The sequence below is a fragment of the Lygodium microphyllum genome, chromosome 15, assembly GCF_053477565.2.
Source record: "Lygodium microphyllum isolate KBCC chromosome 15, Lygodium_microphyllum_v1.1.10, whole genome shotgun sequence".
Classification (NCBI taxonomy): domain Eukaryota; kingdom Viridiplantae; phylum Streptophyta; class Polypodiopsida; order Schizaeales; family Lygodiaceae; genus Lygodium; species Lygodium microphyllum.
This window is the reverse complement of record NC_141149.1, coordinates 91926066-91998154: the sequence shown is the minus strand read 5'-3', so window position 1 is coordinate 91998154 and position 72089 is coordinate 91926066.

Below are 72089 nucleotides of genomic sequence, written 5' to 3'. Positions count from 1 at the left end.
CAAGCATGCATCCAAAGTTGACAAACCCATTTGACAAGAGAAAGTACCGAATGTACAAACCAAAGCGAAATCAGCCCACAAGCATCAGTGTTAGCATGCACAAGGTAGACAATAACTAGTTGAGCATATATACATAGGCTAGTAAGAGTCCCACTAACTCAAGAGTCTAAGCTCTGCAAAGAAAAGATCAAAGTACTCTCATGTAGTAAAACCAAAATATCCAATAGCAAAGCACATCTTAATACATATGCCTCATAGCATCCGGGTGCCTAATGAAGAAACACATCCAAGAGCATGTACAAACAATAAGCCTTCAAGCTCCTAAATGGAAAATCACTGAATCAAATAGCCACAAAAAGTATGCAACCACCAGAGCTCAAAACAAAAGCCTAGAGCTCAACATAAGTACATTCTTGTATAATAATCAATGCAAAGCATCAATACATCCATGTAGCATCCCTAAAGCATTTGTAAGCTTTCAATACATAAGCTTTCAAGTGAATGCTCACTGCCCACATGGTATAACAACAAAGAACCCTTCAAATACCGAGTTAAACAAGCTCCAAGTAGTCCGAAGACTTTTCTGCAACATGAATACATCATCCACGCATAACAAACATGACCCATAAGGATCAATAGAGCACAAAACAAGAAAATACTTACTATCCAAATAGTGAACAATAGACTATCATAAATTATAGGTCAATGATTGACCTCAAACCCTTTAGGAAATTCTCAAGATCGAAGCCACAGCTCTCCTGGAGGATGCCATGCAAATAACCAATACTAAAGTAAGCAAGCTGAAAATGACTGAGGAGAACTAAGTGCAAATAGTTAAGACAACTGGCATAAATCATGATCGCTATCTTTGAGGCTCTTGGTATTGCCATTGACTCCAATGGTTGTTTGTTGGAGGTCAAATCAATGTTGGGAAGGTCTTGAGCAATTCCAACAAACATGAAAGGTATCGAGGAAGCAATGGGGCCGATGCATATCCCATTATGTGGTTACCATGGAAGTTGTGAGTAAAGCTCTCTTCCTTGGCTAAACTGAATGTCAGTGAAGCTCCTTGAATGCCTGCTTTGATACCAGTTGAAAGGTGGAGCAAGAGGTGAGAGGGCAAGCAAAAGCAAGAAGATGCAAGAACTATAGAGATCCAAACAAGAGAGAGAGCAAGACCGTATGTGGAAACTCCAATAGTCAAAATGTGTGGCATGCCTTCCCTTATTCTATTATCATAAGTAGAAAAAAGGATAAAGTGATATTGATGGGCAACTGCTACTTGTAGTATATAATAAGTGTGCAAGCAATAAGTATAAGTAAATGTAGACAGATAAGCATAGGTAGCCTTTAACTCCCAATATCATCTGCAAAGTATTTCACAACATCAATCCAAACCGATGCTTTACATATAAGTTTTGCTTGTGGATTGCCTTGATCAAGATAGAACTTGGGTATTAAGTAATTATCCGCATAACATTCTTTCTAACTATTTATTCAAACTACTTGTTTTTATTGATTTCCAAGTCTATGTTTAGATTCTTGAAGCTTTTGATTTAGTTTGCTACTATACTTGTTATTCTTCAAGTTGTTGTAGCACTTTTTGTTGTATATCCTAGTTTTCAGGATACTACAATACTTCATGTTGCTATAGAAGTTTAGTTTGTAGTTTCAAGAATTTAGGTTGTAGAAATTCAATTTTTTACAATCCATCTTGTAAATTTGAGATTTCTAGTAGATCTATACTCATGAATTACTAAATTTTGTTGCAAACCTAAAAATTCTAGCAAACTTGAAAAATCATCTTCTAGATAAAGGATATGCATAACTTCTTGTTACAAAAAATTGCATCATACTTTTGTTGTTTTCATCTAGCGCATCTAAAAGAAATTTTGATGAGCTCAAAGATTGATTAATCAAAACAATATGAACCATTCTTGCTATAATATAAGCTACATAGATATCTACTTTTGACACTTGTATAATTCCATTAGTTCTAACTTCCCTAAAATAAGCTGATTGGATTCCTCAAAAACTTCAAAAATATAATTTTGAACTAAAACATCAAAAAACACATAATTTGAGGCATACAAATCCTCAAGAATAATATCCTGACTCAAAATATAAGAAAATGCTAATTGACTATGTCACATTGTGAGCCTAAGGAATCCACCTATAAGAAATCATCTATATAATGTACATTCAAAGGATATTAAGAAATATACTTTCTTTACATGCTATAAGACCTTTAAATGACCCCTTTTACTTTACTAAACTTACGGATTTTTTTAAGACTATATGTAAAAAACCCCTTTTGTAAATATAATCCTGGAAATTTTACTAAATATAATACCCTTTCTGTTAAACTCACATGGTATCTCACATGTTCTATAAGGTGGACCCCCTGGGACTGAGTGCATGCTTTCTTCTACACTTTGCCAGATTCTCTTGATCCATGGAGGCGATTTGTGCATCTCAATCCTCAAGGATGACAAATGTATGACACCACCAACTAGGTTTAGATCTCAAAAAAGTCAATCCAAGACAATTTCCTTGAGGATGACCTTACTTCTACACAATCCCATCCTCTCACATCATTAGCACATGATGACTACTCTATTAACCAGGAGGAGAGCATCAATGATGCAGTGGACAATGAAGCAAAGGATCTTGCATTAGAGTTGGACATTGAGCCTTCAACAAAGCCTCAACCATCGATTGGTTTACCATCCACTCGCAATCTTGATGTAGTGTTGATAGATGAGGAGCTTCAAGAATCATCAAAGGACAATGAAGATATTGAACTAATTATCGATATCTTTCTGAGCTCAATTGAACCCTAAAGTCCAAGGTACCGTATCAAATATGTGTTTGCAAAGTCAGTTTTTATTTTAGGAGGATTTGATTCTTGAATTCTTAAAAATTTCTAGTGGGTTACAGGAATGATATTGAGCATTCCAATCTGTTAGTAAGAATGAGTAATTGGATCCATTGGTAAGCATGAATTCTCTTTATCTAAATTAAACATTAGAAATAATCGGTGGGTTGGATGGAGAGTCTGTTGGTGATAACCATGTATGACTAGTTGGGGATTGATTCCCGATTGACTCAATTTTGTCTTTGGAATAGGTCATGCCTTGACTAAGAAGAAAATGAAGGAGTGGATAAATAGAAGAAGGTTTCTTACAAGCTTATAAGTGTCCCATCTATATCTTTCAATGGTTTATGGTTTTTTTAAAACATTTATGCTTGTTGATACTTATATCTAAAGAGGAGCTACTATAGCTAGTCATTTTATACATTCTAGTTTTAGACATAGAGATGTGTAGATATTAGCCTTATACTAGGATGCATTTTTATTTCACTTTCGTAATGAGATGACATTAGAGAGATATATTTTGGTTTTGTCTCATAGGCCACATTGGCCTTTTGTAGACATTAATATTTATTTATTTATTTATCTCTCATTTATCTCTCTTGCTCTCTCTCTCTCTCTCTCTCTCTCTCTCTCTCTCTCTCTCTCTCTCTCTCTCTCTCTCTCTCTCTCTCTCTCTCTCTCTCTCTCTCTCTCTCTCTCTCTCTCTCTCTCTCTCTCTCTCACTCTCATGCAAGAGACACTAATTATGTGTTGTCCCTTTGATGATGTAGAAGCTTAGCCATCACTCTTCTTTGACTCCATCCCACTCCAAACTCTCACTCTAATTGGGCAATGAGAAACTTTTTGTCGAGCTCTAGCATTGCAATCACAAACTATTAGTCGATCTTTGCATTGGAAGAAAATAAATTAGAACAAGGGGATACTATTTCAAACAATTAAAGAGTTATTTGATACATATGACCAGAGTATGTTGATTCTGGGCATGTAAATTTCCAATAAATATCCACACGTCGATGAAAGATCCACCCACCTCTGATGGGTATGATTAGTCCATCCACATCAGTGTCACATATTACTCCATATAACCCAATGCAGGTACAGAATGGTGCTTGGTGATCAATAAAAGCCCTTACTGAGGATGTGGCAGATGCATGGGGAGTCAACAAAGAGGATGTTGGGGTCGTAGACGTAGGTGGGATCATCGAGATCTCTCATTGAAGTTAGGGAGGCTCATTATATGCATGGATTTAGAAAAATATAATTAGAAAAATATTTTTTAAAACATTATACATTTATAGTTATAGATAAAGTCTTACTGTATATCAAGGTCCTATTGTGTGACAATGCCTAGAAAAGGATCATGTTGTGTTGTGTTGAGTGGCTTCAAGTAGGAGCCCTATTAGATCCACAAGTTCTGATTTAGAAAATGGTATATTTTTATACACATATGTACAAACAATATATTCATTGCATAAATTGAGATTGAAACCTGTGTGCCCGTTGGCTTGCATGTGGATCTCATGAAGAGCCCTCATCTAGGTGTATATGCCTCAATATCTCTTGTAGGTTGTGGAAAGTTATTTCCAACTCCTTGTTGGGGAGCTACTTTTTTGGGATTTAAAATGGGGCGCACACTGACTCTCTCACTCTATACACTACCAAACCTCACACAACCAACCCCCATGGCCTTGCCGCCCTGAGTGACTCACTAAAGATATAAGAACTCTCTCTAGACACTAACACACTACATTGTATTCCACTCAACTAATTGCCTAGTACCCTAAACTCCAAGCAAGAGTGCCCAACATAAGGTATAAGCACACCACATAAACATAACACAGGCTCCTCCTAGGGGCTAATTGATTGGGGCCTCTAATCATGAGCATACTACGGATTTGACCCATTGGTCCTCGTCTTCTTGCAGAAATGGATATAGTTACTCCACTCAACCTCACTTAGATCCCCTTGGATCCTCGTATTTGGATGGCTTGAGTTTCCTCATACACTCGGTTAAATGAATACAATTGTTATGAGTGGGTATGTGTAAAATAATGCTTGCATACATAAATTAAATGAAAGGTGTACAAGAATTAATAATAAGGAAATAAATGTATGTATGCAACAAAAAATCTTTCAATATTTTCTCATAAATATGCTCCAATGATATGCAGCATTGGTACACAAACTCAAGGCACTGAGTATCCTAACTCATGCTACCCTTGAGCAAAAAGATAATACATGAATGACCTATACATGATGTACATCAAAATTTGATCAGATTTAGTGATGCTTATTAGAATTTTAACCACAACACACTTAAAATACAACACTAGGCCAATCCCACACTAGTGAACCGTAATATTTGGATATCAAAATGTTTATTTTTTAACATTTTAAAAATTACAATGGGATATTTCTATAATTTATGATTTCTTAGATTATTCTTAGCATGCTACTGGTTTTTTATAATTTTCTACTTTTTTTGCTATTTTTTCAAAATTCTCTAGTTGTTTACTACTTATTTCATAATAAATTACAAAAATAGCAAAAAGAAAATGTGAAGGGATAAAAGTTAAGTTCAATCCTTTTTTAATTTATCTCCAAAATAGTTTTATATTTGGATTTTTTTTGTTATAAAAATTAGAGCACTGAGACAGCGTGTGGAACCCAAGGCTATTGATGCTTGTGATAGATGCTAACATGCTTGGAAAATCCTCCATGTACTTAGAAATATACCAAAAACATTATTTTTTATACCATTATCACCTCTCTCTCTCTCTTGCACCCAACCCCCTTCTCTCATCGAAAAAGTCTTTATGCATGTAGTAGGAAGGGAGGAGAGAGAAAGAATAGAATGCAAAGGACAAAGAAAGACTAAAAAACCAACATTCTTAATCCTTCGTATCACGCCACAAAATTGACATTATCACATAGAGGGCAAAGAGGGGGATCCATTTCTCGTGTTTCATGTGAAGAAGAATGCAAATCCCATAGTGATCAATAAAAGCATGCAAATATGGATCCCATTTTTTGTGCTCTCTGTTCCTCTCTCTCCACAATCCCTCATTTAGGAATTGCATAACTTAATGTGCCCTTTCCCTTTGGCCCATTCCTCATTAAAATCAATCCACATCCCTTCAAATCGGCCAATTTTGGGCCTTCTTGGTTGCCCACATTGTGTTCCTCCATAAATTAAGATCTCCTAGTATGAAATTCTGCCTCAAACATTTGGAATTAATGTCCAAATGATGGCTGGATTCTTCTTCCTTACTTGTAGACTCTACTTTCTACTCCACTTTGGCTCTAGCTTTAAAATAACCCACATCGTGTGCCTCACATGCTTTGCACAAAAAAGGCAAATTTAAAGCTTTAAATCTTCAATTTTCACTTAAAACACCTCATTGATCCAGAAAAATGCTCTAAAATCCTATAATTTGCACCTTGAAATCCATCTCTTATTGGCAACAATAGGATAGGGTGACCTAGCCCATCAAATACACGAATCAAATTTGCCAACACAACATAAAATGTGAAAGCACAACTGATAGGAAAAGACTCAACTAAAGAACAAAGAAAATATAAAACATTTAGTCCCACAAACTAGGGATCCAATGCTCAAGACTAGGATCTAGAAATGAGGGTCCTCCCAAGGGAATGACACTCAATAACTATCCTTGCTATCAAACACCCACTAGGTGACCCAAAAGCCATCCTAGCCTAGCCAGATAACCAGCGAGGGGAGAACCCTCCTACACATAAGGCTCACAAGAACTAGCAAGAGGCCCAAGTTGACTCCCTATCACTTAGGACCCACTAATGCCAAATAAAATAAACACTAAGCCCAATATCCTTTGAGAAAGTTACTTTATTTGACTCAAACCTAGGAACCTACCAAGCCTGCACAAGGCAACAAGTATCTTCTAGCATAGTTTTGGCCATTTGTCTTCCTTATGATGGGACTTATAACAAATTTATACCCATAGAATACACTCAAAACCCAACCCCTTACACACTAGGGGGACTTTATCATAACAAGGAGTCAAACTAAATCCTTTGAACTAGGCAAGCTACCTCAGGGAATAAAGGTGACCACCTATTGACCATAAAACTTACAAGGATGGCACCCAAGATCATCCTAGAGCACCTTCCAACAAAAGAAAACTAGCAATCAAGACATTCCACTCAATAAGGACACCCAAAGTCAAGGTCCTAGCCCCAGATCCATGGAAGACAATACACAGGTGATCCCTCCTCCTTCCTCTCAAAATATAAAGTAGAAACCAATAAGAGACAAGGTGACACAGACACCTGGTATTGAAAATATCCATGTTGATGCACAAAACACCACCCTAGGCTATGAATGGACTAACTTGCAAGACCAAACTCAAACAATAGCCCACACGTTAAAGCACCCACACAAAGGAAATTGGACCTTTTGGCCCAATGAAATATGTCGATAAAGTAACAACCTTAATAAAATTATGCTGCTTTAATCCCTTGATCCCCTCAAATCCCCTGCATAAATAGCAAGGGAATCCGATGAATATGATGTTGAATGATCTAGTGCATCCATCAAAGGATCACAAGGTGATCAATTGCTACTTGACTCATTATCCACACTCACCATTGATGGCCAAAGTAGGATATCTCAATGAGTGGTCCTCAAAGTATCCCCGGGCTGATATCATTACGTAATGCTAGATGGCTCTTAAGACCATAGTTGAGAAACGTTTCTTCAATAAATGCATAATTAACTAGGGAATATGCTCTGCAGGATATCTCAGTGAGCGGTCCTCAAAAGTAGCCATGGGCTAATACCATTATGTAATTCTAGAAGACTCTTAAGACCAAAGTTAAGAAACATATATTCAATAAAGGTATAATTAGCTAAGGAATCCACAAAGTGGTTCCACTAAGACATGGAACTTGCTAACAAGTCTATGACTCAAAGATCTCTAGCACGTCTGTGATTGCATGATAGTACATCTGCAAAATGGATTCCCTCACACTACAGGTCCCATTCAACTAGTTAATCACTAACTGTGATTTTCCTTTCACCAATAAACAATGAATACCACCATGTCTAGCTAAATTTAGCCCCATGAGTAAGGCATTGTACTCTACCATGTTATTAATAAAAGTGGTGCCTGAATAAACTCTCATTTTCATAATCACTCTACAGTGGGGATCTTAGTGACAACCCCTATACTCGCATGCTTGATGGGCCCTCATGAAGCTCCATCACATTACAATGTATAAACCAAGGCTTCATTGATGGGCTATGCCATATAGATCAACCTACTCCTACTTATGATAATCAAAGTCGAGCTGAGAGAGGGGATGAGTGATAAGTACAATTCCTCCTTCCTCGCTAAACTCAATAGGGATACTAAAAATAACCATCTCACTTAAAGAATGATTTAAAGCAAACTTGATGATAGGTAACTCAATTTGCAAGCGGATGACACACTCTTTCCCATATATAACTTGAATGGGGTGTGCCTCTTGCTCTTTTGAACATCATGTTGTAAGCCAAAATAGCCACATAAAGTTTCTTATTCCAATCATGCTTGTCCTCTGATATAGCCTTGTATAAAATCCCCACAAGTTGCTTATTGGTGCTTTGCACCTACTTTTTCACTTGGTAGTTATAACGTGCAGTTTTATTGTGCTTAATTTTTGTAGCCTCTATCAATGCTTTATGACATTATTCAAGAAATGTGTCCCACGGTTAGGTACTAGCTCTTTGGGTGGACCAAAATGGCAAAAAATATATTCAAGAATGAAACTAGCCATTCCCTTGGCATTATCCTTCACATCATGGCATGAGCTTTAGACCATTTCATGAAATAACTAGTTGCCACAATAATATAATGCTTCTGTATAGTAGATGAAGGATAGATAGGTTCAACAAAATCAAGGCCCCACTTTCCAAAGGGAAAAGTCACTAAAATGGGATTAAGCGGTCTCATACAAATTTCCCTAGTGTTGTGCTTCTAACAGATAGTGCAACCATTTACATAGTCAAAAGCATATTGGAAAACCATCCACCACCAATATCCAACACATAAATATTTCTAGGTGCTAAATCATGGCATTTCTCTAAAATAAATTACACCTCATCAAGCACCACACAACAGTGATAAACCTCCTCCACACCCTTTTTATACAAGATACTAGGTATTAATGAAAAGCAAAATACTTGTTGCAACGCCATATTGGGGAATATGGGAATTTCCCACAAGTTTGGGACACATGGTCAAATCTTTGGATTTGTCATAACTTGAACACTATAACTCCAAATCGAGTGCTCTATAGCTCAATAGATTCCATTTTTCAAGTGCTTTCCAATGATAGGTCACATAATATAGATTTGAGAAACTTATGGGCATGTTATCCGGGTGCCACCTTTTTAGTATTCAAAAAATGAAAATTGGGAGATTTCCAAACTCATTAATATTGTGTTTTACTTAATATTTCTATTTTTAGACATCAAAAGAGTTTTTGTCAAGTTGCCTCTAGATAGGTAATGTATGATAGATTCATACCACAAAAAAGTTGAGGCTACATCAATCTTGTATAGATCCTCACAATCAGTGATATCAATCCAGTCTTCCTTAGGCTTGCAAAAATCTACTAAACAATTTGACAATTCCTTGCAATTTTGGTAGTTGCTTTAAATCTCATACCCAAACTCTTGTAAATAGATTAACCACTTGGCTAGTCAATCAAGGGGTTAATTATTATTCAATAGTAGGTGTAACTAACAACACCTAGAAACAATGCTTAACATTGCAAATTTTTGAAGCAAAATTGTACATAATTGGCACATTGTTACCATGTAAACCAATTGGCAAAATTGTACACAACTGGCAACTAAACCATAGGAGTCCTATTTTGTGTCGTAATGTTAGCTTGCTTTGTTTGGGTTCTTTGTTAGGCATGGACCTTATCCGTGAGGCTATAATATTCCTAGTACTAGGATAGTAGTGTGGAATTTTCTTACCTTGAGGGATTATTGTTGTTCGGCGGCTCTAGAAAGCTTCCTAGTTGGTATATTCTATACAACTGAATGAAGCTATGTTATGCACTTAAGTGGGGAGAGTGAGTAAGGGGAATGTTAGTATGCACCATTTTTTACATAACTTAATTTAATATTTTCTTTGCTCGATTTATAATATGACAATATTTTTCTATATTTTCAGTGTTTACTAATTTTCTTTGTGCGGTTTTGTAGTTCTTCTAGCTATGCTTGGGAGGACACTTCTCAATTAACTGAGGGAGAGTATATTTTTCTTTTGAGGTTGCATCACAATGCTCGTGGTAGCTGTGTTTGTGCTACTGGATGTTCGTGATGTAGTTGTACTCATGAGGACGCTTTGCAATTAAGTGGGGGAGAAATGACAACACCTAGAAATAATGCCTAGCATTGCAAATTTTTTAAGCAAAATTGTACACAATTGGCACATTGTTACCAACTTTTCACATTAATTGAATGCAAATGCGGTTGACATTTTGTCGTTTGAGATCTCTGTAGTCTGGCAAGTGAAAAATCCTAGTTTGAAGGAGTTTTGTGCTAGAGGGTGGACTCAAGAACGTACCAGGTAGAATTCGATAGTTTTATCTAATCAGAAGGGATTAGAATTTCGGCTTGGATTATCATTTGACCTTTCTTCCCATAAAGAATATATTGACAAATCCAAATGAGTTGTTTTTGGAAGGTTAGAGATGGTTGAGTGGATAGTCGAGTACGACTTTCCAAAAGCAAAAGACATGAATTTGATAGCACCACAGATTGGACGAGTGGTCTTGGTCATTGATTATGATCGTAGATAGGAGCAGTAGAACTGGCAAATTTTTCACCACATCATACATATGATAGACATTGGGATATGGTAGGGAGAGAATTGTATTTCCAGGACGTTAAAGATTAAAGAAGGGGAGGGACAAGTTAAAGAACAAAGGCAATGCTAGTGTGGACAAGGAAAGTCACTACTCTACAATGCCAAGTATATGAGACCTGTTCGAGTAAGTGGAGTTAATGACATGGATATAACAATTAGTGGACCATGAGTATTTGAGTTAATATGACAAGATACTAACATGGTTACTTATCCATGAAGAGATAAATGCAAATCAATATTGAGTTTTAGTGATCATCCATGCACTTGCCACCAATTTGATGTGCAACTTAGAGATTGGAAGATAGAGAAAAACGATCACTTGCATTATTGTTAATAAATGTATCTAGAACAAAAACATGCAATAAAAAGGTCAATTGTTGGTGGAAGAGGATTAGGAAGGGGAGACGAAGCCCAAAGGATGCCAATTGGAGAGGAAGGGGAGGATTTAGTGGGAAATTAGAGAGTCGTGAGGAAGAATGGAGGGCACAGTCCTGCAAATGGAGAGAGAGAAAACGAATAGAGGATAGACGAGGGCACCATCATCCTTGGGGAGAGGGGGCGCCATTGATTGGAGAAGGAAAGAGAGTTAAGAGGCTTGCAAAGCCATCCAAGCAAGGGGATTTTCAAGGAAATTGTAGTTGGAGAGGGCAAGAGGAGAGAATTGAAATCAATGCCTCTCCCATAGCCATCGCCATGACTTCTCCTCTCACTTCAAGTTTTGGAGCTTCAATGTACCCCCTCCTTGTGAAGTGATAGAGTAGGAGAATTCTCTGTTGCCTTCCAGTCGCTCTACTTCACTCCTGATTCTGTGGACAGATGATGGAGATATTGCATTACTCTCCTCTCCTTTCTTAGTTGTCAACATAAAACCATGTAGGCTAAGCTCTTAAGCTTGAAATTAATCAAGATTAAGTCTTAAAAGAGTTACAAGTGGTAATCATATGGCAACAATGCAATTGGCCAATGGATGTCTCGAGAGAGAGGAAATGATGAGCTCACCATTGGGAATGACTGGATAGACTCCCCTTGGTTGGACTGCAAAGGACACGACTTCCAAAGACGTAAATATGATTCTCATACTTTACGTAACTACCTTAACTCGTTTAACAAAAAAAAGTAATTTCGCGTAAATATCTCTTTGGTTTGGAATATTTATAAATTGTCTTTAAATCTCAATTTCAACTTTGGATAGTTTTTAAAATTTATGTAGGTTTTATTCTATATTTTAAAAATAAAAAATAGTAGAAAATACTTAAAAATGGCTTAAAATTGTATAGATAATTTTTTATAAAATATTTGATTAAACAATTATAAAATGTGTTTTTAAAAATAAATTATGTACTATTGAAAGTATTTTAAAAAAATTTCAAAATTTTAGGAAGATGTTTACTATGTCTTAAAAATAAAAAATAGTTACTTCTTATGAACATTACATTATTTTTTTCATAAAAATCATGTTTTTAATTCAACAAGAATACAAATATTCTATAAAAAACCTAAGCATATAGTTTTGGATGTTTTATGAAATGTTCTTGGGGTTAGAGAAAAATAAAATTTATTTGATGTTATTACTTTGAATATTATTAATATAAAATATGATGTATCTAACTTTATGTAAATTAAAAGTGTTGACGAGATATTAAGTTATTTAATATTGGATAAGGAAAATGTTTTTGAAAGAAAATTAAAATTTATGGATTTGAGGAATTTTTATTGATTTTATAATAAAAGAAATTAGATAGAACTACTGGATTTATACTCTAAAGTTAATTCTTGAAGGGATAAAAATCCTAATTTTAGTATCTTAGTGTCCAGTAGAGAGATAGAGACAAATTGTGAGAATATGAAATTTTATTGAGTTTTCGATATTAGATTAGTTGGACTACTATGTTCGAGTGTCGTAAATATTGAGGAAGGCTAGGACAAATCATTTAAATTAGTTATCAATATTATCTATTCAGTGCAGCAACTTGTAAAAGTGGATTGGTCTTTGGCCAGTCATTTTTCAGTGCATTTCCCAAGAGCCAAGAATGGGTGATCAATCTCCCTAGGATATTAATATCCTAGGTATTTATGAGTGAATATGAGGTCTCTTTTCTAAGGGACTATTTTTCGAATTTGCCCCAAAATTGCCAGAGGAGAATATTGGATTTGGCAAGAGAGATAGACTTAGTAGAGGGGGGTAAATATTTTGGCCCTAAATTAACTATAGACGTAGAACAGTTATCTTCTTGGAGTTGGTGTTATAACAATTGCACGCAAACCATAGTTTTATTAGTAGTGCACTTTGGGCTAATAGATGCAGTGGAAATAAATACAATTAGTGTATCATAGTACTTTGATTAGTATTATCACAACACTTATCCAACTTTTAGAAGAGTGGTAATATCATAGTACTTTGATTGGTATTATCGTAACACTTATCCAACTTTTAGAAGAGTGATATGGGATGATGTGTTGCCTTGGATACATGTATCCAAAGGTTTAAAAGTTACTTTCGACACAAACGAAGTTAGAGATATCACTGAAATTGTAGGCCTAATTCATGAGCAAGAAGAAAAGTTTCCTTATGGAGAAATAGACCCAAAGTTACCAACCATTCTAAACCTTCTAAGCGTGCATGCAAGCAAAAATTTAACTTTATACCTTCAATCAAAATGTGTGAAATTTTGGAGTATGACAGTAATAGCTATTACATTAATAGTGGATGAATTCAAAGGAGAGACGGAGACAACAAAATGAAGCTCGAGATCAACGAGCTAGAGAACGTGAGGCGCGACAGGAAGCTTTGCTATTAGATAGGCTTGAGAGAGTGAATGCATTATTGAATCTAGGGATAGATGCTGTGTCTAACTTAAACATTGAACCTTTTAGGCCTAGTATATATTTCGATAGAACACTGTCAAACGAGAAGTGAAGTAGATTCATATCAATGGGATCGAGTGGCCTCAGGCACCAGTAGTGTCACTGAGAAAAGAGTAGACAAAGTAGTGCAAGTAGAGAGAGTGAAGCTAATGCTACAGTAGGGAGTACTAAACCACCCTTTGATTTGCAAGTAGAGAGAGTGAAGCTAATGTCTACAGTAGGGAGTATAGTAGACAAAGGGTGGTTCAATAGGGAGTACTGAACCACCCTTTGATTTGGATTTAGAGTTGAATTTTGGATTGCTCCAACTATTTAAGGAGCCTAAGGAACCTGCGTGGTTGGATATTACCCAAGATTTAGGGTTAGAGATATTATTTAGAGAAACAATGGCTTGTAATCTTGTCAGATTAGCTGATTTCACACAATTTGGGGGGTTATTGGATGATGATCCAGATGCCCAACATAAAGTGACTTATGCGGCCTTATCAAGAGTATTCTTGGAAAAATTTTGATGACAAGGTTTCCAAGATAGACTAGCCCTTCAATTGGATTATTTGTCCCAAGGAACAACCGAAAGTGTATAACATTATATTGAACGTATGGAGAAATTATTCAGAAGATGAATCTAGATCCTGATGAACCTACGCAAAAGTGTAAATTTATTGATGGGCTTAACCCTGAAGTTCATCAGCATGTTTGCCCACAATGACCAGCTACGTGTGGCAGATGCTAAAATACATGCTAAATGGTGGGAAGAAGTGTAACTCAATCAACAACGACGAAGGGACTTATTTAAAGAACCTCAGATGCAATATCCAAGCACTTCAATCACAATGTCTAAGAACCTATCTTATGTGACCATTCCTTTCAATCTGTTGGTAACGACAAATCCAAATGTGTCAAGTGTACCTTTAAATCCGTACACTTCTATTCCAGCCTATATGATGCAAACATGAATGCCCTCTATGCCACAATCTCATTCCCCTCTTGATGAAGCGAAAATAGCTGATATTATTGCAAAATCCCTAGGAAAATTGAAGGAGGAAATTATGAGTGCAGTGTAAGTACCTTTGAAAGAAATTTATTCGATAACAACACAGTCTTCTAGTGCACAACAATCCTCGAGTAGCTCAACTCCCAACCCACTTAGATCCAATATTTGGTGTGGTAAGTGTCATGGGTATGGCCATGTGGCTACAGAGTGTCCAACGCCTTCAAGAGTAATGCTTGACCATCCACCGTTTTGCACCTTTTGCCTTAAGATAGGCATCTAGATGCAAACTGTTGGCATAAGATAGGTCAAGAGCAACAACAAGCTCGTTCAATGCAAATGAATTACAATTACATGGATTGTAATAATACGACTTATGCGATTGGACCACCTAATCAACCTTTTAGGCCAAGAGGATTGTCAACACAGGGTAGACCCCCACTACCCCAAAATAATTATAATAATGATGGAAATGGAGGGAGAAATTCTCCTTTTTGGAGAAATGATGGTACTTTTCATAATCCAATGGGGCAAGGGGGACCACAAAGGCCTAGGGGACCGGTAATTTGTTATTGATGCCAATAGGAAAGTCATATAGCTACATATTATCCAAATGCGAATAAAAATCAGGACTATACTCCTTTATGCAGGAGGTGTAGTGGCGAAGGACATCACAAAGAGGATTTCCCTAAGTGAGAAGATAATCAACCTAATGACAAGGGTAAGAAAATTTTTAATGAACCCTCAACCTCATCCGCAAATTTAGTTGAAGTAGAAACAACAAGGAAAGAGAATGAAGTTAGAACCAATTTCATAACCCGTAGGGTGACCTTTAAGGCTGACCCCAAGATTGGTGTGGTGGCTAGAGTGCAAAAGGAGCAACAAGAGGAGCAAGGTCTAGAGGAATAAAGTTTACAATTAAAAGAAGTAACGAAGGATAAATATAAGGATATTGATCCTAATGTAGAGCTACCTAAGTCAGATTCTCCACAACATTCCTTTAACCATCCATTATTAGTTGTGACTTTAGCAAATCCTAAGATTCAAGTGGGGTAGCTCCTTTTCTCGAAAGACTGATACCTCCTAAGGAAGAAAGTAAAGAGCAGGCGGAAGCAATATATAAGACTTATGATCTTTGGGCTACATTAGAGTAAGTATCTTTGACCATTAATCTTCGGCAATTTCTAGAAATAGTGCCTACATGTTGAAAGAAATTTTAACATAAATTAGTTTGGCATCGAAGGAAGAGGATTGAAATCAACGTTCCTAAAGTAACCGTAAATTCTTCCAAAAGAAAAGCAATTAAGGACATGAAAATAGTAGATTTGTTTGTGGATCCAAGAGCTCCATTTCTAGATACTACTATTAATGACCACTGCTAAATGAAGTGTAGTTAGATGATGGCTTAGCAGTTAATTTGATGACACAACAAACAATGCACGAATTAGAGTGGAAGAATCTAGAACCTACCAATATCGTTTTACATGTGATTGATCAAAGGAAAGTGATTCCTTTGGGGTTACTTCGTAATGTGAAATCTGCGATTGCAGGCCTAGAATTTCATGTGAATTACTTAGTAGTTCACTCATTGTCAAATGTCTCTTCATATTCTATGTTGTTGGGTCAGCCTTGGTTATAGCAAGCAAAGTGCACTCATGATTGGTATAAATGTTCAATTGTGATTGGTCCTCGAAATGATCGGGTTAAAATATAAGTTATTTTGAAATGATTTTTGAAAGAGTCGGGAGATGAGATGGTTAGTGAAGTAGATGAGAAATCCAACAGTGAGTTTTATGTTCAGAAATGGAGAGGACAGAGAATGAAGGGCCTTATGCATGGTTATTTAGAACACAATGCCTAGAAAAAGAAGAAAAAGTGGAGGTAAATACAATACATCAGCCTCATAAGGTAGAACAGATTAGTATTGGTGAATATGCTATAACATTTTCTGCAGACAATGATTTGGATAGTGAGATTACTCACTAGTTGTCTATGATTGAAGATACAACCCTAGATTGTTTAATGCTCTCTATGGGGAAAGTAGAAGACTAATCATTTTTTGGAAAAAAGATAAGTCTAAGTGTCTTTTTGAACTAGAAACTAGAGGGAAAAACCCTACTAGTGCTCCTTGGTTGTATCATCCCTTTAAGCGCTTCAATGGAACTATGCAGAAGATGCATCATTGTTCTAAGTGACCACTATTTGGTTACCAACGAGTCCAATCCGCTAAGATCAATATGCAAAATATTCTAGAGGTTGTATTACCTCATCCCAAAGAAAGGGTGATGGATTTTACTATCTATGGGGATGGAGAGGAACCATAACCTAGATGGTTTGAACCTGTGACACCTAGGGATTTTGCATAACTTAAACAAGTCATACATTATATGGGTTATCAAATTCAAGGTGAGGAAAATGAGGATTTTCATTCATTAGATCTTAAGCATAAGGGTAACCAATGATCTTGAAGTTTAGATGATCAATAATGTTTAGAAAAGAACAATGAGATCTTACATCAATACCGTCGTAAGTTACATGATCAATATCCATGTGATCAAGAGCAGATTTTTCGATGATAGGTTCTATAAATACCATGTTCACGACAAAGTATAATATAAATTTGAAGCCCATTTTGCATGGCTGGAGTAAAGGTCAAGGAATTCATACCAGTAAGCTATTTCCAGATTTATTGAATGTCCATATGATAGAAATGACTGAGGGTATTCAGAATAATCTCGCTATTGTTCCTTATACGGATGTATCCTTAGTAAACTCTATGGATGCGAGGGAAGAAGAACCAAAACCGAGTGCCAGGGATAATTTTCTTGAAAATGTATCAATGGGAATATTTGAGGATGTACCTACAATCAACCCTAAAAAAATAGCCTTTTTGTTTCTTGAAGAGTCGGAAGTGGAAGCAGTAAAAATAGAAATGGCAAAAGGAAAATATTTGAATCTCAGGGCTCAATTGGAATCCCAAGTAAAGATCATTTTCCTTTGCCATATACAGATCATGTACTTGATAAAGTTATAGGCCATGAGCTATATTCTTTCATGGATGGGTAATATGCAAGTTGTAATTTAAGTGATGTGGAAAAAAATTATACTACCACTAAGAAAGAATGCTTATCAATGATATTTGCAGTGGAAAAAATGTGTCATTATTTATTAGGGAATAAATGTGAGAAATGCGGGATCTAGAGCATGGCAAAACCGGAAGCTATGGAGGATGAAATGAGAAGTGTGGACTCATGATGGAGAAGACAAAGACACTATTTGTTACACAAGTGAATTAGGTTCCAAGATTGAGACTTGGACTCATAAACACAATCTTGTGAATGTGGACAATGACATTGACACTTCCCTGAAAAGAAAAGAGTACTATCATTACATTAAGAAAGGAAGCAAGTACAATGCTTTATAGGAAAGTAGGAAACTGCAGTAGGCACCATTGTGCATATGGGATAAGTTAGCCTGCATGTCCTTGGCCCTGAAGCTCCATACAAAGTGGCTGTTTAGTGTGTGATTGCTGAATCTCAACACCCCTCCTCAATCACAACTAGAAAGGCACAAAGTGTGTAGAGGCTGTAATGAGAACCACCTGCAAAGTGTTGGCATACCACAAACATGGCAAAACACCAAAGGCTGTCACAGAAAAGGCTAAGTGTGGGTACCATAAACATGGTGAACATCCAGAGGCTATAACAGGGGCCTCACAGAGTGTACAGGGACTATAATGCCAAGTTACATAAGGAGTTTACAAAGCTTATGGCAGGAAGCATTAGGGCAAGGAAAATACAAGGCTATTAAAACAGTCTATCAGAATTATGAGAGTACAACTTCTGAGAGTACAAGGACTGATGAGTCTTGTCCTTCTGATCCTGGTGGTCTTCATCTTCATCTTCTTCTTCCTTTGCTCCATTTTCTTCTTCTTCTTTGACTGCGACTAGATAGGCCTTTTGGGATCTCTTTCTTGCGTGGCAGAACTTCTCGTTGTGTCCGGTCCTTTTGCAGAAGTCACATAAGAGCTGATCCTTCTTGCCTTTGTACCTGTTGCCAACATATAATGCATGCTCATCTCTAGAGGTACTTGGTTCTTCCTCAGTTTTTAGCTTCTTTTCTTCTTCTAACAGTGATGCCTGGATATCAACAAGTTCAGGATTTGGCATGTTGATTAAAGTTGTTGATACATTATTATATTCAGGAGGCAAGCTCTTAAGTAGAACACCGATGCAAACATCTTCATCCATTTTAATGTTGATTCCTGCAAGTTGGGTTAGGAGTCCTTCCATGTAATTAAGATGTGTGGCAAGTGATGTGCTGGACTTCATTTCAAGCCTGAAGAACTCAATCAGGAGACCATACTTTGATGATTTAGATTGTGCACCGAACAGGGTGTCAAGTCTTTTCCATGTATCCTGTTAGGTCTCACAGTTATCCACATGGTGGATATAACTGTCGTCTAGCTCCAGCTTGATAATGGCCTGGGCTCTGTCATCATTCTTTTGCCAAGTATTTGCAAGGTCCGCGTCCTGAGGTTTCTTCTCTTTGCCATTTGTGATGGCCCAGAGACCCTTTTTCATCAAGATGAGCTTGATGCGGGTTTGCCAGGTGTGAAAACCGACTCCTTTGAATCGAGCATTTGGAGAGTCTTTTCCCATGTTAGACTTATGGGAATAGTAGCAAATCAACTTCAGACTTATTAGATTTGAGCAGCAGAAGAGTTGGTTGAGAGACACAAGTGCTAAAAAACACTAACTGAGTGTCAATGAATATCAAATCTACAAAGTCCTTTACTCTTTTTAAATCCAAGTGTAATCTTCCCCTTCTTGATTTGATGCTGATACTTTCAAATCTGAGTGGCAGTACTTTAAATAAACTTCATGTTGAGATATCGAGCTCCACTCGTGATACGCCAGGGTGACCGTTGTATATTTATGTCACCGACTTGTCAGTTGCAGATGCGGTTGGTACACCGCCCATGAATAATAGCTACATGATAGCTATCCTTATCTACTCTAGTTCGTGGCTCAGTTAGTATGCCACCTTAGTTAGTTGAGTTTGGTTTGAGACTCATATATAGGGTTCTTCTATTTCTTTGTACTAGAGTTCTTTTGGCTTACACAACTAAGAAGAGGAAAACTGTTTTCAGCCTCCACCCTTGTGTGTCTTCCCCCATTGTGCAAGCAAGAAAGCTTCAAGCGAGACTCCTTCCTTCTCTCCCACAATCTTGACATGGTATCAGAGCCTTGTTCGTGGTAAGGAGCTCAAGAAAGCAAGCCAAGCTCGCGGTGGTCTGGTAAGAGGAGCAGTGTTGCTTTCATTTCCTGTTTTGGGAGCAAATCTCTGCAGGTAGCACAGCCGGAAATTGCAGGAGTGCATTGTCTCAGGTTGAGACGCCCTTCGCGGTGAAGCAAGAGGGCAGTATATGCTGTGGGAGAGGGCTTTAGCCCTTGGCGACCTTGTTTTTTTGATTTGAGGCCATTTCGGGGCCTGTTTTGCAGACGGAAGTTTTCTGCACGCACTCAAGAAAAGGCTCAGTTTTATGCTGTGCGACCACTGTTCTACAGGTCGGTGAAAAGTTACTGTAGAAATTGCATCGTATGCTTGTGCGCAGAGACATTGGGAGTTTCAGAATCATCCTTGGTTCCTGTTTATGCAAAATCGTCACTAGGAAGTGACTGTGTGGTCAAATACCACTTTCGCCAGTTTTGCAGATTTGCCCTTGTAAGGGTGAAGCTGTGTTTTTTGCAGTGACAGAATTTCTTGCAGTATTCTGTAATGGCGTCTGATTCTCTTTCACAGATTGTCACTGAAAAGCTTGACAAGAACAACTTCCAGGCATGGAAGTTTAGAATGACGAATTTCCTTATGGGAAAAGGATATTGGGAATTTGTTGCAGGAAATGAAGAAGAACCAGTTCTTCCTGATGTTCCCAATCAACAACAAATGCAGGCATTTAAAACATGGCATGAGAGAGCCAGGAAAGTTATGTATTGGCTGTCTATCAGTATTTCAGACTCTATGATTGTGCATATTCAGGATGCAAGTACGCCAAAGGAGGCATGGGATACTTTGTCAAAAATGTATAGCACAAATACGCAAGCCAGGAAAATGCAGCTCAAGCAAGAGTTGCATAATGTGCAAAGAGAAAGTATGAGCATCAACGACTACCACATGAAGGTGAAGAAGATTGCAGATGCACTTGCTTCCATTGGGTCGCCAGTGGAAGATGATGATTTAGTTTCCGTGACCTTGAATGGTCTAGGAAAGGATTATGCACAGTTTCGGACATCCATTTCAGTTCGTGAAAGATTTCCTGATTTTGAGGAGTTGATTGCTCTTCTAATTTCTGAGGAACAGAGAAATGGTGGTGCATCTTCTTCAGGAGGAACTTCAAAAGAAGCTGTCTTCTACTCAAATGCTGGAAGAGGTAGAGGCAGAGGTAGAGGAGGCCGATTTGGAGGCCGTGGCAGAAATCAGAATATGCAGCAAACTCAAGAAAACCAGTCCTATGGAGGGGGACATGGTAACTCTAGAGGCAGGGGGAGCCAAAGAGGTCGTGGTGGATGGCAAAGAGGCCAAAATGCAAACAGTAATGTTGAATGCTACTACTGTGGTAAAATGGGTCATATGGCTAAAGACTGCTATAAAAAGCAGAATGACATCATGAATGGAAAACTGCAACAAGGGAATTATGCATCTTCTAGTAGACAGGGTGATGACAGAAATGAGCATTTGTTCATGGTGCAGCACATGAACAATTCTATGACAAGTGCATAAGAAAGCAATGATGTATGGTATGTTGACTCAGGTGCATCAAACCACATGACAGGTCATGCAGAATGGATGGAGGATGCAAGGAAAATGGAAAAACCAGGATTTGTGGAGACTGGTGATGATACTGCACATCCTATTGTGCAGATTGGAAAAATTCCCTTGTCTATGCAGGGTGGGAAAAAGAAATACCTGTCCGATGTATTTCATGTCCCGAATATCACCAAGAATCTGGTTTCAGTTGGTCAAATGGTTGAACAGGGCTTGCAGGTCAGATTTAATCCTCATGGATGCTTTGTTGAGGATATGAAAAATAAAGGTCGCTTGATAGCAAAAGGAAAGAAGAAGGGCAGAATGTTTACATTGGATGCAGACATGTCTGAATTGAGTGCAGCAATGTTTGCACATGGGACCGGTGTAGTTGCAGATATTGATATCTGGCATAAACACATTGGTCATGTTAATGTACAGCGACTTAAATCAATGCAGGCCCAAAATATTGTTGCAGGATTGCCCAAATTCAAGGTTGCAGAAATGCATAAGGTATGTGAAGCCTGTCAGTTTGGAAAACAGGCAAGGAAACCATTTCCTAGACATGTTCAAGAGAGTGAGAAGCCATTGAAATTAATTCACTCTGATGTGTGGACAACTAAAGCTGCATCTCTTGGAGGCTGTCATTATTTTTCAGTTTTATTGATGACTATAGCAGAAAAGTTTGGGTGTATTTTATGAAAAAGAAAAGTGAAGTTTTTGGGCATTTCAAAACTCTTAAAGCTATAGTTGAAAAAGAAACAGGCTTGCAGATAAAATGCCTAAGGTCAGATGGAGGGGGAGAGTACCTCTCAAATGAGTTTGCAAAGTTCTTGCAGGAGCATGGCATAAAGCAGCAATATTCATGCAGTTATACCCCACAACAAAATGGAATTGCAGAAAGGAAAAACATGCATATTGGAGAGGTATCTCGTGCCATGCTCAATGAAAAAGACTTGCCAGATTTTTATTGGGCTGAAGCAGTTGCTACAGCAGTCTACATAATGAACAGGACTCCCACTGCAGCAATACATGGAATGACTCCAGAGGAGAGGTATACTGGTAGGAAACCAGATATTTCTCATTTGAAAATTTTTGGTTGCATTGCCTATGTACATGTGCCAGATGAGCTGAGATCCAAGTTGGATCCAAAAGCTGAGAAGTGCATCTTTATTGGTTACTCTCTGCAGCAAAAAGGGTATAGATGCTATAACCCTTCTACTCGTAAGTTTACAGTGAGCAGAGATGTTGTTTTTGATGAGATGAGTAGCTGGTATAAACCAGTAAATGTGATTGATGATGAAGATGCACAAAATGGTAATGCTACACAGAATTCACAGCAGCAGTCACAAAATATTAGTGGACCTGGAGTGTCCTCTAGCAGTGGTTCACATTCTTCGCCATGGACAGGCAGATTGAGATCAGGAGAATCTTCTCAAAGCAATGCAGATAGTGGTATGCAGGTATCACGAAAAGGAAAAGAGAAGGTTGATCAGCCCATGTTTGATGTGAATGCAGGTCACTCTTATGTGGATGGTGAATCCAGTGGCTCAGAACAGAGCATTGATGATGAGTTGGGTATTCCTTCTATTGTTACACCTGGAGTAAGGAAGACCAGGGATGTTTTGAGAGCACCTGGGAGTGAACCTACTTTGCGCAGGTCTACAAGAGCTAGGTATCCTGTGGATAGGCTGAAATATGATGGATTTACAGCCATTCACTATGCATATATGGTCAAAGTGATACAGGAACCAGAACCCACATCTTTTGAGCAAGCCATGGGAAAAGAAAAATGGGAGAAAGCCATGGATGAAGAAATGGATGCCTTGGAAGCAAATGCTACATGGGAGTTAGTACCTTTGCCTAAAGGTAAGAATGCAATTGGTTGTAAGTGGGTTTATAAGGTGAAGCACAATGCTGATGGTTCTGTGAACAGATACAAGGCAAGATTAGTAGTCAAGGGGTATGCACAAACATATGGCATTGACTATGAAGAAACATTTAGTCCAGTTGCAAGGATGGCAACCGTAAGAGCAGTCATTGCTATGGCTGCATCAAAGGGATGGTCTTTACATCAGATGGATGTAAAGAATGCCTTCTTGCATGGTGATTTGCAAGAAGAGGTCTATATGGAGCAGCCACCAGGTTATGTGCATGCTGTTCATCCTGAGTTTGTTTGCAGGTTGAAGAAAGCCTTGTATGGCTTGAAGCAAGCACCTAGAGCATGGTCTGACAAGATAGGACAGTATCTTGTCACTATTGGCTTTCAGATTTCCAAGGCAGATTTCTCACTTTATGTGAGAAAAACAGAGAAAGGTATTATGCTGCTTGTCATTTATGTTGATGATTTGATTATGACAGGTGACAGTGATGAAGATATCCTTCATGTGAAAATGCTATTGAAGCAGAAGTTTGAGATGAAGGATTTGGGAGAGCTGCGTTATTTCTTGGGCATTGAGGTGATTAGATCACCAAGTGGGATACAGCTCTTGCAGAGGCAGTATGGATTGGACATGCTGTCCAAATATGGGATGACAGGCTGTAAGCCTATTTCAGTTCCTTTGGAGCAAAATATGAAGCTGAGCACAGATGCAGGTGAGCTTCTAGAAGACCCTACTATGTACAGACGCATAGTAGGAAGTTTGATTTATATGACTATTACCAGGCCAGATTTGAGCTATGCTGTTGGATTGGTAAGTCAGTTTATGCAGGCTCCAAGGAAACCACATTTGGATGCGGCTAGACGCATACTTAGGTATGTGAAGTCCACATTGCAGTATGGACTATTTTATGAGACTGGGGTTCAGATACAGTTGCATGGATACACTGATGCTGATTGGGCTGGTAGTATTTCTGATAGACGATCTACCAGTGGATATGTATTCTCTTTTGGGAGTGCTGCAGTCACTTGGAGCAGCAAGAAACAGCCTACAGTTGCCTTGTCGAGCACAGAGGCTGAGTACAGGGGTGCAGCAATGGCTGCATGTGAGGTAGCTTGGTTGCATAAGCTACTTTATGATATGCATCAGTCTACAGATGGGCCAGTTGTCATTTATTGTGACAACATGAGTAGTATACACTTGGCAAATAACCCAGTCTATCATGCTAGAACAAAGCACATTGAGGTGCATTATCACTATGTGCGAGAGAGGGTTTTACTAGGTCTTATTGATCTAGTTTATGTCAGCACAGAGGATCAGGTAGCTGACATATTCACGAAGGCATTGGGCGCAGAGAAGCTGCGCAAGTTCAGAGACCTGCTTGGTGTGCAGGAATTGGGATTGAGCTCGAGGGGGAGTGTTGAGATATCGAGCTCCACTCGTGATACACCAGGGTGACCGTTGTATATTTATGTCACCGACTTGTCAGTTGCAGATGCGGTTGGTACACCGCCCATGAATAATAGCTACATGATAGCTATCCTTATCTACTCTAGTTCGTGGCTCAGTTAGTATGCCACCTTAGTTAGTTGAGTTTGGTTTGAGACCCATATATAGGGTTCTTCTATTTCTTTGTACTAGAGTTCTTTTGGCTTACACAACTAAGAAGAGGAAAACTGTTTTCAGCCTCCACCCTTGTGTGTCTTCCCCCATTGTGCAAGCAAGAAAGCTTCAAGCGAGACTCCTTCCTTCTCTCCCACAATCTTGACACTTCAGAGAGTATTGCTCAGTGATTAAAATCACTGTTGATAACTTCAGTGAGAGAAACAGTGAAAAATGTCAGAATTTTGAAGCTTTGGCTATGGCTTTTGCATTAGGGTTTCTGGGGGCAGCCTGGTTTTTTGCTGATTGCAGGAGCTACAGTGGATCATTTTCAAAAAATTTTATATGCCTAGGAAGTTGACTTCATGGGCTATCAAATCCCCATGATAATTGTCAACATCGTGGACTGTATGCAGCACGCAGGCAGCTCGAACGTAAGCAGGTGCAATTCTGACAGATTTCCGCGATTTCCGCAATGCTGGAGTCAGGGCGCAGTAATGCAGTCAATTTTTGTGCCAGGATGAATCGCCTTGAGTAGAGGAACAACTCCCTAGAAGAAATCGTGGGCTGAAATGGCCTGGTTGAGGAGTTATTGAAGCTCCAAGCAAGGTAGGTCCTGTCTGGCTATGGCAGACGCAGAGCAGAGATTGAGGATTTTCACAATGCTGAGCTCCAGATGGTCCAATGTCCTGGATGATGTGATACAGGGAAGCTTTGTGAGTTGGGAAATACTTTTCCAGAAGGAAGCTCCAAGAGATTTGACCTGTGGAGTGAGATATAAGCAGCTCAATCTGACAGGGTGCTGCTGGCTATGGTTGCCATGGAAGCTTCAGTGAGAGTAGAGTTGGGAGATGAAGTCATGAGCTAACATTGAGCTAGACTGAGGTTGAGAGGAATCAAGAGAGGCTAGAGAAGCAATGCCATACCCAACTAGGCTCTGATACCATGTGAGAAATGCGGGATCTAGAGCATGGCCAAACCGGAAGCTATGGAGGATGAAATGAGAAGTGTGGACTCATGATGGAGAAGACAAAGACACTGTTTGTTACACAAGTGAATTAGGTTCCAAGATTGAGACTTGGACTCATAAACACAATCTTGTGTATGTGGACAATGACATTGACACTTCACTGAAAAGAAAAGAGTACTATCATTACATTAAGAAAGGAAGCAAGTATAATGCTTTATAGGAAAGTAGGAAACTGCAGTAGGCACCATTGTGCATATGGGATAAGTTAGCCTGCATGTCCTTGGCCCTGAAGCTCCATACAAAGTGGCTGTTTAGTGAGTGTGATTGCTGAATCTCAACAATAAATTCACCATTTATGTGGATCATGATGCGTTAGAGTATTTGCTTAATAAAGCAAAAATTTCGGGACATGTACTTCGTTGGATATTGTTATTTCAAGAGTTTGATTTTCAAATTTTTACTCATCCTTGTAGAGCTCATGTTCTAGCATATCATATTTCATAATTATTAACATCTAATAAGGAAGAAGGCGTGGAGGATGATTTACCACATGCCTCACTGTTTAGTGTGGAAATGCAAGTTCCATGGTATGCTAATATTGCAAATTTTCTTAGTACCGCCCGTTATCCACCTGTGTTGAAAAATGACGAAAGAGAAAAATTTTAATGCAAGCATGCTCCTATGGATTATTAGGGGGTTACCTTTATAAATTATTTCCATGTGAGGGTATTTATCAACGATGTGTAAGGGAAGATGAAGTCTCTATGGTTCTTAAGGCATTGCATGATGAGCCGTGTGGTGGCCATTTTGCCAGTGAATTCACAACACAAAAAGTTCTATTAGTTGGTTATCAGTGGCCTACCCTCTTTAAAGATGCTTATTATTATTATTAAAGTTCTATTAGTTGGTTATTGGTGGCCTGACCTCTTTAAAGATGCTTATTATTATTGTCGAAAATGTGATGTCTGACTGGTCGTCCTTCCAAGAGTTTTATTACACCTTTGACACCTATATTGGCATTAGCGCCTTTTGAGAAGTGGGGAATTGACTTTGTGGGCCAAATTGATATGCCTACCAGATATAGATCTAATCGTTATATCTTGGTTTGTACTAACTATATTACAAGTGGGTAGAAGCAAAAGCGCTTAAGACAGATAAATACGTTGATGTGGCTAAATTTATGTATGAGAATATTATTACCCGTTTTGGGTGCCCACTAGAATTAGTAAGTGATAGAGGTTCCCATTTCTTGAATGTTCTTATTAGCGAGCTAATGGAAATAGATAAAATTAAGCATTGCAAATTAGTGCCTTATTATCCCCGAGCTAACAATGAAGTTGAATTAACCAATCACATTATTTGTGCATGGAACTTTAACTAAAATGGTTGCTTCTCACTGGAGAGATTGGGATGAGCATTTATATGAGGCATTATGGGCCTATTGAACCACTTATAAGGTGACATTGCAAAATACACCCTTCAATTCAGTTTATGGAACTAATGTTATTTTTCCAATTAAGCAAGAGTTTCCTACTCTACGAATCACCCTCTTGTTACGATTAGGAGAGGCTGAATCATTGAAGCAAAGAATTTTACAATTGGTGAGGCTAGATGAGGAAAGACTGTTAGCTTTACAAATCTTAGAAGCAATGTAGAAACTTCGTAAAGCTTGGCATGATTAGAATATCAAAATAGGAGAGTTTAAAGAAAATGATTTAGTTTTATTATATGATAGTCGCTACTACAAATTTCCTAGGAAGCTAAAAATTTGTTTCTTAGGACCTTTTAAGGTTGTTAAAGTGTATGAAAATGGTTCTCTTAATGTGCAAGATATTAATGCTGAACATGAGATTTTTAGAGTTAATGACCTCTACCTTAAACATTGATAATAGCCCACAGATGAAACAAAGCTGTGAATCTCACTGGTATCTTACATGCCCTACAAGGTGGACCCCCTAAGGAACCTCTTAAATTCTTTACAAACTTTAGGTTACAATTGGATTAGTTGTAATAACAAGTTCACATCCAATTTTACCTTGCATAAAGCATTTGCTAAATCAAACTCCGAAAACTTGCTATTACTTTCTTCTCTTTCCATACCATTTTCTCTTTTGGTTTACTAATGACCTTAATAGCCTTCTTTGCCATGTTTAAGATGACCCTCATTATGGCTATTAAGGGTATTAAGGCTATTAAGGGTATTAAGAGAATGGGAAAGGAGAGGGATGCATTAAGGAGAGAATGTTTAATAGCCTTAATACCCTCATGTTTAAGATGACCCACTTGGATATTGGCATTTGTGACCTTCTTGTCAACCACACTAGGCTTAGGGTTAGCTTTTCTTGTACTAGGGCCATACTTTTGATCTTCTTTCACTTTTTGACATCTATTAAGCACTATAATATCGTAAGAGGTGGCATCCTCATTAACTAGAAGTGTCTCAACTAAGTTGGTATTATTAGGTTAGAAATCGATTCATGCCATTTTAGGGTATCGGAATGGGACTATGCCCTACAGGTAGAGAGGTTGAACGGTGCATCCCTCTCCTTTCCCATTCTCTTTGAACCACATGCGGCATGGGTCTGCTTCAGCTTGGGTACCTCTACATAATAAAGAAGGATATCCAAGTCCCAATGCTAGAATGCTGTGAAGAGACCTTGTTCACTAGGAATCCTAATTTCAAGTCGATCCTAGTGGGTTCAACCACGAATGTTCCGTTACAAGGCGGACTCGAGAAACCCTAGGCAACAAAACCTATAACATTCCATGGGAGTGTCGGACAGCATCGCTTCGATTCGACCACTAAAAATGTGCTTGGACAGCCTATAGGCAGAAATCCCCAATGATGCTCACATCCATTGTGGAAGGGGTCAGGTCTCCTTCTGGAATCCTAAGGGTGAGCAGGTTACAACTCAAGGAGAAGCAGGTAAATCAAAGATCCGGCTAGCTAAGGCAACACAAATAGCTCAAGGAATAAGAAAAGGATTACCCATCTATCTGATCAAGCTAAACAAACCAGAACTAGAGAACTCCAATACCATCATGGCTAAAAGAGTATGAGGATGTACTCCCATGGGAATTCAGAGAATTACCACCGCCCAAGGAAGTGGATCATGAGAATAAGCTAATGCCAGGAGTTGCACTAGCAGTTGCAAAAAGTCCCTTCAAGATGTCCATTCCTAAAGCTATTGAGTTAAAGGAACAAGTCATACAGCTATTGGGACCAAGGGTACATACGGCCCAGTAGTTCTCCATGGGGGGTTCCAGTCCTATTCCAAAAGGAGAAGGATGGTACACTTTCCCTTTGCATCGATTATAGAGGCATGAACCAAGTAACCATCAAGAATAAGTATCCTATCCCAAGGATAGACGAGTTGCTTGATCAATTGTAGGGACCAAAAATCTTCTCCAAGATTGACTTGAGGTCCGGATACTACCAAATCCATGTCAAAGAAGAGGATATCCCTACGACGGCATTCAATACCAGAGATATGGTCATTTCAAATTCATAGTAATGCCTTTTTGATTGACTAATGCCCTTGCCACCTTTAAGAGGCTAATGCAAGACATTTTTAGATAATATCTCAATGATTTTGTACTTTTCTTCTTTGATGACACCTTGGTTTATTCCAAGGAAGAGGAGGATCATGTGTCCCAAGTTTGCATCGTCCTTGAGACCATGGGGACTTGTAAGCTCTATGCTAAGAAGAAAAAGTATGCCTTCCTCAAGAGGTACATCAAATATCTTGGATTTATTGTGTCAAATGAAGGAATCTCTGTAGATCCTACAAAGTTTAAGGATGTCCAAGAGTGGCCTCCACCAACTACTATTAAAGAAGTGCATAGCTTTCTTGGATTAATAGGTTGGTACATGATCTTCATTAAGGACTATGTCTTAATCGCATCACCTCTCACAAATTTGCTGAAAAAGCAGGTCGCCATACTGTGGATGCCCACCGAACAATCAAGTTTTGATCAACTCAAGTATAGCTTAGTGACAGCACCAATTCTAAAACTCCTTGACTTGAGCAAGGAATTTGAAGTTGTCACAGATGCGAGCTCACTTGCACTAGGCTATGTACTAATGCAAGAAGGTCATCCTATAGCACATTCTTCGAGAAAGCTAAAAACCCATGAAAGAAACTATGCTATCCATGACCTGGAGCTATTAGCAGTTATTCATACTCTAAAGCTTTGGCAACACTATTTGTTTGGTAATAAGTTCTCTTTGGTCACAGACCATAAGAGCCTTAAATGGACCTTCACCCCCCTCAATATGAGGCAATGTTGTTGGATTGAGGTTCTGCAAGAATATGACTTTGAGATCAAGTATCGGCTTGGCAAAGAGAATGTAGTCATTGATGCCTTAAGTCTCAAAGCGTTCCTCAACTCTCTTATTATGGAGGAACCCTCAATGGCAGAATCATTAGCAATTATGGTGTCAATGCCTAGCAACCCTATCCTTGAATTAGCTAAGAAGGAAGCTAACCATGACCTAGAATTTTTGAAGATGATGAAGGAGATTTTGGAAAATGACCAAAACCCTAGACTTAAGGTCAAGTACCAAGAATTTTCTATCAATGAGAAACTTTTCTATTTTAGGACAAGATTATGCATACCCTCAAGTAAGTAACTCAAACAAAGAATACTTTGGGAAGCACATGACTCCCCCTTTTCAGGCCATCCCGGATATGTCAAGACCCTCAACACGATTAGAAAGAGCTACCATTGGGAAAGGCTTAAGGGAGACGTACTCAAAGATGTCAAGGAATGTTTGTCTTGCCAATGCATTAAGGCAGAACATGTCAAGATGCCTGGGAAGCTGCAACCTCTTGACATTCCCCAAATGAAGTGGGAATTTATGAGCATGGACTTTGTTATTGGAGTTCAAGGAGAATATGACTCAATTATGGTTATAGTAGACATACTCACCAAGGTTACACACTTCATTCCAGTCAAAACAAACTATAAAGCTTCAGATATTGCCAGAATGTTCATCAAGGAGATATGTGCTCCAATTTTAGAATGAAATTTGATTGTTTTTGTTGTTTCATGGTCCAAATGTTGTTCATATGCGATGAATTTTTGTTTGAACCTTGTTTGCATCATGTTTGAGGGCTGTAACTATAGAACTGCAAAACCCGTGATGATGTAGAGCAGTTATTAATTCTTTAAAACCCGTAAAATGTCATTTTCAATGGAAATTAGTGGTTTTTTTAATTTTGAGTTGGAGAAAAGGGATGGAAATGGGATAAAATTAGAGAAACTGTTAAGTATAGGTCAAAACAATAAGCTAATACAAATAAATCAGAAAATATCTATTTTCCATGAATAATAAATAGAAAAAATAGCCAAAAATAAAGAAAATTGGGGCTTTCGCGCTCCAAAAATGTGAAAAAATAAGATTTATATGCGTGAATGTTTGGTGAGGTTAAAGCATGAGGTGGGCTTGTCCTTTGTGTTATAGTACGTTTTTATCACTTTTTACATACAAAAATGATACAAAACAACCATTTACACCTATGCAACGCAGCAACACCTAAACAGTGAGGGGGGAGGAAGTTTGTGCGATGATTTAATTGCTGAAAATATAAAATTCTGATTTTCCTCTTTGTGCATAGCATTTAGGGATCGTTTCATAATTAAATATAGGCGACTAGTAGCACAAAAGTTTCAGTGCTAGTCCCTAAAGTAGTGCAGCACGTAACACTTAGTTAAAATTCATGAAAGGGCTGTTTTTTGCACCTCACATGGCTGGTTTTTATAATCATAAAATGGTTGTGCACAATTGTCATACACCTTACATCAAGCATGCCACGTGGTATCTCCTGGAATGCATTGCAATTGATTGATAAACTTTGACCAACACTGAGGACAGGAAACCCTAGCTGTAGGTTTAAACGGGTGCTTCCGTTGGGGAAAGTCTTGTGAGGCAAATCAAAAATCTCCTGGAACGCTGAATTATGAAAGAGTGGAGTTTGTGCGAATGTTATATGTGTTAGCAATACATCTTGGGGCTAATCCCCGAGGTGTAGGAGAGTCACAGTGGAGCTGCGGCAATCGGCCGAGAGGTGCTTCCCTATGTATGTACTACGAGGCATTATGCGTATATGTTATGGGATCTCCCTCTAACGAGAAGGAAAGGTGAATGTTGGACTACATATTGGATACAAATGCAAAATCGTCATAAGCATTTAGTGCAAAGTGAGTTTTAGACGCTCCTGGCCAACGAGGCAGTGTGTGGTGGGGTTGTCTATCGTACGCATGAGGTCCGGCTAGTGCCATAGCCAGTGCCATCCCATTTTAGGTTCCATCACAGAGGTACCCAAGTTGAAGTAGACCCATGCTGCACTTGGTTCAAAGAGAATGGGAAACTAGAGGGATGCACCGCTCAACCTCTCTACCTGTAGGACATAGTCCTATTCGGGTCCCCTAAAACAGCATGAATCAGGTTCTAACCTAATAATACCTAAAGATCCTACAACTTAGAACCTTGTGAGAAGCCTCCCAATCCCCTGGGATCACCCTTCCATAGGACGAACCCGTCCAGTGTTTCACCCATCCGCTTCCCTCAATAGGCATTCTTTAGTTATCTAATTATGCCCTACCACATTCATGTGTAACATTCAAAATCAGTTTCTTGAATTAAGCCTTTTAAGGAACAGGGTTCGTTCGTGTAACTTATGGCACTGACACAAAACAGTTTAGACAGTTTCCTTAGAAGTAATCTTTATATTAGCATTTTAACTGAGATATAAGTGTTGTCCAAAAAGAAGATTCCTACAATCCATGAGGATGTGTCTTGTTTCCTCTAAGTTTTTGCCCTTGCACTAGTAACAGGGCCTCCAGAATCCATCTCGAGTCACATAGATCGTTTGAGTAGGACCTGGAGGCATGGAATTTACAGCCAGAGCCCCCTTGACATCCAAGCATCCTCCTACATTCAAACCAACCCATAGAGAGACCTCTCATGGCATGTTCGGTCCGTATTCCTGTCACGGTTATTTAGAACCCCCTTTGATATGGTTGGCAGCCAGTTGGGGGTGGTTTGGCATGCCCTCCATGAATTTAGCATGATTCATTGTTCCAATTTCTTTTGTGATTTTGGGGCCATACAATCCTTTCATAGATGGTGTTCCTAAATTAACAAGCACAAATAATAATGAAGGCGACTGCTCGGAACATATGCTAACGTGGAGTTCCTATCTTTGAATGCTTAGCGTTCACCCTTCTTGAGTCTTTCTTGCCTTGATGTTAGTTGCCATGAACTTCTGGGGGTTAGAGAATATCCTCATTACAACCTCATTCCTATGTGACAGGAGCGAGCACTTACGCTATTGAATTTATATCTGGATGGTAGTTGCCCTTATTTGCTAGCCTTTAGTCCAGAGTTATTGTCTTGGAATCAAAGGTCCTAAAATACCTCAATCTAGGATTTTAAATGGTTATTTGGTAACCATTTTTCTTCTTAGAGTCTTATCGGGTTTCTAAGTTTTACCCTAAGGTTTCACTCCCTTAAGAATTTGTAACATAAAATTTTGTTCATTCCTTCTGCAAGCCAAGAGCAAACTAAGTCCTTTGCAATCCTTGAGTAGTCGAGAGTATTAAACAACATGTGGTGAATGGTCATTCTTTCTTACGGATACGATACTCAAGTTTTTTTGTATTGTCATGGAGTTGTATCATGATTAAAAATGATACCCCTAAAAACACAATATTAGTGAGTTTGGGAATCTCCCAATGCCCATTTTTTGAATACAAAAAAGGTGGCACCCGGATAACATACTCATAAGTTTCTCACAACCATATGATCTGACCTATCATTGGAAAGCACTTGAAAAATGGAATCTATTGAGCTATAGAGTGCTCGATTTGGAGTTATAGTGTTTAAGTTATGACAAATCCAAAGATTTGACCATGTGTCCCAAACTTATGGGAAATTCCCATATTCCCCAATATGGTGTTTAAAGGTGTTATTGGACTTATTGCGGACAGCTGCTAGGATGGAGACCCGTGAGCATATTTACTTGATACTAGGTCAAGCTATGATCATAACAATAACTTAGCTTATTTACAATTAATCCTAAATAAGTCAAATTAAACCCTAACTCTAGTTATCATATAGGATTTCATTCTTCAAACTGTCTCTTGCAATTAAGCTAACAATTTACATGTGCATCTTGAGTCCATCTTTTACGATGAACCCTTATCATGTGGTGCAATCGAAACTAACCATGAAGCTGCGAAAATCTAGATGCAAGTGTTTTCTGAGTTGATGATGCGATGCAAGATTCACATTCATGAAAATTTCTTCTAGTGATTCATGCAAAGCATAAAGTGTGACCTATGTATTTAAGTGCACGTGTATACGAGTTTATCATACCTAACATAAATGCGAGTTAATATACTCTAATGGTCTATGGGATGCAATCGACTTACATGGTATATTTATATACACTAGCAACCTAAGATGCACTTGCAAAAAATTTGAGCCTAATACTCTACTTAGTACTGCAACAACCTGTAGATGCTTAATCGATTCGTGGAAAATCATGGTCATTGAGCATTTACAACTACCTTTCTAGTTAAGCAACTTATGAGATGCATGGAGCCCCAAGAGAAACACCAAGGAAAAGGGAATTCTCTTGCAAGAAAATCTATCTTGTAACATCAACAAGCTTGTTTATTAGGTTTTATATGATCACAATGAAGAAAAGAACACCAGGCACAACAAATCATGCAGCATCATGTAGATCTCCCACCGATTTGATAGAATCAACCATATTCTTAAATATCTTCACAAAATCCATCAATATAACAAAGAAAGCAAAGGAATACACCATCTTTGAATGGAAATACATCACATAGTATTCATCTTTAATATCTTCATAGTCTTCTCTCTCAAACTCTCATATACAATCACTCTGTTTTAGTAGATTTGGCTATCTCTGACTCTCTCTCTCTCTCTCTCCATCAATAATACATCATATCCTCACTACAATCTCTAAAAATCACTCTCAATAATCCCTCTTAGGTCGTGGATACCCCTCCCAAGAGGTATGTCTAATATGAAGAGTCACCAGAGTCACTACAGTGTCTTTTCATAGCTCACTACTGTCACTTCACTTCAGTCTTTACTTGAGTCTTCAACAGCTACTTCTTTCACTTCTTTTAGCTCTTTTGCACTTGTATTCACCTCTTTCCAACACATACAGAAGCATACAGAACAGTCACAGTACAGTACCAGAACAGCTGCAGTACAGAGACAGTACAGAGACAGAAGCTCTATAGAAGACCTATAGAAGGTTACAGAAGGTCATCAAAACCTCATAACTCATACTCAAACCATTCCAAACTCTCAAAAACTATTCAATAAGCTTTCACAATATCTCAATCCCTATCAATCAATACTCCATCCCTCCTTACAGAAGACAATCAGAACAAAACAGAACAAAACAGAAGCTATACAGAAGGTATACAGAACCAATCAAAATCTATCAGAACATCACAAAACCTCACATCTCCACTAATAAACATCATGAACTTCCAAAACATAATCAATATCATCCAAAACACTCTCAAACCACTTTCAAACCAATCAATCATCTCATAAAATCAACCATTCAACTCTCAAAAACAACAAAAATCAGCCAAAAAATAGGTCATTTCAACACTCAACATATCCCCACACTTAATAAGGAAGCGTCCTCGCGACCCAGGAAAAAGGGAATACAAGTTCATTTAAAAGCTCAACTTTGATCTTCAATACATCTTCAAAAACAATCCATCCAACCATGACCCCAACTTATAACCTGTATCTGATATAAAAATACAACGAAAGGAAAACCCTTTATACATTAACACTTCTTATCAAACTGGAAATCACAACAAACTGGTAAAGGATATAAGAGGTTGTCTTCTTCTTCTTCTTATGCATCAACATCTTCTTCAACCATCCAACCACAACCCCATCACCACAATTCTCCAAAAATGTAGCTCGCACGAAAGCCAATCCAATAGGCAATCACCACGTTCTTTTTACATAAATGAACTCACAACACAAACACTACACACAACACAACCATCTGAATGACTCCTCCAAAAAGAGAGATTTTCATTAAAAATCATCCACCATACATTGGAAAAGGTATCAATGAAGATGATCCCTCTTAAAAGATTGATGATTTCGAAAATGATCCATAGACAAGGATTCATCTAAAAATGTTTTGGGAGGATTCTGAAAAAACTAAAGGCAGCACATCCTTTCCAACATGACAAGGTATCTGCTAGGCAAACAAAGGGCATGAAAATACAATATATCGAGCTGGGCTGGGAATCAATGCTCACATTGACATTCATGCACAACTTTGGAATAGGCTTTGAATCATTATGAGAATGCCTATGCATATACGCCAGATACCAAGCAAAGTGAGTAGTTAATCTCACTGAAGGATCTGCAGACTGTGAATACTGCTGAGCAAAATGAATATAGTTTTGATAAGCTTGACTGGCAGTTGTCCATTCTCTTGGAATTACTGGCCAGTTTATCTGAGGTCCTATAAGGGAATCATTTGAGCTCCATCCCCTCCTTCTAGAAATCTGATGAGATCAAACCCGTCATAGTCACTAACCAATTGAGGTGGTTGAGATATAGAAGTGTTAGGAGAGGGAAGTGAAATAAGGAAAAGTGGATGAAGAGAGGGGTAGGCAAAATCATAAAAGGAAGAATGATTTAAAGAAGGAATGACTGAAATTTGGAGGGAATCAGTTAAAAAGGGTGTTAACTGATAAATAGGAAAGGTAGAAGGTACATGAATGGATGGAGAAGGACATGGTGGAGAAGGGGAAAATACTCTATCCTCAATAAAAGAGCAGTATGTAAAGATGGGAATTTGAGGAAAAAATGAAGGTTGGAAAAGAAGGGGTAAAATAGTTATGGAATTAGTTTGACAGAGGGAAAGATATATATCATATTGGTGAGCCATTTCTTTGTAATACAGGAGGGTAGGAACAGAAGGTCCTAAGAGAGATCTTCTATGATAGGCATCAAAAAATGTAGAATCAAACGGATTATATTTTGAAAGATAAGCTAAGAGATCCACCCTTAGTTGATTAGTACTCTGGGCATAGGTAGGGACTGTGTTCTATATTTGATTCAGGACCACAGAATCAATCATGGTATGCCAAGAATTATCAGGGCAATTAGCCACTTTGGAGGAGTAACTCTGAAACATGTCAGCTATGCGCAACTCCAAATGGTTGACATACAAAACAGCTTGTAGAACCACGTCTCCCACATACCAAGCCATATCCACTTCATCTGGAATCAACAAATCTCCTCGTAAATACATGTATGACATCAACATGGTATCTGTCGTGACAGAATCTTCAAACACCATCCTTACCACCTCTATCAGCAACTCAGCAGACCAAGCCCCACTCCAGCCATCCTCTAGAAGAGGTAAATCCATCGTGGAAAGGTTCATGTAGAAGGCCAACTTCTGTAAGTGGTAGTGGACAAAGAAAGAATGGTCTAGAGGAACATATTCTTGAAACTGCTCAAATGTAGACCATAGCAAGTCCATTCTAGATTGCAATCTTTCCACTTTATCTTGGAAGAGAGGACACAAGGTAGCCTGTCTCTGAAGAGCAGCCAAGTCCTGTTGTGAGAGAGAAGGGATCAAGGGAACATGAGGGCTTGGAGGAACAGACCGTGACTTTGCTAGTTGATCTTGCAACTGCTTGATTTGGGAAGCTTGTGATTCCACTGTGTCATTAGCAGTCTGTAAGGCTGAAAGTTTGTCATCTAAAAGAGTTTGGAACTCTTGCGCTTCTCTGGACATCCTCTCCTTCTCCTCTGAAAGGCTAGTAACCTCTGATTGAGCCTCGGTTAACTGAATCTTCAAAGAAGATATCTCATCTCTTTGGGTTGCAACCAGGTGGGTTTGTTGCTCCATCTGCTTAAACAAATCTGCTAGGGTATCCTTAGCAGAGGCTAACTCGGATGTTGCCTTATGCAACTGGTCCTTAGACTGCATCAACTCTTCATAAAAGGAAGCGTACAGCTATTGAACACAGGCTGTCTCACTGACAATTCAATGGAACTCTGAATGTCTTTACAGAGGAAAGGAATTGCATCTCCCGAGATTAGACTGTTCAGTGAGGGGACTGATATATCCAATGAACCTTCTCGATGTGCTCTAAACAGGTTATTACATGTGAGATAACCAGGGAGATCACTGCCAGAGATAGCAGGAATGGACACTGAAGGAAGAACTGAAGGAGCTTTATCCGCTACCCGCTTCAAGCGTTTGCGTTGTATGACCAAGGGAGGCAGAGAATCATCATCCTCTATATCAATGGGTTCTGACTCATCTGAAGGTGGAGGAGGAGGTACAGGAACTGATGGAGGAGGTGGAGGCACACTCTTCTGTAAACCTGAGTAGGTCAAGAAGGCAGACAAATACGATCCATAGGTGACATTGGTAGCATTGCCCCTAGTGACTTTGACGAAATGTTGATCCATCTTAGTGAGTAGGTAAGTGCTCCAATCAATAGCTACTCATTTCAACACCATCCTTGAAGCTGTGAAAAGCTCTTTGGACAAGTAATGGGATGGCGTTTTTGCAGGCATAAACCTGTCTTGGAGAAATTGACAAACCAACTTCCACACAGGATCAGTGATCTCATGGAAAAGGAAACTCCTGAAGAGTTGATCACCTTCTTAACATCCAGCATTTTCCTTGTTTGTTTTTGTAACAACTTCAAAATCTCTTCATTCGAGAAAAGCTGGCGAGTGGTAACAAAGCGTTCACCTTTGGAGGGAAGAGAAAGAGCCTTCCCTAGGCCTCGAGGTGTCAAAGTCATAGAAATACCCTGGACCAGTCCCGACTTCTTACTGTAGGAGGCCAAAAACTCGTCACACATCGATGGATCCTCTGGAAGCAATGAAAAGGAGGTAGCCACAAAAGCAGCGAGTCCCGCCTTCGTGAGAGGCTCAAAAGTGAGTAGGGAAGAGTAATCCCTACTGACTAGCGGGACATACTAGATAGGGGAGGAGCATGAGAAGGCGCCATTCAGATGGTTACACACACACACCACAAACACAGACAATCAAGGAGAATGCCTGCAAAGCAATAGACAAAAACCAAGGATAAGAGATCAACCGAAAATGATAAATCGTAACTCGACCAACTATCCCCAAGCAAACCACAGCCTAGAAAAAAATTCGACATGACCTCGAGACATGCGACCGAAAGCTTCATACTATGCAACATACAAACACCCAAAACCCCGTATCAGGCAATAAAGAAAAAAAAACTACACACCGTATCCTTAACCGTAAAAAAGACACTGAATCAAAACATCACAACAACCCACACACATCAAGACCACAACTTTAACTCCGAAGACTTCGCATACCCATCCCACGAAACCGGGTTCATTAAAAAGGGGAATTAAGTGCAGTGAGGGGGAAATTAATTTAAATGAAAGGTTTATTTTAATAAATTATTAAGAAATGGGTGAATTTTTATTAAGTGATAAACCTTATCAAGAAAACGGCGGTTCCTTCTTAAAATTTTAATTACCAATTATTAGGTTAAAGCTGTGCTTTAATTCGAATCCCGAACTTCGATACCTAGACTAGGTCTCTAAATGCAAATTCATTTATTTAAAAAATTAAGGTGATGTGGAGTGCTTTTTTGCCAGCGCATGCTCTTGTGACAGCTGGTTCATTTTAATTAAAAATATTAAAGTGCCTCTTTAGCGCACTTAGCGCGTGCTAAGTGAACGACTGGTTTATTTTTATTTAAAAAAAATGGTGTGTTTAGCGCGAACGCGCGTGCCATGGTGGTGTTTAGGGTTCATCATTTTTTTTGTGTTTTTTAAAGAAATTAATCGTGATGTTTGGGGTAGCTGGAAAAAAATAAAAAAATAAAAAATAAAAGAAAAATACATGGTAGTGGGTGTATGTGAATGCAAAGAATGCGCTCTCCTCAATCCAAAAAATATCTAGATTTTTTCTCTGGAGGGTTAGTGGGTATGTGGATGAAAAATGATTTTTTATTTTAGTGTTGTTTTTATATTTTTTTGTATTTTTTGTTTTAATGAATTTAGGTGGTGCATGAAGTAGTTTGTCAGCTTAGAAAATATATCCAAAAATAAGCAAAAATGTTAATGGAATTTTTAGGAATTTTTTGGAAATTAATTTGGAATTTTTTAGCATTTGTAATGAGTTTTATTCATGTTTTAGAGTATTTTTAAAAGAATTTTGAATTTTTAAAATGGTTTGAATGTTTTTCTGGAAATTGACAGGTTAGAAAAAATAGGCAATTGGTTGCAAAAATATTAGGAATTTGTCTAGATGTTTCTGCATTTTTTTCAGAATTTGAAAGGTTGTTTAATGTTGGTTTTTGTTTAATTTTCAATGGTTTTTTTTTTAAAGGTTTTGGGTGTTTGTATTAAAAATCTGGGAAAATACCCAAAAATAAGCAGCGTGGCAGCTGTGTGTTCGCAACCAACGAACAAGCTCCCGCACCCGCGCATGATCAATCGCGAACAATCTCAAGCCCCCACGCGCGCGTACACACCTGCGCGTGTGACGACGAAGCGAGGGTGTCGGCAGGTGGGACGGGGGTTTATGGAGGGGGTGTGGTGAGCTGGTGCGGGGGAACAGGGGGCTTACAGGGGGGTAGGGGGGTTTTGTGGGTTAACTGCAGGTGTTGGTTAGGGTCGGGTTTGAGTGTGTGACTGGGGGCTTGCAGGGGGTAGGTTGGTGCAAAGGTGGGGGGAAAGGGGCTGAGGTGGGGGTTCAATGTAGTGGGTAATGGTGGGGGGAAGGGGGGCTTAGATGGGGGTAGGTGGGTTTAGTGTGAAGGGGGTGCTTAGGTGGGGTAGGTGTGTGTTTGTTTGGTGGGAATGGGGGCTTAGATAGGCAAAAGGTTAGGTGCAGGGGGGAAAGGGTGTTTAGGTGGGGTAGGTGTGTGTTTGTGGGGAATGGGGGGGAAGGGTGGGGGGGTGTTGGATTATGTGTGTGTGAGGGGGGAAAGGGGGGCTTGGTTGGGGGTGGGTGTGTTAGGTGTTGTGTGTGATGGGGGGGGAAGGGGGGCTTGGTTGGGGGTGGGTGTGTTAGGTGTGCATGGGCACGTGGAGGGCAACGGTGGCAGGGCGTGCAGGCGGGCTTCACGACGAAAGGGCGCCAATGAGAAGGTCCACAGCGTTGGGCGGCGAGCTGGCAACCCGACGCGGTGTCACAGGCTCGAGTGCAGGGAGTAGGGCGTCGTCAGCAGGCGGCAGGGCGGGCTCAGGCGGTGGCCACATGGGAGGCACGCAGGCGACGGTAGGGCGGGCTCAGGCGGTGGCCACAGGCGGGTGCGGGACCAGCGGTAGGAGCAGGGAGGGGCGCAGAGGAGGGCGGGCAGCCAGACCCAGTTCGACATCAGCTTCTTCGCCAACCTCCTGCGAGGCTATGGCGTCCTCGAATCTGACCAGAGGCTCCTGTCGGACGACACCACCTCCCACCTCGTCCGCGCCTATGCAGCTGCAGCTTCCTTGGGTGGTGGTGGCGGCCGCTTCACGGCGTGCAGGCGCTAGCGAAGCGGCCAGCGGTGAGGACGTCGAGGAGGAGGAGGACTGGCGCGAGGAGGAAGGAGAGGGAGGGGAAGGAAGGGAAGGAGCGGAGGGGAGCAGAGGAGGAGGAGGGGAGGGGGGTACACGCAAGAAGAGGGAAGAGGAAGGGAGGGAGACGGTTAGGGTGGTGAGGGGTCGGGGTAGGGTTGGGGTGGGTAGGGGTAATGGGCGGGGTAGGGTTGGGGTGGGTAGGGGGAATGGGAATGGGCGGGAGGTCATGGGGTGGGTAGGGGTAGGGGTAGGAGGTCATGGGATGGGTAGGGGTAATGGGAATGGGCGGGGTAGGGTTGGGGTGGGTAGGGGTAGGGGTAGGAGGTCATGGGATGGGTAGGGGCCCAAGAAGGAGGCGTACCCCTGTCCCGCGCGTGTGCACGGGGCGGGGTAAAAAAATTTGCCGTGACGGGATTGAAAGGGCGCCGAAACGTCGGGACGGAGCTCATGGACCCGACCAGGGCGCGTTAAGACGCATAAAATCAAAAACAGGAGCATTCACGCGCAAGACGGGGCGCGCGAAAACACATAAAAATAAATAAAAATTAATAACTCCCAATCTGATCGTCAAAACGAAATGGCGTAAAAACAAAAAGTGGGCAAGATGACAGGGGGAAGACAGGGAAAATGTGCAACGGGAGTTCCAGGGGGGTAAAGGGCGGTCACGTGCAAAAAACGCAAAAAAGGGTCCAAAAACGCAATTAAAAATTAATATCAGAAGATCCGTCCATCGGAACGAGGTGCAAGAAAAAGAAAAAATGTGCAGAAAGACGTGCCCGACAATCCTATCGCATTCAAACATAGTTTTGACTAAGATAAGATGCGTTCACATGGAAAAAACCTAAAAATCTGACCCGAAAATAGGATCGAAAATTAATATTGGACGAACCACTCGCCGGAAGGACATGCATTAAAAAGGAAAAATGTCTGCAGAAAGGGGGGGTACAGGGTCGTCATGGCAAAACACAGTTCTGGCAGAAGTAGGAGGCGTTCACATGCGAAAAACACCAAAAATATGCCCGAAAACACATTTAAAAATTAATAATTAAAAATCTAGAAGGCAAAAGTGAGTGGAGGAAAAATGAAAAAGGTAGGGGAAGGCATGAGGGACACGGCTATCAAATCAAATTGGAATTCCGACGCAAACAAGGTAGGTTCACATGGAAAAATGTCAAAAAGACGCACGAAAAAGTCTTTAAAAAACTGGAAAATTAATATTGGACAAACAGTGCATCGGAATGATACGGAGTAAAAAGAAAAAATGTCAGGGAGAAAGTGGTTGTCAGGGCTATGATGTCAGATCATGGTGCTGAAGCAAGCAAAGCGCGTTCACATGAAAAACCAGCTAATTTGCGCAAAATGCTTCAAAAATTAATAACTCAAAAACTGTGCATCAGAATGAGGGTTGGTAAAAAGGAAAAATGGTCAATTCAAAGGGAGAAACATGGCTATAATGTTGGATTTGTACTTCGGTGAACGTAGGATGCATTCACATGGCATGACATCAAAAGTAGGGAATGAAGGAAAACTGCAAGGGAACAGCCCCGAGGGTGGGGGGAAAATGGACGAGTGGGTGGGCACGGACCCCATCAGGGTAAAAGAAAATCATGGCATAGAGGCATTAGCAGGTTAAGGCATATGCAGAGGGGCATGCAATGTAGACGCGCAGGGACGCGTCCCCACACTTAAGACCTTAACGGATAGGGTTAACTGAACAACAGGGACCTAGGACCATGCCACAGACCATCCATTAACATCCCCACACTTAAAACATGACCATCACTGAGAAACAGAAGTTGTAGGGTTAGAAAAAATTGGCCCATGTTGTCGGGAATTAAGGTTGATTGTCGATGGCACGTCCTGTGTCGTTGTCGGTTGCTAGAGGTACCAAGGCATCTTCTCGGTACTCGTCCTTCATTGCAAGGACTGTCAAGATTGTGGGAGAGAAGAAAGGAGTCTCACTTGTAGCTTTCTTGCTTGCACAATGGGGGAATACACATAGAGGTGGAGGCTTAAAACAATTTTCCTCTTCTTAGTTGTGTAAGCCAAAAGAACTCTCATACAAAGAAATAGAAGAACACTATATATGGGTCTTAAACCAAACTCAACTAACTAAGGTGGCATACTAACTGAGCCAGAACTAGAATAGATAAGGATAGCTATCATGTAGCTATTATTCATGGGCGGTGTACCAACCGCATCTGCAACTGACACGTCAGTAACATAAATGCACAACGGTCACCCTAGCATATCATGAGTGGAGCTCGATATCTCAACACTCCCCCTCGAGCTCAATCCCAATTCCTGCACACCAAGCAGGTCTCTGAACTTGCGCAGCTTCTCTGCGCCCAATGCCTCCGTAAATATGTCAGCTACCTGATCCTCTGTGCTGACATAAACTAGATCAATAAGACCTAGTAAAACCCTCTCCCGCACATAGTGATAATGCACCTCAATGTGCTTTGTTCTAGCATGATAGACTGGGTTATTTTCGAAGTGTATACTACTCATGTTGTCATAATAAATGACAACTGGCCCATTTATAGACTGATGCATATCATAAAGTAGCTTATGTAACCAAGCTACCTCACATGCAGCCATTGCTGCACCCCTGTACTTAGCCTCTGTGCTCGACAAGGCAACTGTAGGCTGTTTCTTGCTGCTCCAAGTGACTACAGCACTCCCAAAAGAGAACACATATCCACTGGTAGATCGTCTATCAAAAATACTACCAACCCAATCAGCATCAGTGTATCCATGCAACTGTATCTGAACCCCAGTCTCATAAAATAGTCCATACTGCAATGTGGACTTCACATACCTGAGTATGCGTCTAGCCGCATCCAAATGCGGTTTCCTTGGAGCCTGTATAAACTGACTTACCAATCCAACAGTATAGCTCAAATCTGGCCTGGTAATAGTCATATAAATCAAACTTCCTACTATGCGTCTGTACATAGTAGGGTCTTCCAGAAGCTCACCTACATCTGCGCTCAGCTTCACATTCTGCTCCAAAGGATTTGAAATAGGCTTACAGCCTGTCATCCCATATTTGGATAGCATGTCCAATCCATACTGCCTCTGCAAGAGCTGTATCCCACTTGGTGATCTAATCACCTCAATGCCCAAGAAATAACGCAGCTCTCCCAAATCCTTCATCTCAAACTTCTGCTTCAATAGCATTTTCACATGAAGGATATCTTCATCACTGTCACCTGTCATAATCAAATCATCAACATAAATGACGAGTAGCATAATACCTTTCTCTGTTTTTCTCACATAAAGTGAGAAGTGTACCTTGGAAATCTGAAAGCCAATAGTGACAAGATATTTTCCTATCTTGTCAGACCATGCTCTAGGTGCTTGCTTCAAGCCATACAATGCTTTCTTCAACCTGCAAACAAACTCAGGATGAACAGCATGCACATAACTTGGTAGCTGCTCCATATAGACCTCTTCTTGCAAATCACCATGCAAGAAGGCATTCTTTACATCCATCTGATGTAAAGGCCATTCCTTTGATGCAGCCATAGCAATGACTGCTCTTACGGTTGCCATCCTTGCAACCGGACTGAATGTTTCTTCATAGTCAATGCCATATGTTTGTGCATACCCCTTGACTATTAATCTTGCCTTGTATCTGTTCACAGAACCATCTGCATTGTGCTTCACCTTATAAACCCACTTACAGCCAATTGCATTCTTACCTTTAGGCAAAGGTACCAATTCCCATGTAGCATTTGCTTCCAAGGCATCCATTTCTTCATCCATGGCTTTCTCCCATTTTTCTTTTCCCATGGCTTGCTCAAAAGAAGTGGGTTCTGGTTCCTGTATCACTTTGACCATATAGGCATAGTGAATGGCCGTAAATCCATCATATTTCAGCCTATCCATAGGATACCTAGCTCTGGTAGACCTGCGCAAAGTAGGTTCACTCCCACGTGCCCTCAAAACATCCCTAGTCTTCCTTACTCCAGGTGTAACAATAGAAGGAATACCCAACTCATCATCAATGCTCTGTTCTGAGCCACTGGATTCACCATCCACATAAGAGTGACCTGCATTCACATCAAACATGGGCTGATCTACCTTCTCTTTTCCTTTTTGTGATACCTGCATACCACTATCTACATTGCTTTGAGAAGATTCTCCTGATCTCAATTTGCCTGTCCATGGCGAAGAATGTGAACCACTGCTAGAGGACGCTCCAAGTCCACTAATATTTTGTGACTGCTGTTGTGAATTCTGTGCAGCATTACCACTTTGTGCATCTACATCATCAATCACATTTACTGGTTTATACCAGCTACTCATCTCATCAAAAACAACATCTCTCCTCACTGTAAACTTACGAGTAGAAGGGTTATAGCATCTATACCCTTTTTGCTGCAGAGAATAATCGATAAAGATGCACTTCTCAGCTTTTGGATCCAACTTGGATCTCAACTCATCTAGTACATGAACATAGGCAATGCAACCAAAAATCTTCAAATGAGAAATATCTGGTTTCCTACCAGTATACCTCTCCTCTAGAGTCATCCCATGTATTACTGCAGTGGGAGTCCTATTCATTATGTAGACTGCTATAGTAACTGCTTCAACCCAGTAAAAATCTGGCAAGTCTTTTTCGTTGAGCATGGCACGAGATACCTCTCCAATATGCCTATTTTTCCTTTCTGCAATTCCATTTTGTTGTGGGGTATGACTACATGAATATTTCTGCTTTATGCCATCCTCCTGCAAGAACCTTGCAAACTCATTTGAGAGGTACTCTCCCCCTCCATTTGACCTTAGACATTTTATTTGCAGGCATGTTTCTTTTTCAACCATAGCTTTAAGAGTTTTGAAATGCCCAAAAACTTCACTTTTCTTTTTCATAAAATACACCCAAACTTTTCTACTATAATCATCAATAAAAGTGATAAAATAATGACAGTCTCCAAGAGATGCAGCTTTAGTAGTCCACACATCAGAGTGGATTAATTCCAATGGCTTCTTACTCTCTTGAACATGTCTAGGAAATGGTTTCCTTGCCTGTTTTCCAAACTGACAGGCTTCACATACCTTATGCATTTCTGCAACCTTGAATTTTAGCAATCCTGCAACAATATTTTGGGCCTGCATTGATTTAAGTCGCTGTACATTAACATGACCAATGTGTTTATGCCAGATATCAATATCTGCACAACTACACCGGTCCCATGTGCAAACATTGTTGCACTCAATTCAGACATGTCTGCATCCAACATAAACATTCTGCCCTTCTTCTTTCCTTTTGCTATCAAGCGACCTTTATTTTTCATATCCTCAACAAAGCATCCATGAGGATTAAATCTGACCTGCAAGCCCTGCTCAACCATTTGACCAACAGAAACCAGATTCTTGGTGATATTTGGGACATAAAATACATCAGACAGGTATTTCTTTTTCCCATCCTGCATAGACAAAGGAAATTTTCCAATCTGCACAATAGGATGTGCAGTATCATCACCAGTCTCCACAAATCCTGGTTTTTCCATTTTCCTTGCATCCTCCATCCATTCTGCATGACCTGTCATGTGGTTTGATGCACCTGAGTCAACATACCACACATCGTTGCTTTCTTTTGCACTTGTCACAGAATTGTTCATGTGCTGCACCATAAACAAATGCTCATTTCTGTCATCACCCTGTCTACTAGAAGATGCATAATTTCCTTGTTGCAATTTCCCATTCATGATGTCATTGTGCTTTTTATAGCAGTCTTTAGCCATATGACCCATTTTACCACAGTAGTAGCATTCAACATTGCTATTTGCATTTTGGCCTCTTTGCCATCCACCACGACCTCTTTGGCTCCCCCTGCCTCTAGAGTTACCACGTCCTCCTCCATAGGACTGGTTTTCTTGAGTTTGCTGCATATTCTGATTTCTACCACGGCCTCCAAATCAGCCTCCTCTACCTCTGCCTTTACCTCTTCCAGCATTTGAGTAGAAGACAGCTTCTTTTGAAGTTCCTCCTGAAGAAGATGCACCACCATTTCTCTGCTCCTCAGAAATTAGAAGAGCAATCAACTCCTCAAAATTAGGAAATCTTTCATGGACGGAAATGGATGTTCGGAACTGTGCATAATCCTTTCCTAGACCATTCAAGGTCACTGAGACTAAATCATCATCTTCCACTAGCGACCCAATGGAAGCAAGTGCATCTGCAATCTTCTTCACCTTCATGTGGTAGTCATTGATGCTCATACTTTCTCTTTGCACATTGTGCAACTCTTGCTTGAGCTGCATTTTCCTGGCTTGCATATTTGTGCTATATATTTTTGATAAAGTATCCCATGCCTCCTTTGGCGTACTTGCATCCTGAATATGCATAATCATAGAGTCTGAAATGCTGATAGATAGCCAATACATAACTTTCCTGGCTCTCTCATGCCATGCTTTAAATACCTGAATTTGCTGTTGATTGGGAACATCAGGAAGAACTGGTTCTTCTTCATTTCTTGCAACAAATTCCCAATATCCTTTTCCCATAAGGAAATTTGTCATTCTAAACTTCCATGCTTGGAAGTTGTTCTTGTCAAGCTTTTCAGTGACAATCTGTGAAAGAGAATCAGACGCCATTACAGAACACTGCAAAAAATTCTGTCACTGCAAAAAACACAGCTTCACCCTCACCAGGGCAAATCTGCAAAACTGGCAAAAGTGGTATTTGACCACACAGTCACTTCCTAGTGACGATTTTGCATCAACAGGCAACAAGGATGATTCTGTAACTCCCAATGTCTCTGCGCACAAGCATACGATGCAATTTCCACAGTAACTTTTCACCAACCTGTAGAACAGTGGTTGCACAGCATAAAACTGGGCCTTTTTCTGAGTGCGTGCAGAAAACTTCCGCCTCCAAAACAGGCCCCAAAATGGCCTCAAATAAAAAAAACAGGGTCGCCACATGCTAAAGCCCTCTCCCGCAGTATATACTGCCCTCTTGCTTCACCGCGAAGGGCGTCTCAACCTGAGACAATGCACTCTTGCAATTTCCAGCTATGCTACTTGCAGAGATCTGCTCCCAGAACAGAAAAAATGAAAGCAACACTGCTCCTCTTACCAGAACACCGCGAGCTTGGCTTGCTTTCTTGAGCTCCTTACCACGAACAAGGCTCTGATACCATGTCAAGATTGTGGGAGAGAAGAAAGGAGTCTCACTTGTAGCTTTCTTGCTTGCACAATGGGGGAATACACATAGAGGTGGAGGCTGAAAATAATTTTCCTCTTCTTAGTTGTGTAAGCCAAAAGAACTCTCATACAAAGAAATAGAAGAACCCTATATATGGGTCTCAAACCAAACTCAACTAACTAAGGTGGCATACTAACTGAGCCACGAACTAGAATAGATAAGGATAACTGTCATGTAGCTATTATTCATGGGCGATGTACCAACCGCATCTACAAGTGACACGTCAGTGACATAAATGCACAACGGTCACCCTGGCATATCACGAGTGGAGCTCGATATCTCAACAAGGACCACGTGGTAGCACCCAGGGAGGTAGCTGGTTAAAGGAATCGCAAGAAATTTGTCGATGATGAGGGATATTGCACTCAACTCACAATCATTCAAATGGAATGAAAGAACAGTCACTCGCCCCATGATTAATATCACTCGAGGAAAGCAGAATGAAAACCCATGTCTCACACCCCGGTTTAGAAATCGACAGGGGAATGGTGCAGAGGGAGTATGCCAGGGTGCACAGTTGATGGTGCATTAGTGTATCCAACCCATCTGGCATAAGTGCAAGGAGGAAGGCAAGGGAGCCTTACAGTGCAGTGTATAGAATAGGGTGGCGTGTCCTGTGTTGATGGCAAAGACCCATCCCGTGGGTGCATAGAGAAATAGGAACATACCTGACTCCAAGTGTCGTAACGTCCCTCAATCTCACCTCTCGGTAATTGATTGAAGAAACTCCAGTCACACTCAGCCCACCCTCTATCTCACGCTCTGCTAATAGATACAGGAGGGCACCCTTTTCCCGAAACCCATTGATGTTATCCTCACAGTCACTTGTGCAAAGGTTGTATGTCTTGTGCGCATTTGATGGTGCAACTATGCATCCCGCCCTGTGCCAGCATATTGTGCGAGAAGGAAGGCCAGGGAGCCTTATGGTGCAATGCACAGAAACAAATTGTGCTTTGTGCATTGAGAGGCCCATCCCGTGCTTGCAACACTTCATTCACACTACTCACCTCTCATTTGATTTGAAGGGAAAAGACTGGTCACTCGCCCCACCCTCTGTCTCACTCTCTGTTGATAGTTACAGAGGGCAACCCATACGCACTTCCCCATCCGGTTAGGATAAAAGTTCACATCACTCAAGGGATTTGTCGATGAAGATTGTGTCATCAGTTGTTGAAGAGGCATACCCAGGGAGATAGCCGTCAAATCGAACATTGTGTTGGATAGAACATGTCGTCTGCTAGAGGACAGTTAGACGCTCTATAGAGAGACCCAGGACACAGTGTACCAAGGGAGGCAGCTTCGGAACTGGATCTTGGGGATATCCATTAATGAATCCACTTTCAAGACTGCTGGGTGTTGCCACCTTTTCCACAGCTAGCTTCCCGCCCAAGGGTGTTTACCACCTTTTCTTGGAACGAGGCCTGCTATGACAGGGAATTGCTTCCTTTTCTCCCATAACAGATTTGTTTTTTTTCTTTTTTTTTCGTTTCTTTGTTTGTTTTTTTTTCTTTCTCTTTTTTTTTCTTGTTTTCCCCTATTCCCGAGGGTGTTTCCACCTTTTCTCGAAGAATAGGTCGGCATGACAGGGACCTAAGTCCTTTTCTCCCATGACCGATATGTATATATTTTTTCTTCTTTTTTCTCTTCAAATTAAGCAAGGGAATGGTAGAAATACCACTTGTCAGAACCCACCTCGCCACTGTCGCTGGTGAAAAATAGAGGATAAGAGATCAAGGATGAAAGGTGGGGCTGAGGGGACAGAGGGTTGCATCCACCTCATCAGGAGTGGCTGAAGAACGGCTATCAGAAGTAGCATCATAAGAATGACAGTGCCACGCCAACGAGGGAAAGGATCAGGTGACCGTGATTGTCAAGATCCCCAAAGAGGGAAGTACTTCTTTAGGCGATATCCATTGATCAGGAAGGGATCATCAGAGGCATCAACGGTCTGCACTTGGACAGAGCCATTAGGATTGACAGCAAGTACCATATATGGACCCATCCATCGCTGTTGGAGCTTGCCAAGAAACTTGCCAAATCATGAATCATAGGCTAGGACCAAATCACCTTCTTGGAACTCCTTGTGCTTGATGAAGCTGTCATGGTAAGCCTTGCGTCGAGCTTGCGTGGCTTCCATGCACTGTAGAGCCATCCTGCGAGTTTCGTCCAAACATTCCAGGTGCAGGAGACGGCGTTGCAGTGAATCATCGTCCCCCAAACACTCTTTGATAGCCACTCTCAAAGAGGGTAATTCCAGTTCAACAGGTAAAACAGCTTCTGTACCATACACCAGCTGAAAGGGTGTTTGTCCTATTGCTGCTTTATGGGAGGTTCTCTACGCCCAAAGAGCCTCTGTAAGTCGATCGTCCCAATCACGACGATGTGCGGCAATTGTTCTTGTCAGGATCGAGCAGAGGATGCAATTCGTGACTTCGACTTGGCCGTTGGCTCTGGGGTAATAAGGAGTGGACTTGTGATGGCGGTTCTTATACAACTCTATCAACTCTTCCATGACTTTATTAATGAAATGAGTGCCTCTGTCACTTACCAGCTCTAAGGGACTGCCAAAACGGGTGATGATATTCTCGTACATGAACAAGGCCACTCTGTTACTATCATCCCGCTTTAGGGCTTTAGCTTCACACCACTTTGTGACATAATCTGTACATACGAGGATGTATCGATTCTGCTTCCTTCTGGTGGGAGGATCGATTGGACCTACAAAATCAATGCCCCACTTCTCGAAAGGCTTTAAAGGAAGGATAGGTTGCAGTGGCATGGCACTTGTCTTGGTAGGTTTCCCCATTCGCTAACAAGCATCACATCTTTTACAGTAATCATAGGCATCCTTATGAAGGGTAGGCCACCAGTATCCTGCTAGCAAGCCTTCCTGGCTGTAGCTTCTCCTACAAAGTGACCTCCACATGGCTCGTCATGGCAAGCCTTCAGAACAATCCCAATCTCATCTCCTACAACACATCTTCTAAGCACTTCATCTTTGCCTTTCTTGTACAGTGCACCGCCTAATAGGGTGTAGGGGGCTGATTCTAACATAAGCTTCTTCCTCTCCCGACTAGAAATGCCAGGAGGATACTGTTGGGTTGCCAGCAGATTGGCAATGTCTGCATACCAGGGGGTTACAGTTTCTACCAGGAATAGGGAAGCATCAGGGAGGTCTGGATCATCCTGCTCCTTGTCTGTAGTTTGTGGGATACACGACAGATGATCAGCTAGAACATGGGAACGATCAGGCTTAGTAATCACCTCAAAGTCGAACTCCTGGAATAGAAGGAGCCATCTCATCATTCGTCCTTTCACATCTGCTTTGTTCATCAGGAAGGACAGGGCCTCATGATCCACATAAAATTTAAAGTGGATAGATAGGAGGTAGTGGCAAAACTTTTCTAGGGCAAACACCATTGCCAAGCACTCAAGCTCTGTCACTGTATAGTTCCGTACCCTATCAGTGACTTTTCAGCTTGCGTAATAGATCGGCTGATCCAGCTTCGAGAAGCCCTTCTGGCAGAGAATTGCGCCTAAGGCTTCAATGGATGCATCAGTGTGTACATGAAACTCCTTCGTCCAATCAGGAGGCTGCAGAATGGGTGCCTCAATCAGACATTGCTTGAGAGTGTTGAAGGCTTTGTCACATTCTTCTGTCCAAACAAACTCTGCATCTTTCCTCAAAAGCTTGTGCAAGGCGGTTGCCTTTGTTGCAAACTGGGCGATGAACCTTCTATAGTAACCCACATGGCCTAGGAATCCCCTCAACTGTTTGAGGTTGATGGGTGCTGTCAGAGCTGCAAATTTTTCGATTTTTGCAGGTTCTATTGATATCCCTTGTGCAGAGACAATGTGGCCCAACAGAACTCCAGAAGAGACCCCAAAGATGCATTTGTCGGGGTTGAGGGAAATCCCATACTCCCGGCATCGGTCAATGCATTGTTCCAGGTGTCCCCAGTGTTCACGGATCAAACTATAGACATAGAAGTCATCCAAATATACCTCAATAAAATCGTGCAGATGATTTTGGAATGCGGCCATCATGACTCACTGGAAAGTAGCAGGGGCATTGCAGAGCCCAAACGGCATCACTCGGTAAGTGTAGGTCCCCCATTCTATGGTGAAGGTTGTTTTGGATTGGTCTTCTTCTGTGATTTGGACTTGGCTATATTCGCTGAATCCATCCAGAAGGGAATAAAGCTCATGTCCTGCCACTGTGTCCAACAGTTGGACTGTGAAAGGAATCGGGAAGTGATCCTTCTTCGTCTTGGAATTGAGCTTTCGGAAGTCAACACATATTTGAAGCTTGCCATTCTTCTTGGGTACCACCACGATGGGTGAAACCCATTCACTATTTGCCACTGGATAGATGAACTCGGCTTCTAGAAGCTTCAGCAGCTCTGCTTTCACCAATGTGGAATAATTCGGGTTCATTCGCCTCTGTCGTTGTTGCCGTACTAGCTTGGCATCAAGCTCCAAGTCAATATGATGCTGACATATTGTGGGATCAATCCCCTTTAGGTCTTTGTAGGACCACACAAACACGTCCAAATTTTCTTTCAACAAGTTATACAAGGTTGACAACTCCTCTTCTTGGAGGCTGCTACCCACCTTCAAGTGGCGTTCAGTACCATCTGCATCCACAAAAGTGAACTGCCTTTCACCTTCTACTTCACGGATGAAGGTCCCACGGACTGCTTCTAGATACAGATCCGACTCCTTCAAGGGAGTGATGTCCTCTTCTGATGTCCCACTAGACCCAACTTCTTCTTTTGGTGGAGACTTAGGTTGCTCCTTGAGATGTTGGAATGGGATTAGAGCCGTTTCGGGTTTGATTTCACGATTAATTACCTCTTGGATTGAAGAATCATCTTCTGATGACACGTCTAGGAATGCCACATAGCAGGGACCCTCTGATGCCTATTGGGTTTGTGAGACTAGTGCTTGTTGGCACGGTGCATCATCATCATCTTTCTTTGGCAAGGATGGGTGAGGGCGGCATGGGCCACTGCTGAAAGATGGCTTATTCTTCTTAATCCATTTCTTATAAATATTTTTCATATGAGAAGATCCATTTACCAGACCAAATGGTACCATCGCCATTCTGTCCCACAGCATGAGCTCGTCTACTTCTGAGGCTTCTGGAACTTCTTCTTCATATGTATCCGCTTCGGGTGGGAGAGACTCTTCCGTCTCGCTTTCATAACCTTCTTCTTCTATATCATCTCCCTCCTCTTCTGTCTCTGGCTCTGTCTCTGGCTCTGTCTCTATCTCTGTCTCTGTCTCTGTCTCTGTCTCTGGCTCTGTCTCTGCCTCTGTCTCTATCTCTGTCTCTGTCTCTGTCTCTGTCTCTGTCTCTGTTATGGCCATGTAACAGGGAGAGCAGTACATCCATGCTTCTATCTCACTGTCAGAAGTGATTTCGGAAATCGTTCCTGGTTCAGGCAGGAAGTATTCACCCATTGATAATGGCTTTGCATCTTTTGGAAGTTGGCTTACAGTATCCACTGTTAAGGAACGCGCCATTGTTTTCTTGGGAAGGATCTGTTTGATAGCATCTTCGTCTGCTGATGTTCCATCTGTAGCCTCATTAGGGGAGTCAAAAGATAATTCCAAGGAGGTGGATCCATGTCCTTTTTGAGCACTAGATAGGTTAGCCAATAATATTTTCCAGCCACTGTAGTATTCACATATCGGAGAATTCCCAAAGGCTTGATTCTGCTCTGATCCGCCAGTCTGATGAGCCATTGGGTTGGTTGCACACCTTGTAGGCCTAGATCCTTCATTGTCACATCCGTCATAATGTTCACTGATGAACCTCCATCAATCAGTGCATTTGCAATGAAGCAGCCTTCTATCCACACGCCAGTCTTTGGGGTACCCGAATCTAGGAAGGCATTAGCCACTTCCACTTCTTTTACAGACTCTGAAGCTTTGTTGGACTTTGTTGCTGTTGAGGGAGCAATCCTTAAGTCACGTCTTCTTGTTAGTATACTTTTGAACCTTTTTCGGCAACTGGGAGAAAGCATCAATAATTATCAGAATGTGAGGTTTGGTTTAAAGGTATGTAGATCTCTGACCAGATCGTAACTTAATAGGATCCACTGGCTTCTCTAACCGGTTAGGGAATGGGGCAACACCCATTTTCATTTTCCTTCGTTCTTCCAACAGAGGAATCATGGGAACTTCTTCTGCCCCTTGTGGCACTTCCTCCTCTTCTATCTCCTGGATCTCTGGTCCTGTCTCTGTAACTCTCTGTGGCATTGTAGTGCTCTTTACGGCACTGTCAGGCTCTGTTATGTTCTGTTTTTCTGGTGGAAAATTGAAGTTCACTGTTCTGGCAGGAGGATTGTTTTCTTTCTGTATAGGTGGTTCCTTCTTCTTTGCATGCGCGATGGCAATAACTTCCAATTCCACTAAATTGGAGGTAGGCTCTTGGGCCTTAGCCAGACTATCAGTAGCACTGTTTTTCACTGGGGCTGGGCTTGGACAGTCTTTTCCAGTGTGGCCTTCTCCTTTGCATCGACTGCATAAGGGCTTGTAATCCACTGACCTTCTGGGATTTGGTCAATTTCGTGAGATGTGTCCCTTTTCTCCACATCTATAACACTCCACTTCTGATCTCTGACCACCACCAGACTATCTTCCTCTGTAAGTTTGAGAAGGAAATCTTCTAGGTCCGAAATTAGGACCAAACTCCCTAGGCTTGGGTCCAATATCCTGTGTTGTCATTTTGGATTCCAGCAAGTTGAATCTTGCGTCTTCTTCCTTCCTTCTCCTATCATGCATCTCCTTCAGAGAGCAAATATATTCTATATGGTTCTTCTGCAAACAGTAGGAACAGAAAGCTCCAGGAATGGTCGGTTTTCGTGTGCATTCAGTGGCTAAATGGCCTGCTTGATGACACTTACCACACTAAGTATTTGACCGCATCACATCTCTTCCTGCTCCTGCAACATTGGATATGCTAGCGGTATTCACTTTCAGCGTCTGTAGCTGCTCTGTAATCACATCCATCAACTCCTTTTTAATATTTGCAACTAAGTTGGATAAGTAATCCTTCAAGCTTTCTCCTCCTGAGGTACTGGTAGTAGGGTTTTGAGGAGTCTCTGTAATCACTGCATAAACAGGTTGGGCTGGTGCAGAGGGGTCTCTGTTCTGGTTCTGATTCAGAACTCCTGTTTGAACTGTTGGCTGTTGGCTCCAGTTGGTAGGGTTCCACTGTGCTGATTTGGCATTGGGAAAATTGGTTGGAACCATTGTTGTTGTGGTTGAACCATCATTTGAGGCATTGATTGTGGCCACTATGGATGTGGTGCACTGTACTGTGATACTAGGGGCATCTGTTGGTAGGGGTAGGGAACTGTCCCTGGGACTGCATTTGGTGGTTACATCATTCTTGGCATCAGAGGAGGTAGGACTCCTCTTCCTGGATTCATCGCCAATCTAGCTTCCACTTCATCGTACAGTCTCGCACCTTCTGTTGCAGCTTGCAATGTGGCTGGTCTTTGCAGCTCCACAAACTTACGGACTTCTGGTTGTAATCCTCTGAGAAACACGCCCTTCTGAATTCCATCATCTAGATTATGGTTAGTCCATCTCTTCAGGATGGATTCCATTCGTGAGACATAAGCTTCTACTCTTTCTCCAGAGGACTGACTTAAATTCATAAATTTCTCTCGCATCTGCTCTTCAAAACCTTCACGCCTGAATTTAGTGAGGAAGGCCAACTTCAGGTCGTTCCATGTGCCAAAAGTTCCTGCTGCTTGTCTCTCATACCACTGAAACGCCACGCCCTTGAAAGTGGCGGGGAATATTGCTAACCAATGCTTAGGGGTTCTGGCATTGTTAGCCACACATGCTACCATAAAATCTGCTACATGAAGATCGGGGTCTTCATTGTACTCTCCCTTAAAAATTGGTAATGGAACTACATTCGCTGGCCTGTCTCATCAATATTTCCAGGACGGATCTGGCTTGGAAGTGGACCTCCAGCAGGAGGAGGAAGGGCTTGATGTGCCATTGGGACTTCTGTAAAGAGTTCTGCAAGGGCGTCAAAGGCGGCTTCTGCTGCGAGCTCGTTCTCAGCTTTGATTTTTGCTTTCTCTCTTCTCACGTACCCCTGGACTCGTTCTAACACTTGCCTCTTTATTGCGTCATTCATCAGGGGGTTGGCTCCACTATGTTGTTAATGCTCCACAGAGGGTTAATAGAAGGCTTCAGTCTTTGGAGGACTGTCTTGCCAACATTTCTTCTACTTCTTCCTTTTCAACGTCTCTGAATTCTACTTTCATGCCACTGCACATAGGAAGGTATTCGGTTCTGAAGGTGTCAAAATGCATACGTCTAAGCATTGTGGTGGTGCCATCATCATAGTAATGCTAGCTTCTGATGGTTTCAACAGTGTATGTTGTAAAGAATACTCTATCTACCAACTTTCAGTGGGTTGCTAATTGAACAAACAGAAGATTATCAGTGCACCAAGCATCCCATGTATCTTGCTGTTGAGCATCCACGAACAAATTCCAACTCTTTTCCTTCTTGTCTTTGTGAACCTCTACAGACCAAGACTCCTGAAGCTTCTTCACAATCTCCCACTTGATGATGTCTGGAAACTTCTCAATGAATGCCAAATCTTCCATGGATGGTTATTCTCTCTGTTTCTGCTCTTCAGTTTATTCCCAAACAGTTTGCCACCAAGATGCAAGTTTCTGCTGCTTCAACAGAAAGAGGAAACTGTCCACCACATAGAGCATGCATCATGATAGTGATGTGTTTCTGCCATTGTGGGATGAACTTCTTATGGAAAGTGGCTTTGATTATGAGAAATTCCAACTCTTCAGTGGAAGAAGAAACTTTACAAACATCCATTGAATTCTTCTCTTCTTGGTAATGTCATTTCCTTCATTTTTAGCCTCTTCTGGTGCTTGTTGATGACAAGTTTCCCCGGCTGCGCATAAAAAACATGGAGCCCCAAGAGGAACACCAAGGAAAAGGGAATTCTCTTGCAAGAAAATCTATCTTGTAACATCAACAAGCTTGTTTATTAGGTTTTATATGATCACAATGAAGAAAAGAACACCAGGCACAATAAATCTTCATGCAGCATCATGTAGATCTCCCACCGATTTGATAGAATCAACCATATTCTTCAATATCTTCACAAAATCCATAAATATAACAAAGAAAGCAAAGGAATACACCATCTTTGAATGAAAATACATCACATAGTATTCATCTTCAATATCTTCATAGTCTTCTCTCTCAATCTCTCATATACAATCACTCTGTTTTAGTAGATTTGGCTATCTCTGACTCTCTCTCTCTCTCTCCATCAATAATACATCATATCCTCACTACAATCTCTAAAAATCACTCTCAATAATCCCTCTTAGGTCGTGGATACCCCTCCCAAGAGGTATGTCTGATATGAAGAGTCACCAGAGTCACTACAGTGTCTTTTCATAGCTCACTACTGTCACTTCACTTCAGTCTTTACTTGAATCTTCAGCAACTACTTCTTTCACTTCTTTTAGCTCTTTTGTACTTGTATTCACCTCTTTCCAAGGCTAGAAAAATTTCCCAAGCTACACATACATTCTACAGAACACATACAGAAGCATACAGAACAGTCACAGTACAGTACCAGAACAGCTACAGTACAGAGACAGTACAGAGACAGAAGCTCTACAGAAGACCTACAGAAGGTTACAGAAGGTCATCAAAACCTCATAACTCATACTCAAACCATTTCAAACTCTCAAAAACTATTCAATAAGCTTTCACAAGATCTCAATCCCTATCAATCAATACTCCATCCCTCCTTACAGAAGACAATCAGAACAAAACAGAACAAAACAGAAGCTATACAGAAGGTATACAGAACCAATCAGAATCTATCAGAACATCACAGAACCTCACATCTCCACTAATAAACATCATGAACTTCCAAAACATAATCAATATCATCCAAAACACTGTCAAAGCACTTTCAAACCAATCAATCATCTCATAAAATCAACCATTCAGCTCTCAAAAACAACAAAAATCAGCCAAAAAATAGGTCATTTCAACACTCAACAATGCAAAAGTATGATTTCTTTTTACAATGATTATGCTTTACTGTTTCGTTCATAGGACTAGACATCGTAACAGTACCTAGTTTTGGAGTGTCAAATTGGTGTTTAAACTTGAAAACCCATTCATGTTAGTAGTGACATCCTTGCCCGATCCTCCTTTCGTGGCTACGGCTTTTTCGGTTACTTGGGAGAGTTTGCACTTTGGGGCCATTTCGGAGATTGGAATATGGCCTTCACTTCTCTCAAAGCACTCCTTTGTCCCAGAGTTCCCTACGCCTTGCCTTGACTTTCACAATCTTTTTGTCAACTAGAGGCACTTGATGGAGAGATCTTAGAAAATAGCGATGGGGAGAGAGGGTACTCGAAACTTCATCCAAGAAAGGAATTTCCCTTGAGCCTCCTCTCTCTCTCTCTCTCTCTTTCTCTCTCTATATCTATCTATCTATCTATCTCCCTCTCTCTTACGCTAAGTTTCCCCTTCCCTCTCTCTCTCTCTCTCTCTCTCTCTCTCTCTCTCTCTCTCTCTCTCTCTCTCTCTCTCTCTCTCTCTCTCTCTCTCTCTCTCTCTCTCTCTCTCTCTCTCAAACTAGAAGCACAGGGAAAAAAGAAGAAAATTATCGTGCCTTGCTTAATGAGGGGGGTTTCATAGAGGTGAGATGGGTATTGATTGGGGGGAAGGCGCTGTGACAAGGGGGCCCTTACCTCCACTCCACGAATTGTATACCTGTTCCATGGAGCACTAATTAAGGGTAAAAGAAGGGGTAGTAGGGGAGGGGGGCTGGAGGTGGCACACGTGTGCCCCTCCACCCCATTAGAATTAAGGGTAAAAGAAGGGGTAGTGGGGGAGGGGGGTTGGAGGTGGCATAGGTGTGCCCCTCCACCCCATTAGAATCGTCATCCGATGGTTGCTGTAGCTCCAGTTCCCCACCATCTCTTCCTGCTTTCTCCCAGTGCCGATAGCCACTGTGGCTCCCTCATCATCGTTGTCTTCTTCACCTACTTCCACTAAATTATGGCTCCCCCTCTCTTCACCAGTTGGTAGCATTGAGAGGGGAGAAGTGTTAAACAAAATTCATTTTAATTTGATTTTAAGGGGTGGTCTCACAGCCACAGTGAGGTGTTACACTTATGGTAAATTCGATTACTACTATGCAAGGGTTCTACAATGCATTTCATAGGGAGTTATTCCATGAAAAGGGGAGACAATATTGGCTACATGTCCTAAATGAGACTTGATAATAACTCAATGAGAGTATAAAGTGCATGCTCAAAAGCTACATGAAGTTTTTTGTGTGATTGGGTTACATTATCCAATTACCCCTTGCCGCTTAGTTGTAGTTCTTCTTGAGAGGGTTGGATTTTATAATCCAACTATACTTGAGAAACACTACACTAAATGATTAAGATGCAACTATAGTAGTAGCAAAGGAGTTTGAGTCAAGATTTCAGGCTGCATATGCAGTAAGCGAGTGAGGCCTCTCATCATTGGGTTGGTGCCACATGCAGTGCTAATGGGTTACAATTCATTAATTGCATTACCTAGTAATGTAGTGGTTCAAATTCAAGGATCCCTAAATCAAGGGTTTCTCCAATTACTCGACCCTACATTTCCAAATGTGGCATCAATGAGCACTAAGCAGGTCCATGTCACAAACGAGGGGTTTGCATGAGTGGCACCTCCTTAAGTTTGCAAATCGTAAAACCTAGAGTGGGGGGTGGCTCCTAAGGCCTTGATATATGAGTCGTCTACATTCAATATTGTAGAGAAAGTCAAGGACATGATGAAATATTACAGTGATAGGGTCACCGAACAATAGTGGTAGATGATTGTAGACATTAATTTCTTGAAGTGTCAGCAAAACCTGATGGGCACTAGGAAGCCTGACCATGCAAGTCCATCAAATTTTAGCTACGAGTGGTGTAGCTGGTTAGCACCTCCCATGAAACCGTCCTCATGTGAAGTATGATATATTTGGGAAGTGAGACCATATAGTCAATACATGTTAGAGTAGGATCTGTTCTCTCCAACAATGTATTCAACTACCTAGTCCTAAATCATCATGCAAATATTGGGAATACTCAAGGGGAAGGCCCCTCAAAGGCCCTAAGTAGATCTTGCAAATAGGAAAAGCCACCCTAGAGGAAATGCCCAATGGGGTCAACTTAGTTGAGACACTTCTAGTTAATGAGGATTCCACCTCTAACAATATTACAGTGCTTAATAGAGGTCAAAAAGTGAAAGAAGATCAAAATGATGGCCCTAGTACAAGCAAAGCTAACCCTAAGCCTAGTGTGGTTGACAAGAAGGTCACAAATGCCAATACCCAGGTGGGTCATCTTAAACATGAGGGTATCTTAGAGAATTATAAACACAAAGAAAAAAGCAAAGAAGGCAATTAAGGCCATTAGTAAACCAAAAGAGAAAATGGTATGGAAAGAAAAGAAAGTAATAGCAAGTTTTGGGAGTTCGATTTAGCAAATTCTTTATGCAAGGTAAAATGGGATGTGAATGTGTTACAACTAATCCAATTGTAACCTAAAGTTTGTAAAGAATTTAAGAGGTTCCCTAGGGGGTCTACCTTGTAGGACATGTAAGATACCGGTGAGTTCATGAAGAAAGGGCATTCCATTTAGTAAAATTTATAGGATTATATTTACAAAAGGGGTTTTTAAGTTTAATTTGAAGAAAATTTGTAAGTTTAATAAAGTAAAAGGAGTCATCTGAAGGCCTTATAGCATGTAAAGAAAGGGTATTTCTTAATATCCTTTGAAGGCACATTATATAAATAATTTCTTATAGATGGACTCCCTAGGAGAAAGTCCTACAAAAATATTATGTTATAGAGCCTATTAGTGTTAATTAAGTAGGAAATGAATGGTGGGAGCATGTGAAAAAACATTTCCCTAGGGTACAAATTGCTTATGTGGATGGCATTTTGATAGAAAGTGCAGTGGTAGACCCGGGCTCTTTTGTGAAAATTACGAGTATTCATTTATTGGAGATGTTAGGTCTACCTGGATGTCACACCTATCCTAAGAATTGCTAATGATAGTTTGAGACAACTAGAAGGAATGGTGTCACAAGGGCATGTGAATCTATCACATATTGAGTGTATTCTTGACTTCTATGTTATTCGATTTGCTAGGAAGCCAGCTATCAAATTGGCTACTTGGACAACCATGAATCTTACATTTGGATTTTGGGTTGAGGAGAACTATCTTGTGGATGCCTACCCTAAGCACCCATTGAATGAATGGGGATTACCTCCCATCAAAAAATGGGAGGCACTTGAGAGGACCTCCACCATTGGAACCTCGAGCTCTAATGATTCTGATTTTGCATGAAGCTATGGATAATAAAAGGGGGTTCCCCTTACTATTTCCATGCATATGATCCCATTAAAAGAACTAGAAAGCCTATAAACCAAAAGGTTAGATGAATGCCTTTTGAGCTGAGAGGGCCTCTTTTTGAGAAGTGATGTGTTTGAGGAAGGTAGGTCTAATATTTCCTATAGAACACACTAAATGGTGCTCATTAGTTGTTATAAGGAAGAAGAACAACAACAATCAAATCCATATTTGCATGGATTTTGAGTTAAATAAGCAAATAGTAAAGGACTACTATCCTCTAGCCTTTATCAATCAAATTCTAGATAAGTTGGCACTACAAGGATATTAGGGTATAGCGACGGTGATTTGCGACGTGAAAGAACGGCATCGCTATTAGCAATAGCGATGGTACTCAGATGAAAAAAATGCGGGCCGAAACCCGAGCGCATTATTTTGCGCGCATTCATGAAAGAGAGATCGAAAGGGAGAGCGAGAGGGAGAGTGAACATCTTGCATTTGAGAGGGAGAGAAAGAGAGAAAGAGGGAGAAAGAAGGCTTCTCACCGTCGCTGCCGCCATTCATGAAGAAGAGGAGGAGGTGTACGAAGGGAGAAAAAGAGCTGCCAAACCCTTCTTCGAGCCTTTATGGTGAGTGCATTATCCATTCTTTCTTTGCTTTTGTGTTCTCTCTCTCTCTTTTACTTGTTTTTGGTATAATTCGTGTGTATTGAGAGAAGGAGAGGAAATGAGAGAGAAAGAGAGGGTGAGGGAGAGGGAGGGAGAGAGGGAGAGGGAGAGGGAGAGGGAGGAAATGAGAGAGGGAGAGAAAGAGGGAGGGGGAGAGGGAGAAGGAGAGGGGGAGAAGGAGAGGGGGAGGGAGAGGGAGAGGGAAACATTAAACATAATAGGGAAAGAGAGAAAGAGAGGGAGAGGGAGGGGGAAAGGGAGAGGGAGGGAGAGGGAGAGGGAGAGGGAGGGAGAGGGAGAGGGAGGGAGAGGCAAGAGATGGAAACATTCAACATAATAGGGAAAGAGAGAGGGAGAGGAAGAGAGAAAAAACATTAAACATAATAGGGAAAGAGAGAAAGAGAGGGAGAGGGAGAGGGAGGGAGAGGAAATGAAAGAGGGAGAGGAAGAGAGAAAAGGAAATGAGAGAGGGAGAGGAGAGAGAAAAAGCATTGAACATAATAGGGAAAGAGAGAAAGAGAGGGTGAGGGTGAGGGAGGGAGAGGAAATGAGAGAGGGGGAGTAGAGAGAAAAAGAAATGAGAGAGGGAGAGGAGAGAGAAAAAAGAGAGAAAAAACATTAAATATAATAGGGAAAGAGAGAAAGAGAGGAAGAGGAAATGAGAGAGGAAGACGAAGAGAAAAAAGGAAAGGAGAGAGGGAGAGGAGAAAGAAATAATATTAAACATAATAGGGAAAGAGAAAAAGAGAGGGAGAGAGTGAGGGAGGGAGAAGAAATAAGTGAGGGAGAGGAAGAGAGCAAAAGGAAATGAGAGAAGGAGAGGAGAGAGAAAAAATGAGAGGAGATGAGAGAGAAAAAGAGAGAAAAAACATTAAACATAATAGGGAAAGAGAGAAAGAGAGGGAGAGGGTGAGGGAGGGAGAGGAAGAGAGAAAAGGAAATGAGAGAGGGAGAGGAGAGAGAAAAAACATTAAACATAATAGAGAAAGAGAGAAAGTGAGGGTGAGGGTGAGGGAGAGGAAAGGAGAGGAAATGAGAGAGGGAGAGGAAGAGAGAAAAGGAAATGAGAGAGGGAGAGGAGGGAGAGGAGAGAGAAAAATAAATGAGAGAGGGAGAGGAGAGAGAAAAAGAGAAAAAACATTAAACCTAATAGGAAAAGAGAGAAAGAGATGGTGAGGGTGAGGGAGGGAGAGGAAATGAGAGAGGGAGAGAAATAGAGAAAAGAAAATGAGAGAGGGAGAGGAGAGAGAAAAAGAGAGAGAAAACATTAAACCTAATAGGGAAAGAGAGAAAGAGAGGGAGAGGGTGAGGGAGGGAGAGGAAATGAGAGAGGGAGAGGAAGAGAGAAAAGAAAATGAGAGAGGGAGAGGAGAGAGAAAAAACATTAAACATAATAGGGAAAGAGAATTAAGGGACGGGTTGTACGAGGAACTACAGAAGTTGCGGAAAGCGAGTTTGATCTTTCCTGTTTAGCATACTGAATGGGGCTCACCAATTGTGATCAGGAAGGAGAAGAATAATCAAATCCGTCTTTGTGTAGACTTTAGAGAGCGAAATAGGCAGACTGTTAAAGATTACTACCCGTTGCCGTTTATTGACCAAATTTTGGATCAATTAGCGGGTAGGGAATTCTATTCATTCATGGACTGCTTTGTAGGGTATAACCAAATGGTGATCACTGAGCAAGACAAGCTAAAAACGACGTTTATTACAGTCTTCGGTACCTTTGCGTACCATGTGATGGCATTTGGGTTGTGTAATACACCTGGTTTGTGGCAAAGAACAGCCAATAAGACCTTTGGTGACATCTCCCTAGAGGAGCTGAAAGTATTCATAAACGATCTAGGGGCAGCCACCGTAAGGGATAGACAGTTGATCATTTTGCGGAAGTGTTTTGAGCATTGCAGATAGATTTGCATAGCTCTTAACCCACAGAAGTGCGTCTTTGGAGTCCCTTATGGGCTCTTGTTAGGCCATGTGGTCAGTTCCGTAGGGATTACAACTGATCCTAAAAAGATCAAGGTCATAGTCGCCATGAGTCCACCACATACTCCAAAGGAAGTGCATAGCTTTCTGTCATCAGTAGGGTATTATCGGAGGTTTATCAATGCCTTGGCAGAAAGAACTTTGCCCTGACCAACCTATTGTCCTTTAATTGTTAGTTTTCATGGAGTGATGCTTGCAAAGTATCTTTTGACGATGTGAAGCAGGAGCTTGCCAAAGCACTTGTTTGAAAAGCACCAAAAAGGGACAAAATGTTCTATATATTTTCAGAAGCAACCATGTATAGTATCAGCTATTGTTTGGCCCAAATTTGGGAGGAAAAGTGGTATCATCCGATAGTGTTTGCCATTCGGAAGTTGGGCATATTGGAAATTAACTACACCTATATGGAGAAGTTGTGCCTTGTGATGGTATTTGCGACCAAAAAGTTCAGGCACTACATTCTTTATGAGAGGGTGGTTTTTTATACGAAGGCGGAAGGACTTCGATTGTTGTTGAATAAGTTACAGCTGCCTGACCATTTAGCAAAGTGGTTAATCACTTTGCAGGAATTTGATTATGAGATTAAGAGCAAGCAGCCAAAGCTTCAGGGCATTGTGGAATGCCTTGTGGATTTCGGAGAACCAAAAGAGGTCTTGGCTAAAGGAAGTGACACAGAGACTTTGTTCAAGATTGACCTCCTCATATGCTGCTATAACGCACTATCTTTCTACGGCAAAGACTGGAGCTACTTTATCAAAATCGGAGAAGAGGAAGATTAAACAACATGCATTAAAATTTTCCTTGATCGCAGGCACATTATATCGATAGGGTGTTGATGATATCTATCCGCTGATGTGTGATGCCTGACGAGGTTCCCTTTATTTGGGAAGAGTGTCATGACTCTGCTTGTGGAGGGCACTTCGCTGGGTGGTTAACGGCACAGAAAGATTTAAGAGCTGGATATTGGTGGCCGTCCATCTTCCAAGTTTCCTTTGAGTATGTTAAGAGATGTGATACATGTCAAAGACATGATAGTTGAGAGAATAGGAAGCGTCCACTTACGCCTATCATGGCTATCCTTCCATTTGAGAAGTGGGGCATTGACTTTGTGGGTCCTATCACCCTGTCGTCTACTACTCAGAAGAGGTATATTATAGTAGAAACTAATTATTTTACAAAATGATCAAAAGCACGAGAAACGAGGCAAGACAATGCAAAAGAGACTGCCAGTTTCCTACTTGAGCAAATTATCTGTCGTTTTGGTCTGCCAAAAGAAATAATATCGGACCGTGGAACTCACTTTTTAAATAAAGTGATTAAAAGTTTGACTAAAGTATAGAAAATCAAGCATAATAAGACAACCCCCTATAATCCGCAAGCAAATGGACAAGTCGAAAGTACCAATAAGCAGCTTGTGGGTATCCTATCCAAGATAGTCTCTGAAAAGAAGCGGGATTGGGATACAAAATTATATGTGGCGGTTTGGGCATATAATACGACGTTTAAATGAGCCACTGGCCACACCCCATTCAAATTAGTTTATGGGAAGGAGTGTGTCTTGCCCTTAGAAATTGAGTTGCTGACCATTAGATTCGCAATCAATCATTCTCTGGGTGATGAAGATGCCCTATTTGAGCGGTTTACGACTATAGTCCACTTGGATGAACTCAAATTGTAGAGTTTGTTGCACCAGGAGGTAGCTAAATGTCGGATGAAACAATTGCATGATTTGAAAGTGAAGAAATATACATTTAAAAAGGTGCAGTTAGTTCTATATTACGATGGACGTAGGGAGCTATTTCCAGGAAAGCAAGAACCTTGATGGGATGGTCCTTACAAGATAGTTGGGATAGGTAAAAATAAGTCCACAGTTCTATTAGCTTATCTACAAGGAGTGGAATTTAAGAATAAGGTTAATCTTAATAAGATTAAACCTTATTATTTCTAAATATGCTAACGCGCTAAATGCATTGCAAGTCCATGCTGAGGATGATCGAAGACCTACAGGAGAGCTTGAATTGGTTGATGGGACGATTAATTCCTTATTTGGAGCACCCATATCTCGAGCAAAGATATCATAAGGGGAGGCTTATCTGGTGGAGCAAGGGATATGAAGTGATTGAGCAAGAAGATGGTACCTTTGTGTGGGAAATTAAAGTTTTCTGCCATCACTGCTTACAAATCTTGATAAGCATCCCTATTGAGTTTAATGAAGAAGGTGGGATGGAGTCGTTAGTTCATCCTCTAAATATGTTGAACTTTGAGTATCATGATTACGAATAGGAGAGTTCTTGATGACTGGCTATGTAAACCCATTATGGGTGTATACATTATACTTTGATGGAGCATCCAAGGGTCCGAATAGAAAAGGAAGTGTTGGATTAGTTATCCGAGATCCCCGACGTAGAGTTACAATGAAATTAGCTGCTTACCTCGGGTAGGATTCACTAACAACATGGCCGAGTATAAAGCCCTGATTATGGGACTGAATATTGTCAAGAAAGGTGGCATTAGGCAGTTGTTAATAAAAGGGGATTCCTAGCTGATCTTAAATCAATTCAATGGGACATATACAATTCAGAATCCTAACCTTCGTATATATCATCGAACTGCTCTATAACCCTACTTGATGAATTTGAGAGCATATCTCTTCAGCTGATTTCACGTTATTGGAATCAGTTTGGAGATTGCTTAGCTAATTTTGCTTATGAAGATGACCTCTTTAACAACTGTGGTCCTAGTCTGGATGTTGTTATTGATATTGAGACAGGACCTGGTCGCTTATGGGGGATGTTATCAAACCAGGCGTTATATGGCAGGCGATGGTTGATATGGGTAATGCAAAGAGTAGCCGAGACCCATCTACCGTTGTTATCCTGGATCCATAGGTTGATCAGAAGACATGTTATGCGTACGCCTCTTGCTACATATGTAGGAGGTATGGACCATAATTTGATGCATTTAGTTTAGGGCTTAGAGCCCTATTTTTTCCCTTGGAATGGAGCGTGTTTGCGTATATTTGCCCTTTTCCAAGGAGATATCTCTATGAGCTGTTTTGTTTGATTCCATTAGGCCAAGAGGGCCAGTAGCTTTAAGTAGTTAATGTCTAATTTCTTTAGGCCAAGAGGGCCAGTTGTTTTCAGGTTTTAATAATCTATCTCTTTAGGCCAAGAGGGCCAGTTAGTTTGTAGTGAAATGTGCTATTTCTTTAGGCCAAGAGGGCCCTATCTCTGTTTGGTGCAGGTACGTTTAATGCTTTGTTGTTTTAGTGATTGCACAATATAGGTTGATGAAGTCGCTGGAGGAAGCCTTTGCTGCGAAGAAGCTTCTTGTGGCTAGTCCAGGTGTTTTCATTCCCTTTTCTAGTTTTTTCCTTTAAGCAATTAATGATATATGTGCATATAAGGGTTACTTTCTTTTGTTTGTTGGGGATCGGCACTTGAGGCATGAAGTCCCAGGTTTAGGCTCTGTATGTCTGGGGGAGGTCTGAGTAGTCCTTGCCTCTTGCAAGGCATTGTCAGGCATTGAAAGACCATCATGTGACGTTGCAACTTGTTGTACAGGTGTCGCATCTATTCTGTGGGATCATTTCACCCATTGAACGCCATCTTTTGGTCACGAAATCATGATTAGACAAGAAGCAGGGTTTAGGGTGTCTCCTTATCCAACCCATTCCCAATTGCTCTAGGCCGACAACGTTCGGTCCTAGGCCGACAACGTCTTATCCAACCCATTCCCAATTGCCCTAGGCCGACAACGTTCGGTCCTAGGGGTTCCAACTCAATCCGAGTTTCAACATTTGATCGAGTGATCCTTAGGGTAGAAACCCTAGATCGTTTCTTGCAAGTGTGTCCAATTGTCCTTACATTCTGTGAATGTGGGTAGGACCTTTGGGTATGAGGGTTTCAACTTGGCAACAAGTGCAAAACTAGGTCAAGTCCTCAACGTGCTAAACCCTAGTTAGCACTTGGAGTATTTTATTGTATCCATTTAACCATCCTATGTGAATTCTTTGCGGTTTAGGTGATTTAGGTAATCTAGTTTACTTGTCTTGCGACAAGGTCAAACCAATCCTAGGGATGTTAATTTGATCTAAAAGGGGAAAACTAGTTGCATTACGTCACAATTCACGTAAGCACGTGATTTATTGCCTCCACATATGATTAGATTCACAATCCCTAACTTTTCTTGTTAAGATCAAAACATATGTTAAATTATGGCATAATTCCCATTGATCCTACTAGGACTTGCATTCACGAATCATGCCACTAAGTTTTTAAGATTTTACGGTTAAATGAACCATGCAGCCTTTCCCTAACTATATCTCTTGATGAATGAGGTTCTTCGTACGATGAGTGTGCATTATGCAACCTTTCCTAACTACTACGTAGTTAACTAAGATTCATGCCAATTGAAGCTAGAGTTAACCTATTTCATGCAACCCTTAAAATCTTTTCCATGCTTTGCTATTTCCTACGGTTGATAACGACTTTCTTAATGAATCATTATGAAGAATATTTGTCTAAAAATGAGACATGCGATTTAATCTTTCCATGCATAATCAAAGGTGTACTACAATACTTTCGACTTTGTAATGATAGTCATTAGTTGTTCTAGACTCGTCACTTTGCAATGCACAAAGGCAACTTGCTAAAAATGCATAGACACCTTATGTTCTTTTTCGTTCATTCCATTGAAAGTACAAATAACCAACTTCGTATCGTGAGTTACTTCAAATAAATTTCAAATAGCCAATTTATTTCAATCGCATTTAGCTAGGTGGATTTGACAAGCATAAGTGTATCCTAGTTCCATGAAATAGCCTCGCATAATTGCAATACTTCTACGTAAATCAAAAATAGGAAGAAAACCTAGACTTGTGGGCTCGGTGAGATATCCACATGAATACTAGGAGATGATCCTCCTGCAGGCGCGCCTTGTGACTTTTTAGGGGCCATCGCAGACGTGATTTCGGCTTTTGGTATGCCTTCGCGGTCTACGAATTACTTGCCTTGGTTCACAGCCTTAAGATCTTTGCTCGTCTCCCTCGTACGCGGAGATCCCGAAGTACGGATCCTTGATAGAACTACCGACTTCCGGAATTTGGCTTGTGGAAGGCCTTAGGATTTGGAACTTGGGCCTTTTTGCGGGAGGGGAGGGGTTCACGAAAGGGTTCTTATGAACGGCCTTGCGGAAATGGAGGCTTGAGAGTTCTTCTTCTTCTTCTCTTAAAATTCCGGGGCTAGGCGAAGAAGGGAAGAGGAATGATGGGACGGGTGTTGGAGCTGCAGGCGGCAGCCTTTGGCTTCACGATGGCGATGTCTCGCAATGTCCTCCCAGTCCTGGAGCACGGCCGCACATCGTCGACGTCAAGTCCTCCTCTTCTATGGCGACGACAGCAGTTCAAGGTCTCACGTAGCCTCCCTCTCCCCTTGTTACCCCCCCTAGGGGGGGTTTTTATAGGTCAAGGGGAGGAGAGGGAACCTCCCCCATGTGGGCTGTGCATGCAGCCCATGACTCCCCCTTCGTTATCACCTCTCCCACCTAGCCATCCCCTTCCCTTAGCCACGCATCGGCTGGGGGAAAATAAGTAAAAAAAATTGCAGTAAATTTTCCCTTTATCCACTTAACCTCCTCCCAAGAGGGAGTTTTCTCGCGGTTTATGCGGTTTTGAACCCCGTTTCTAATTTTCCAATGTGGAGGCCTTGATTCCTCGCGTACAGTTTACAGGTTACACTGTCGGTAACTCCAATACAAAAAATAACCTTTGCATGAGTTTCATGCAGGGTGTGGAAAGTCGGTCTAGTAATATTTTTAAGTGGAAATATTACATACTCTCCCCCTTGGAGGAATTGAGATGTCCTCATCTCGAGATGAACTGGGGATATTGTTGGATGAGAGTGCTTTCATCCATCCAGATGTGTGGCATCCTCCTCAGGATAATCTTTCCACTGGATGAGGCATTCTCTCAAGGTTCTGGATCTTAGTTGTCTCTCCCTAGCATCTAAGATCCTGTCATGCCGTAGCTCAAGGACTCCTTGGCTAGGCATTGCAACTTATTGGTCATCAAGTATATGGCTAGGATTAGGTACATACTTCTTCAGTAGGCTGATATGGAATACATTATGCACCTTTAGGTTCTCAGGGAGTTGTAATCTATAAGCATTGGGTCCTAGGCACTTGAGGATCTTGTATGGTCCACAATACCCTTGGACTTAGCTTCTTGCAATCTCCTAAGGATAGGGAACTCTTCTTTGGCCATACGCAAATGAAGATCATGTCTCCTTCCTCGAAGGTTCTATCTTGACACTTCAAATCCGCATATGCCTTCTGTCTATCCTTGGCAGCTTGGATGTCCTGTCTAATTGACTTCATTAGGTCATCCATCTCTTCCAACATCTGCCTTGAAGCTTCAACCCTCAAGGTTGGATCTGAGAAGTTTAGGGGACTTCGACAGTCATGCCCATAAAATGCTTGGAAAGGGGTCATCTGAATGCTTTGTTGGTAAGAAGCATTGTAGGCAAATTCAACCAGTGGCAAGTATTGAATCCACCTTTTTGGTTCACGGCAGTAGTGTGCCCTTAGCATATCCTCAATGACTTGATTGACTCGCTCCATTTGGCCATCAGTTTGGGGATGGTAAGCTGTACTAAAATAGAGTTGAGTCCCAATGGCTTCAAAGATAGCTCTCCAGAAGTGAGATGTGAAGAGAGAATCACGATCACTAATGATTCTTCTGGGCAACCCATGTAGCTTGAATATCTCCTTGATAAACAACATTGCAATGTCTGAGGCTTTATAGTTTGTCTTAACAGGAATAAGGTGTGAAAGCTTAGTAAGCATGTCAACCACAACCATGATGGAGTTGTATTCTCCCTATACTTGGGGTAGGCCAACAACAAAGTCCATACTGATGAATTCCCATTTCATTTGGGGAATGTCAAGTGGTTGCAACTTTCCTGGCATTATGACATGTTCGGCTTTGATACGTTGACAAGACAAACACTCAGTGACATATTTGAGGACGTCACCTTTAAGCCTCTCCCAATAGTAGCTCTTCCTAACTGCATTAAGGGTCTTGGCATAGCCAGGATGTCCTGAGAAAGGGGAATCATGAGCTTCCCACAATATCTTCTGCTTGAGTGACTGGCTTGCCGGTATGCATAATCTCGTTCTATAGTAGACAAGTCCACTATTGATAGAGAATTCATGATACTTAGCCTATAGCTTTTGATCTTGATCCTTGATAGGGATCTCCCTTAGCATCTT